General features: G+C 41.2%; 1 protein-coding gene across 2 annotated transcripts; it reads right to left on the reverse strand.

Moving 5' to 3' along the window:
• Window positions 1-32,896: 32,896 nt before the first annotated feature.
• Window positions 32,897-49,485, reverse strand: LOC112230559 (probable global transcription activator SNF2L2). Of its 2 annotated transcripts, none has more exons than XM_024396834.2 (7): window positions 49,190-49,485; window positions 48,926-49,113; window positions 36,550-36,785; window positions 35,796-35,901; window positions 34,369-34,470; window positions 34,090-34,228; window positions 32,897-33,835 (listed from the first exon to the last, which is right to left on the reverse strand). In XM_024396834.2, exons 1-7 carry the CDS (start codon window positions 49,317-49,319, stop codon window positions 33,699-33,701), a joined length of 1,038 nt encoding a protein of 345 aa, XP_024252602.2. In that variant the 5' UTR covers window positions 49,320-49,485; the 3' UTR covers window positions 32,897-33,698. The 2 variants fall into 2 exon arrangements, with proteins under 2 accessions (XP_024252602.2, XP_024252603.1); XM_024396835.2 differs by having other exon boundaries at window positions 48,926-49,051; window positions 49,190-49,275.
• Window positions 49,486-68,302: the final 18,817 nt, after the last annotated feature.

Raw genomic sequence — 68,302 nt, forward strand, 5'->3', positions numbered from 1 at the left:
TAATCTGAAAACAAGACTCCCTAAATTTTATCAGCATATCGATTGCGCAACCAGGGGTGGAAAGACCCTGGATCATTGTTACTCTAACTTCCGCGACGCATATAAGGCCCTGCCCCGCCCCCTTTCGGAAAACCTGACCACGACTCCATTTTGTTGATCCCTGCCTACAGACAGAAACTAAAACAAGAGGCTCCCACGCTGAGGTCTGTCCAACGCTGGTCCGACCAAGCTGACTCCACACTCCAAGACTGCTTCCATCACGTGGACTGGGAGATGTTTCGTATTGCGTCAGACAACAACATTGACGAATACGCTGATTCGGTGTGCGAGTTCATTGGAACGTGCGTTGAAGATGTCGTTCCCATAGCAACGATTAAAACATTCCCTAACCAGAAACCGTGGATTGATGGCAGCATTCGTGTGAAACTGAAGGCGCGAACCACTGCTTTTAATCAGGGCAAGGTGTCTGGTAACATGACTGAATACATACAGTGCAGCTATTCCCTCCGCAAGGCTATCAAACAAGCTAAGCACCAGTACAGAGACAAAGTAGAATCTCAATTCAACGGCTCAGACACAAGAGGCATGTGGCAGGGTCTACAGTCAATCACGGACTACAGGAAGAAACCCAGCCCAGTCACGGACCAGGATGTCTTGCTCCCAGGCAGACTAAATAACTTTTTGCCCGCTTTGAGGACAATACAGTGCCACTGACACGGCCTGCAACGAAAACATGCGGTCTCTCCTTCACTGCAGCCGAAGTGAGTAAGACATTTAAACGTGTTAACCCTCGCAAGGCTGCAGGCCCAGACGGCATCCCCAGCCGCGCCCTCAGAGCATGCGCAGACCAGCTGGCCGGTGTGTTTACGGACATATTCAATCAATCCCTATACCAGTCTGCTGTTCCCACATGCTTCAAGAGGGCCACCATTGTTCTTGTTCCCAAGAAAGCTAAGGTAACTGAGCTAAACGACTACCGCCCGTAGCACTCACATCAGTCATCATGAAGTGCTTTGAGAGACTAGTCAAGGACCATATCACCTCCACCCTACCTGACACCCTAGACCCACTCCAATTTGCTTACCGCCCAAATAGGTCCACAGACGATGCAATCTCAACCACACTGCACACTGCCCTAACCCATCTGGACAAGAGGAATACCTATGTGAGAATGCTGTTCATCGACTACAGCTCGGCATTCAACACCATAGTACCCTCCAAGCTCGTCATCAAGCTCGAGACCCTGGGTCTCGACCCCGCCCTGTGCAACTGGGTACTGGACTTCCTGACGGGCCGCCCCAGGTGGTGAGGGTAGGCAACAACATCTCCTCCCCGCTGATCCTCAACACTGGGGCCCCACAAGGGTGCGTTCTGAGCCCTCTCCTGTACTCCCTGTTCACCCACGACTGCGTGGCCACGCACGCCTCCAACTCAATCATCAAGTTTGCGGACGACACAACAGTGGTAGGCTTGATTACCAACAACGACGAGACGGCCTACAGGGAGGAGGTGAGGGCCCTCGGAGTGTGGTGTCAGGAAAATAACCTCACACTCAACGTCAACAAAACTAAGGAGATGATTGTGGACTTCAGGAAACAGCAGAGGGAACACCCCCCCATCCACATCGATGGAACAGTAGTGGAGAGGGTAGCAAGTTTTAAGTTTTAACACATCACAGACAAACTGAATTGGTCCACTCACACAGACAGCATCGTGAGGAAGGCGCAGCAGCGCCTCTTCAACCTCAGGAGGCTGAAGAAATTCGGCTTGTCACCAAAAACACTCACAAACTTCTACAGATGCACAATCGAGAGCATCCTGGCGGGCTGTATCACCGCCTGGTATGGCAACTGCACCTCCCTCAACCGTAAGGCTCTCCAGAGGGTAGTGAGGTCTGCACAACGCATCACCGGGGGCAAACTACCTGCCCTCCAGGACACCTACACCACCCGATGCTACAGGAAGGCCATAAAGATCATCAAGGACATCAACCACCTGAGCCACTGCCTGTTCAGCCCGCTGTCATCCAGAAGGCGAGGTCAGTACAGGTGCATCAAAGCTGGGACCGAGAGACTGAAAAACAGCTTCTATCTCAAGGCCATCAGACTGTTAAACAGCCACCACTAACATTGAGTGGCTACTGCCAACACACTGTCAATGACACTGACTCTACTCCAGCCACTTTAATAATGGGAATTGATGGGAAATGATGTAAATATATCACTAGCCACTTTAAACAATGCTACCTTATATAATGTTACTTACCCTACATTATTCATCTCATATGCATACGTAGATACTGTACTCTATATCATCGACTGCATCCTTATGTAATACATGTATCACTAGCCACTAACTATGCCACTTGGTTTACATACTCATCTCATATGTATATACTGTACTCGATATCATCTACTGTATCTTGCCTATGCTGCTCTGTACCATCACTCATTCATATATCCTTATGTACATATTCTTTATCCCCTTACACTGTGTATAAGACAGTAGTTTTTTGGAATTGTTAGTTAGATTACTTGTTCGTTATTACTGCATTGTCGGAACTAGAAGCACAAGCATTTCGCTACACTCGCATTAACATCTGCTAACCATGTGTATGTGACAAATCAAATTTGATTTGATTTGATTTAGAATGGTCAGGTGGATGGATTATCTTGGCAAAGGAGAAATGCTCACTAACAGGGATAATTTGTGCATAACATTTTAGAGAAATAAGCTTTTTGTGCATATGGAACATTTCTGGGATATTTTATTTCACATTTAGATGACAACTCAACCAAGTATAAATGAAAACAAGATGTTAAACTGACATCTGTGTCCAGTGGGGAGAGACAGAGTGAAAGAGAGAGAAAGAGAAACGTCTTGTCCCTACCGAATAGGTGAATCAGGAGCATTGTCACACTTCCATTACTGTCCCATCTGTCCTCCGGTCTGGGTGTATTGGTTCATTAGCCAATACACACGGATGTGATGGGATAGCAGGCCTCTGATATCTGGCGCTTGTCTCTCCACACAAACCCTCCACGCTCTCTCCCCGCCGGGGCCTAATCACACCTGATTACCCATGGGTGTTTAGCTCCTATCCAAGCCTGCAATGCCCAGATCTCAATATCCTTTTAAAAACGCACACTGATGGGGAACAGGGGAATGGAGCACACAGGTAACAACATTTACTTTTGGTAAACAATCTGCACTCTGCAGGGCAGTGCGGGCCCATGCGGTATTAGGAACTCATCAATTAGCTGTCTGTGAATGGAGAGATTTGTGATTAAAGAGTGAGAGAGGGGCAACGGGTGAGTAGAGGAAGTGTGTGGGAGGGAGGGATAAGAGAGAAGGAAGGACAAAATTGTGTATGCACACGGCGTCGCCTCTTCAATGAAATTCCCAGAGGTTGCTAAGAGCATCGTCTAACCATCTCCCTCTAGGTGCTTTCGATATTATGCAAAATGCCTTTGAAAGATACAAGTCCCCCTGTCTCAATCCACAACAGCTACTTTCTTTGCTTCTGATGGACAGTAGCAGTTGCGGCAACAGGTAGGATCCATACCTGTGCACGACACAAGACATTTCAAAACATGATGGCATTGACATCCCCCTGTGTGAAGTACATTGTGTGAATATAAACAAGAAGAATGTCATTAATATCAAAATGAATAGAACTCTCCATCCTTTCTCTCCACCATTACATTCACCTCTGTCCATATCTTTCTCTCTCCATCTCTCCTTAATGAACTGAGTGGTCCCTTGTTCAGCCGAGTGTAGAATGCGAGGAAAAGAGAAAATAAGTAATAAGCCAACATACAGTTGAAGTCGGAGGTTTACATACACCTTAGCCAAATACATTTAAACTCAGTTTCACAATTCCTGACATTTAATCCGAGTAAAAATTCCCTGTTTTAGGTCAGTTAGGATCACCACTTTATTTTAAGAACGTGAAATGTCAGAATAATAGCAGAGAGAATGATTTAGTTCAGCTTTATTTCTTTCATCACATTCCCAGCTTGTCAGAATTTTACATACACTCAATTAGTATTTGGTAGCATTGCCTTTAAATTGTTTAACTTGGGTCAAACGTTTTGAGTAGCCTTCCACAAGCTTCCCACAATAAGTTGGGTGAATTTTGGCCCATTCCTCCCAACAGAGCTGGTGTAACTGAGTCAGGTTTGTAGGCCTCCTTGCCCACACACGCTTTTTCAGTTCTGCCCACATATTTTCTATAGGATTGAGGTCAGGGCTTTGTGATGGCCACTCCAATACCTTGACTTTGTTGTCCTTGAGCCATTTTGCCACAACTTTGGAAGTATGCTTGGGGTCATTGTCCATTTGGAAGATTAATTTGCGACCAAGCTTTAACTTCCTGACTGATGTCTTGAGATGTTGCTTCAATATAACCACATAATTTGTCTACCTCATAATGCCATCTATTTTGTGAAGTGCACCCGTCCCTCCTGCAGCAAAGCACCCTCACAACATGATGCTGCCACCCCCATGCTTCACCATTGGGATGGTGTTCTTCGGCTTGCAAGCCTCCCCCTTTCTCCTCCAAACATAACGGTGGTCATTATGGCCAAACAGTTCTATTTTTGTTTCATCAGACCAGAGGACATTTCTCCAAAGAGTATGATCTTTGTCCCATGGTCTGGCTTTTTTATGGTGGTTTTGGAGCAGTGGCTTCTTCCTTGCTGAGCGGCCTTTCAGGTTATGTCAATATAGGACTCTTTTTACTGTGGATATAGATACTTTTGTACCTGTTTCCTCCAGCATCTTCACAGGGTCCTTTGCTGTTGTTCTGGAATTGATTTTTTGGTTTCCCATTGGTTCTGAGAATGAAGCCATATGTTTCCTGACCAGTAAAACATCATTTTAAAAAAAACATTCTTAGAGCGGAATTGAACATTTTGCATCTTCTGGGAACATCTATTTTTAAGTTGCAATGGTTTCCTGTGAGGTTTTATTAACACTCTGAGAAAGGAAATTATAGGTTTTTGAATGACTTTTCACTTTCACTGAATTTTTTTATTAAGACTTTTAATAACACTGCTTTCTTATTTTGTGTTCACTTCCTCTAACTCCAAGCTCAGGACAGAAATGTATTTCCTTATGCATTAATCATGCAAACACAATTATTTGTTATTGCGACAATTAGTGGGTGCGGTCAACACACCTGAAAACAGTTAACAAGATAGTGTAACGGTTTTCTTGAGGTGAAGGAGAGGCGGACCAAAATGCAGCGTGGTTTCTATTCATGTTTTTTAATAAGACAACTAAACATGAATATAATACAAAACAACAAATGTGGAAAACCAAAACAGCCCTATCTGGTGCAAACACAGAGACAGGAACAATCACCCACAAAACCCAACACCAAACAGGCTACCTAAATATGGTTCCTAATCAGAGACAATGACTAACACCTGCCTCTGATTGAGAACCATATCAGGCCAAACACAGAAACAGACAAACTAGACACACAACATAGAATTCCCACTCAGATCACACCCTGACCAAACAAAACATAGAAACATACAAAGCAAACTATGGTCAGGGTGTGACAGATAGAGAATAGAGAGAGTGTTGTAGATGCTGAGAACGAAATGTACAGTGCCTTGCAAAAGTATTCATCCCCCTCGGCATCTTTCCTATTTTGTTGCATTTCAGAAAATTCAAAAAAATAAAAAATGGAAAAGTGGTGATTGCATATGTATTGACCCCCTTTACTATGAAGCACCTAAATAAGATCTGGTGCAACCAATTACCTTCAGAAGTTACATAATTAGTTAAATAAAGTCCACGTGTGCAATCTAAGTTTCACATGATCTGTCACATGATCTCAGTATATATACACCTGTTCTGAAAGGTCCAAGAATCAGCAAAACCACTAAAGAAATGGACACTACCAAGAAGGCAACACCATGAAGACCATGGAGCTCTCCAAACAGGTCAGGGACAAAGTTGTGGAGAAGTACAGATCTAGGTTGGGTTATTAAAAAATATCTGAAACTTTGAACATCCCACGGAGCACCATTAAATCCATTATTAAAAAATGGAAAGAATATGGCACCACTACAAACCTGCCAAGTGAGGGCCGCCCACCAAAACTCACAGACCAGGCAAGGAGGGCATTAATCAGAGAAACATCAAAGAGACCAAAGATTTTCCTGAAGGAGCCTCAAAGCTCCACAGCGGAGATTGGAGTATCTGTCCATAGGACCACTTTAAGCCGGACACTCCACAGAGCTGGGCTGTACGGAAGAGTGGCCAGAAAGAGCCATTGCTTAAAGAAAAAAATAAGAGAACATGTTTTGTGTTCGCCAAAGGCATGTGGGAGTCTCCCCAAATATATGGAAGAAAGTAGTCTGGTCAGATGAGCCTGAAATGTAGTTTTTTGGCCATCAAGGAAAATGCTCTCATCACCCGGAGAACAGCATTTTTCATCGTCAGTGACTGGGAAACTGGTCAGAATTGAAGGAATGATGGATGGAGCTAAATACAGGTAAATTCTTGAGGGAAACCCGTTTCATTCTTTGCCTTGTTAAAAGTTAATTTGTGGAGTTGCTTTGTTTCTTAATGCGTTTGACCCAATCATTTGTTTTGTGACAAGGTAGGCGTGGTATACAGAAGATAGCCCTATTTGGGGGGAAAAAAACAAATCCATATTATGGCAAGAACAGCTCAAATAAGCAAAGAGAAACGGCAGTCATTACTTTAAGACATGAAGGTCAGTCAATCCGGATGAATTCAAGAACTTTGAAAGTATCTTCAAGTGCAGCTGCATAAACATTCCAGTGCTATGATGAAACTGGCTCTTATGAGGACCGCCACAGGAAATGAGGACCGCCACAGGAAAGGAAGACCCAGAGTTACCTCTGAAATTGCAGCCCAAATAAATGCTTCACAGACACATGTCAACATCAAGTGTTCAGAGGAGACTGTGTGAATCAGGCCTTCATGGTCAAATTGCTGCAAAGAAACCACTACTAAAGGACACCAATGAAAAGAAGAGATGTGCTTGGTCCAAGAAACGAGCAATGGACATTAGACCGGTGGAAATCTGTCCTTTGGTCTGATGAGTCCAAATTTGACAGTTTTGGTTCCAACCGCCATGTCTTTGTGAGACGCAGAGTAGGTGAATGAATGATGTCCGCATGTGTAGCTCCCACAGTGAAATTGTTAGATATTACTGTACTGTTGGAGTTAGAAACACAAGCATTTCGCTACACCTGCAATAACATCTGTTAAACACATGTATGTAACAATAACATTTGATTTGATTTCCTCCGTGAAGCATGGAAGAGGAGGTGTGATGGTGTGGGGGTGTTTTGCTGGTGACACTGTCCGTGATTAATTTACAATTCAAGGCACTCTTAACCAGCATGACCACCACAGCATTCTGCAGCATATGCTTTCCCATCTGGTTTGCGCTTAGTGGGACTTTCATTTATTTTTCAACAGGACAATGACCCAACACACCTCTAGGCTGTGTGAGTACAATTTTACCAAGAGGGGGAGGAATGGAGTGCTGTATCAGATGACCTGGCCTCCACAACCACCCGACCTCAACCCAATTGAGATGGTTTGGGATAAGTTGGACCGCAGAGTGAAGGAAAAGCAGCCAACAAGTGCTCAGCATATGTGGTTACTCCTTCAAGACTGCTGTTAAAGCATTCCAGGTGAAGCTGATTGAGAGAATGCCAAGAGTGTGCAAAGCTGTCATCAAGGCAAAAAGTGGCTACTTTGAAGAATTTACACAATGAAATATGTAGTTTAATTTGTTTAGCACTTTTTTGGTTATTACATGATTCCATATGTGTTATTTCATAGTTTTGATGTCTTCACTATTATTCTACAATGTAGAAAATAGTAAAAAATAAAGAAAAACGCTCCAGTGAGTAGGTGGTCCAAACTTTTGACTGGTACTGTATATCAAAGAACGTAACATATGTATTAATAATATAGACATGTATTTTCTTCATGAAAAATATACTTATATTTTGTTCAATGCATTTATTGCTTTGAAATGTATCCCAGAATAATTTTTTTTACATTCCATATACACTAACGTTCAAAAGTTTGGGGTAACTTAGAAATGTCCTTGTTTTTTAAATAAAAGTTTTTAAAAAATTGTCCATTAAAATAACATCAAATTGATCAGAAATACAGTGTAGACATTGTTAATGTTGTAAATGACTATTGTAGCTGGAAACGGCTGATTTTTTTATGAAATATCTACATAGGCGTACAGAGGCCCATTGTCAGCAAGCATCACTTCTGTGTTCCAATGGCACACTGTGTTAGCTAATCCAAGTTGATCATTTTAAAAGGCTAGTTGATCATTTTAAAAGGCTAATTGATCATTAGAAAACCCTTTTGCAATTATGTTAGCACAGCTGAAAACTGTTGTTCTGATTAAAGAAGCAATTAAACTGGCCTTCTTTAGACTAGTTGAGTATCTAGAGCATCAGCATTTGTGGGTTCGATTACAGACTCACAATGGTCAGAAACAAAGACCTTTCTTCTGAAACTCATCAGTCTATTCATGTTCTGAGAAATGAAGGCTATTCCATGCGAGAAATTGCCAAGAAACTGAAGATCTTGTGCAACGCTGTGCACTACTCCCTTCACAGAACAGAGCAAACTGTCCCTAACCAGAATAGAAAGAGGAGTGGGAGACCCCGGTGCACAACTGAGCAAGAGGACAAGCACATTAGAGTGTCTAGTTTGAGAAACAGAAACCTCAACTGGCAACTTCATTAAATAATACCCTCAAAAAACAGTCTCAACATTAACAGTGAAGAGGTGACTCTGGCCTTCTAGAATGCTGTCCTTCTAGGCAGAGTTCGTCTGTCCAGTGTCTGTGCTCTTTTGCCCATCTTAATCTTTTCTTTTTATTGGCCCGTCTGAGATATGGCTCTTTCTTTGCAACTCTGCCTAGAAGGCCAGCATCCCGGAGTCGCTTCTTCACTGTTGACGTTGAGATTGTTTTTTTGCGGGTACTATTTAATGAAGCTGCCAGTTGAGGACTTGTGAGAATGGCTCATAATTCCACTTTGACATTAGGGGTATTGTGTGTAGGCCAGGGACACAAAATGTCACTCCCTGACCATAGTTTGCTTTGTATGTTTATATGTTTTGTTTGGTCAGGGTGTGATCTGAGTGGGCATTCTATGTTGTATGTCTTGTTTGTCTGTTTCTGTGTTTGGCCTGATATGGTTCTCAATCAGAGGCAGGTGTTAGTCATTGTCTCTGATTGGGAACCATATTTAGGTGGCCTGTTTTGTCATTGTGGGTGGTGGGTGATTGTCTATGTTAGTTGCTTGTGTCAGCATATTTCGTATGTAGCTTCACGGTTGTTGTTCATTTATTGTTTTGTTCAGTTTACTTCGTGTTTTCGTCATCCATTAAAATGATGCATTCACACCATGCTGCGCTTTGGTCCGCTTCTTACGACGATCATGACACAATCTCAAATTAATCCATTTTAAATGCAGGCTACAACACAACAAAATGTGGGAAAAGTCAAGGGGTGTGAATACTTTCTGAAGGCACTGTAAATATAAGGCTGCATTATATTTATTGTCTAAAATAGGTATCCTAGGACATACAGTAATTATTGATACCATTGATAAAGTTGAGCAATAATGACTGCATAAAATAAATAATTAAAATAGTGAGCTATATTATATGGTAAAAAAATAGGGAAATTGTATAATTTTTGTTCTAATACAATTGAGAGAATTCAGAGAAATATATTTTGTTTAATAAGTAATAATTCATATTATGTAGTATTTTTTTTCTCTCAATAAGATAGGGGTCAAAATTGACATCCCTAAAGATTCTTCTAAATAATGTTGTCAAACGTTTAGTATTTGGTCCCATATTCCTAGCACGCAGATTATTTTGTATCCCATAGCAATGAATTGTCATTTTGAAGTCACTTTTATTATAAATAAGAATATAATATGTTTCTGAACCCTTCTACATTAATGTTTATTATGGATAATCCTGAATGAATCGTGAATAATGATGAGTGAAAAAGTTACAGAAGGAACTTACTGTCACGACTTCCACCGAAGGTGGCTCCTCTCCCTGTTCGGGCGGTGCTCGGCGGTAGTCGTCGCCGGCCTACTTGCTGCTACCGATCCATTTTTCCTTTTCGTTTGTGTCTGTCTGTATTGTTTACACCTGTGTCCTATTAGTTGATTTTGGTGGGTTTATTTACCTCCGCTGCCTGTTAGTCTTTGTGCGGGATTGTTTTGCTGTGGTTACTGTGTTTGGGGTGCGTGTCTGCACCACAGGTTTTTTCTTTCACACAGCAGTTGTACCGGTTTGGTATGTAGAGGAGTAAAGGTTTCTCCCCCGTGTGTATCGTTTATTTTTCCTGTGTGTGTTGACCTCGTTTGGGCGTATTCCCCCTCCATGTTGTTGTTGAGTTGGGACTTTCTGAATAAACTATTGTGTGGAGCGATGGGTAAACGATGCTTCGTGGGTGTCAGTTGTTGATGTGTGCAGAGGGTCCCTGGTCCGAGCCCGGTTAGGGGCGAGGGGACGGACTAAAGTTATACTGTTACATTGATGCTGTTTACCCGGATCACTGGTTGCTGCGAAAAGGAGGAGGTCAAAAGGGGGGTGAGTGTAACGGATGTGAAATGGCTAGCTAGTTAGCGGTGGTGCGCGCTAATAGCGTTTCAATCGGTGACATCACTTATTCTGAGATCTTGAAGTAGTGGTTCCCCTTGCTCTGCAAGGGCTGTGGCTTTTGTGGAGCGATGGGTAACGATGCTTCGTGGGTGACTGTTGTTGATGTGTGCAGAGGGTCCCTGGTTCGAGCCCGCATAGGGGCGAGGGGACGGACTACAGTTATACTGTTACATTGGTATTGTAATAAACTATTATTGTGGGAATTCCTCACTCTCCTGCTCCTGATTCCTGCACCGCCCTCCTTCAAAGAGGCACTTAACACTTACCCCCAAGACATGCCAAACTCTCACTATTACCAATAACAGAGGAGGTTAGCATGTCTTGGGGGTATGATACATCTGATAAATACATCTTTACTATTAGGCCTACAAAGATCCTATTAAATTAATAGGGATTCCATATGTAATTGTATGTTTAAGCCCCAGTTTCTTTTTGAGCATGTGCAATGTGCAATGTGCAATGTGCAATTTTGAATGCTTAGCAGGACAGGGTCATCCCTGGTCATCCCTACAGCCTCTGATCTGGCGGACTCACTAACACACATGCTTAGTTTGTAAATGATGTCTGAATGTTGGAGTGTGCCCGTGGCTTTCCGTAAATAAAATAAAAAACAAGAAAATGGTGCCATCTGGTTTGTTTAATATAAGGAATTTAAAACTATTTTTACTTTTACTTTTGATACTTAAGTATATTTCAGACCAAGTACTTTTGGACATTATTCAAGTAGAATTTTACTGGGTGACTTACTTTTGCTTGAGTCATTTTCTATTAAGGTATTTTTACTTTTACTCGAGTATGACAGTTGAGTACATTTTCCACCACTGGTGCTAGTTTTAATTAGCATTGCAGTTATTCAACCCAGCAGTACCTTATATGAAAGGAAAAACATTACCTAGCTACACAATCATCTCTTTTGTGTCTACTATGTCTGAGTGAACGGTCTATCAATTTAATGGTCTGCCACAGTGCAGTCGGAAGGCCACTGTGGCCTACTCTCCTGCACATTTTATAGGTCAATAACTTTCATGCCTATTCATTTCCATGTGTAATTGGCTTCTTTTCAGCCTTTTTTCCTTTCTTTCAGGTCCTTCAAATGAAACAAATTGGACCACCAGTGACAACAGTTCTGAAAATATTCATTCACACTTTATTTTTATCTGAGTCCCAGATAATTTATTCTCGCACAGTTGGCAACTTCTGAGGAGAGAGCTGTGAATGGCGAGGGACCTCGTCAAAATGACAAGTATGTCAAAATGACACAGCAGATGGATTTTCAGCTGATGTTGGCACTCGCGATGGGACTGTCAAGGTCCAAATGTTCAACTGTGTTATTTGCTCCCCTGCCAGTACACTAACACATCCGATTCTGCTAATGGTCGATGATGATTAGTTGAAATTTGAAAAAGGTGTGTTAAAGCCTGCCTACCCAGTAACTCTCCAGGGTAAGAGCTGGAGATCCCTGCTCTTGCGTCTCCTAGACACAAAGCTAATAAACAAGACTCGGAAAAGGTGGAGGAGACAGAAGGGTTATGGTGCATTGTCTAGACCACAGGAGGTTGATGGCACCTTAATTGGGAAGAATGGGCTCGCGAAATCAGTGGAACAGTATTAAATACATCAAACACATGGTTTCCAGGTGTTTGATGCCATTCAATTTGCTCCGTTCCGGACATTATTATGAGCTATTCTCCCCTCAGCAGCCGCCAATGGTCTAGACTCTCTCTCAAGGACATCAATGACTGCAGAGATTCTGCTGAAGCCAGACAGACTAAGGTTCTTGCATCCAAGATCAAAAAAATCTTGTCTTTCACTATTTAATTTCACATTTCCACGGTGCAGCTGTGCGCTGTGTTGGAGAGCAGCAAGGCTCGCAGGTGTTTGGGTGTCCAGTTTTACTACTGGACACATCAATCATCACAATCCAGGGGTGTAATTGCGAAGTTGGCAGGATAATTCCAAGTTTACAGTGATTTTAGCATTGTGTCCATGCCCATAGGCAGACAAGAAATGTCTTTTTGGATAATATATGTCAGAGTTATTACCTCTTGGGCCACATTACCCTAGCCTAGAACATGAATAAAGGGTTCTGTGTGGACACAGATTGCCCAAATTCCAACCATTCAGATATTGTGTTGCAGAACTATAAAAAAATATTTTATGATGATTTCCATGACATTTCCATTTCAAACTGGACAAGGATTTGTCTACAGTTAATAGAATGAAGACCTTTGCATTTCCTTGACAGGCCACATTTTTTTCTATTAAGTGACATTTGGACTTAAGGTGAAAGAAGTAATAGGTCATTGCTGAGCATAGAAAATAACAGAAAGTCATGTCATGACTAGATAACCCCATAACAACCTTCTCCAAACCTTGGAAATGGCGTCTCTAAACTTATTCTGAGCATATTACATCCTGTACTACAAAACATTCAGTCCTATTCTCTGCGTGAATTCAATTAGAGAATACACCGACAGCTGTTACCAACAAAAAATGCAATTAGCGATTAATTAGAGAATAGCTTGTCTTGCTAATCAAATTATAACATTGCATCCGAGCACAAAATAGACTCATCAGCACACACTTAGCACATACTGAGCAAATATGCATATTTTACAACAGAGCAGTAGATTGGTTGGTTGGGCAGCGGTTGGACTGGAAACAATGTTATTAATCCCTTTAATAAATGAAAGAAACAAAACCCAAACTGGGTTTGATCCTCCATTCCATTGCGTATTAATTTAGCTCCATCCTGGACAGAATAATTGCATGTATAGTGATGCCCATGGAAATGCATGTTTGTACAGTTTTTCTCAATCACGTACAAGCAATTTTTGGATCTGTGTTCAAACGTATCCATAGACAAACAGCAATGATCAAAAGCTCATATACATTTACAGAACTTTCATATTTTTCTTGCCTTAGTGCCTGTCTTGCATATCTAACACAAGCTTTTGCAAAACATGAAACGTAAATATCATCAGTGAATACATAATTCACTGTTAAGTGTTCTGTTCGCATAATATTAACACATTGTTTTCATCAGAAGAGAAATGTGTGCAATTGTGTTCACTGTTTCTGGCAAATCAATAAATACTACTGCACAAAATTCTAAACCATCCCATCAGTGTCATACCATGTACAATATATGGAAAGATCAAAGGCAATAGGGACTGTCTAATTGTTATGATTATTGTTACAATATTGTGGACATGCAGAGAATGAAGTTGGGTTACTTCTACATAACTATGGGTTACTCCTAAGTCATCATCTCCAACATTGCGACCTTCCATTAAAGAGCTTTCCTTTGGTGTGGATTTTGTCCTTTACATTCATATCAGTTGTGGTCCTCCATTGTATTTACCTGTCCTTATTTCTATTGTGGATTGTGTTTGGGTGCGCCATTGGAAAGTCTACAAAACTATGAGGAAATCAACCGTTGTATTGAATACATGCAATTGGATTGTGATGATACGGATGAATGAATCCTGCGCACAATGTGCTTATTTAAATGTAATTTTTGATCAGGAATAATATATGATTTGATTTGTATGAAATTGCTGGATGAATTGTGACTCTAATCACTAGGCTACCTGGGGCAGCAGGGTGGTTAGAGTGTTCGACTAGTAACTGAAAGGTTGCTAGATTGAATCCCCGTGTTGACAAGGGAAAAATCTGTCCTTCTGATCAAGGCAGATAACTCACTGTTCCTAGGCCGTCATTGAAAATAAGAATTTGTTCTAAACTGACTTGCCTAGTTAAGTAAAAGAAAGGAGAGTAATTGTCCATAATTATGCACATTTGGATAGTTGCACTTCCAATTTGGATCATCATCTACTTAAACACGGACACATTTTTTGTTTTGACTGCTTGGAGTCAGGAGACAAGTAAATATGGTTGCGTTAATCTTTTTGCAAGCAGTCATATTCTTTTGAAGAATGTAATAGCAATGTTGACAGTTTAATATGGTTTTGATGAATGTATTTATGTTTTGAGAAGGCAACTACATTTTTGAAAACCCATTTACTTTTACACAATTAAAATCGACATTGTTGTTCCCATGTTGTTTACCTTTTAGTATTAAGGACACAATTCAATTTCACAACCACATGGATATCTGGCTGGCATCACAGCTGTATGCATTAGCATTTTTATTTATTCAAATATATAGTATCATGTATACAGTAACTTAGGACCTGGAGAGGGGGTTTGGTGTTAATGTAGACCTGTAATAGCACACAGAGCTAAAGTTTAGCAAATGAGCTGTGTGTGTGTGTGTGTGTGTGTGTGTGTGTGTGTGTGTGTGTGTGTGTGTGTGTGTGTGTGTGTGTGTGTGTGTGTGTGTGTGTGTGTGTGTGTGTGTGTGTGTGTGTGTGTGTGTGTGTTGTGTGTGTTTATTCTATCCTTGTGGGGACAAGGATAGTAAAACAAGGAAAATTGTCCCTCATGGGGACATTTTCCAAGTCCCCATGAGGACAAAGCCCATTATAAGCTTTGAGGTTAGGTTTAGGGTTAGGGTTTGGGTTAGAGTTACGGATTAATAAAGTAAGGTTTTGGGAAAATAGGATTTTGAAATTCATTTTAGGTCCCCACAAGAATAGAAGAACATAACGTGTGTGTGTGAGAGAGAGAGAGAGAGAGAGAGAGAGAGAGAGAGAGAGAGAGAGAGAGAGAGAGAGAGAGAGAGAGAGAGAACCATACCTAGGTTGTTTGCTCTGGGTATACAGTCTTGTTGTTGTGGGAAAACAGAGCTATTTTCCTGTGTTACCTCATGGGGGTAGAGCATTAGAACAAAGTACACACTCTCTTGGATACGTAAAGGCTACAACTACATGTTATCATGATTGTTTATGCATGTTGGGTTCTCTATTAGGAAAATCCCTTAAATTGCCTCTTGTTCAGTGCTTGCATGGATATTTTCCCCAGTTGTGGTTTGGTATCCAAGTATAGCCCAACTGTCATTGTTCACTGCAGCACAAACAGCCCAGACAGAGACATCCACTAAGGTTATTTATAGGAACTGGATAGAGTTCTGCAGAATAAGGTGAAATATAATCAAAGGGCGCCAATGTGTCCCAGTGAAAAACACTTTCAACAGGAAAATGATGTTTTAAATACCATTTACTATGGTTAACAATATGTAGCCTACTTTCGGATGGAATACCGTTTCTAGTTATTCCTTCTTTCTGTTTCCTCTGAGACAAACTAAGACCTGAGAGAGCAAGTCTAAGGTCTCTCTCTACAGCCAGTAAAGAACATTATTTAATGTGTTACTGTATAGTGTCAGTGATACAGGGCAAACTGCAGCAGCAGAGACTTGCAGTCCAAGGAGACTGAAGTTGTGATTGTGTGGATGAGTTAAGAAGAACATGATTGGACTGAATAGATCGATTGCACCACCTACTGGTCAAGGGAGAGGAACACACAGAGTATGGGTGTTGCATGGTGACTTCTGGTCTTAATAGGTCTCATCCAGAAATAACCCTTAGTTAAAAAAACATCAGCACCAACAAGCCAACTGCATCGCCATCATCTGGCATCAACAACATCTTGGCATCAACTGCATCACCATCATCTGGAATCAACATCATCGACCCATCGTTTAACTCAGTTTAGGAGCTGATCTATTGAGGAAGTCATACTCTATGGCTATGAGAATGTCGTCCTGTGTTACCCAAATATGCCTAGTAGGTTAGGTCTACTGTGTAGCCTGGTCCCACTAGGAGGTTTGTTAATTTTTGAAACATGTATTGAAGAGGACCACAATGGAAATAATGTTTTGTTATTTAAATGCATTATCCAAATGGGTGGTTTGTATTGTGTTTTAGATTGTCAGCTATCATTAGATCTATCTATCTATAATGATATATTGATTATGCCGGAAATTGCCTACATTTTTCCTTTCTAGCAATAAATGCCAGTGCCTAAACCGTCTCACCCACTTGAAAAAAAAAGTGTTCACATTCTGAATGGCACACATACACATTCCATGTCTCAATTGTCTCAAGGATTAAAAATTATTTCTGTAACCTGTCTCCACCACTTCATCTAAACTGATTGAAGTGGATTTAACAAGTGACATCAAAAAGGGGTCATAGCTCTCTATACCAACACCCCCTGTTAATAGCCTCGCTATTGTTATTTTACTGCTGCTCTTTAATTATTTGGTACTTTTATTTCTTACTTAGGTATTTATGTATTTTTCTTAAAACCTTTTGTGACTAGGGGGCAGTATTTTCATTTTTGGAAAAATAATGTTCCCTTTGTAAACGGGATATGTTGTCAGGACAAGATGCTAGAATATGCATATAATTGACAGCTTAGGATAGAAAACACTGTAAAGTTTCCAAAACTGTAAAAATATTGTCTGTGAGTATAACAGAACTGATATTGCAGGAGAAAGCCTGAGAAAAATCCAATCCGGAAGTGACTCATCTTTTGAAATCTCTGCGTTCCAATGCGTCCCTATTGAGCAGTGAATGGGCTATCAACCAGATTACTTTTTCTCCGTATTCCCCAAGGTGTCTACAGCATTGTGACGTAGTTTTACGCATTTATGTTGAAGAATACCCGTAAGCGGCTACATTGCGCAAGTGGTCACCTGATGGCGCTCAGAGTGATTCTCGCATAAAATACAGAGGTAGCCATTATTCCAAACGGTCCTATTGAAAAACCAATTGTTCCGGTGTATATATTATCGAATAGATATTTGAAAAACACCATGAGGATTGATTATAAACAACGTTTGCCATGTTTCTGTCGATATTATGGAGCTAATTTGGAATATTTTTCGGCGTTTTCGTGACTGCAATTTCCAGGCGATTTCTCAGCCAAACGTGAAGAACAAACGGAGCTATTTCGACTTTAAAAATAAATTTTTGGGAAAAAAGGAACATTGGCTATCTAACTGGGAGTCTCGTGAGTGAAAACATCCGAAGCTCATCAAAGGTAAACGATTTAATTTGATTGCTTTTCTGATTTCTGTGACCAAGTTACCTGCTGCTAGCTGGACAAAATGCTATGCTAGGCTATCGATAAACTTACACAAATGCTTGTCTAGCTTTGGCTGTAAAGCATATTTTGAAAATCTGAGATGACAGGGTGATTAACAAAAGGCTAAGCTGTGTCTCAATATATTTCACTTGTGATTTTCATGAATAGGAATATTTTCTAGGAATATTTATGTCCGTTATGTTATGCTAATTAGTGTCAGTCGATGATTACGCTCCCGGACCCGGGATGGGGAGTTACTAGAGGTTAAAACTGCATTGTTGGTTAAGAGCTTGTAAGTAAGCATTTCACTGTAAGGTCCTGTTGTATTCGGCGCATGTGACAAATAACATTTGATTTGTTTTAATTTGATAGATTTCATCTGGATTCACCTCATCAGTCTATGTCATGGAAAGAGCAGGTGTTCTTAATATTTTGCATACTCCATGAAGACAGATGGAGCACCAATTCGCTAGCCTGGATTTTAAATCATGCAAAGAGACTAATGTTAGAGTGGGTCATTCGACAGAGACAATAGACCTTGTTAGTTAGCTAGCAATTTTTTGGTATTTCTCAAACCAACGCATTTGAAAAAAAAAACATTTTTTTGGTTTTCTCGTCTGTTCACTCACCAAATCAAATCAAATGTTATTTGTCACATGCTTCATAAACAACAGGTGTAGACTAATAGTGAAATGCTTACTTAGAAAGATAACACAAGGAGTAAATACACAATGAGTGACAATAACTTGGATAGCGCATTCGGAAAGTATTCAGGCCCCTTGACTTTTTCCACAGTATGTCACAGTCTTATTCTAAAATGGATTAAATAAAGAAAGGTACTCGTCAATCTACACACAATAGCCCATAACGACAAAGTGAAAACAGTAAATATATATATATGTGTATCAGAAATACCTTATTTACATATGTTTCCTTTGCTATGAGACTCGAAATTGAGTTCATGTGTATTCTGTTTCCATTGATCATCCTTGAGATGTTTCAACAACTTGATTGGTAAATTTAATTGGACATGATTTGGAAAGGCACAAATATATAAGGTCCCACAGTTGACAGTGCATGTCAGAGCAAAAACCAAGCCATGAGATCGATGGAATTGTAGGATTGTGTCAAGGCACAGACCTGTGGAAGGGTACCAAAAAGTTGCTGCAACATTGGAGGTCCCAGAGAACACATTGGCCTCAATCCTTAAATGGAAGAAGTTTGGAACCCCCAAGACTAATCCTAGAGCAGGCTGCCCGGCCAAACTGAGCAATCGGGGGAGAAGGGCCTTGGTCAGGGAGGTGACCAAGAACCTGATGGTCACTCTGACAGAGCTCCAGAGTTCCTCTGTGGAGATGGGAGAACCTTCCAGAAGGACAACTATTTCTTCAGCACTCCACCAATCAGGCCTTTGTGGTAGTGATCAGGCAGAAGACACTCCTCAGTAAAAGGCACATGAAAGCCGGCTTGGAGTTTACCAAAAGGTACCTAAAAACTCTCAGACCATGAGAAACAAGATTCTCTGGTCTGATGAAATCAACTCTTTGGCCTGAATGCCAAGCATCGTGTCTGGAGGAAACCTGGCGTCATCCCCACGGTGATATTCTAGCCGGTTGGCCCTCGCTACATATTCGTCGCCAGACCCACTGGCTCCAGGTCATCTACAAGTCTATGCTAGGTAAAGCTCTGCATTATCTCAGCTCACTGGTCACGATAACAACACCCACCCGTAGCACGCGCTCTCAGAACAAGACTAGATTGACGAGTTTCAGAAGAAAGGGCTTTGTTTCTGGCAATTTCGAGCCTATAATCGAACCAACAAATGCTGATGCTCCAGATACTCAACTAGTCTAAAGAAGGCCAGTTTTACTGATTCTTTAATCAGAACAACAGTTTTTAGCTGTGCTAACATAATTGCAAAAGGGTTTTCTAATGATCAATTAGCCTTTTAAAATGATAAACTTGGATTAGCTAACACAATATGCCATTGGAACACAGGAGTGATGGTTGCTGATAATGGGCCTCTGTACACTTATGTAGATATTCCATTTTAAAAAATCTGCCGTTTCCAGCTACAATAGTCATTTACAACATTAACAACGTCTACACTGTATTTCTGATCAATTTTATGTTATTTTAATGGACAAAAAACATTGTTGTTTTTTTTAAACAAGGACATTTCTTAGTGACCTCAAACTTTTGAACGTTAGTGTATATGTTTCCCATGTCCTTGTTTAGCAAAGATTAGAGAAACATTTTTTATTTTACTAGGCAAGTCAGTTAAGAACAAATTCTTATTTTCAATGACAGCCTATGAACAGTGGGTTAACTGCCTGTTCAGGGGCAGAACGACAGATTTGTACCTTGTCAGCTCAGGGATTCGAACTTGGAACCTTTCGGTTACTAGTCCAATGCTCTAACCACTAGGCTACCCTGCCGCCCCACATAGGCTACAGTTCTCCAAGTCCTGTTGATAGAATAGTCTACTACAGAGTTCATCCAGTTTGTTCTCCAGTGACTGCACATTCGCCAATGGCAGTCTATTTGTTTGCTGATGTAATCTCACCTGTCTCTTTTTCACCACCTCTTCCTCTTTCACGTCCCGGGGATTTAGGGACTGGTCCAGAGTAAGCAGAACATCTAGAACTGCTGACTTGTTGAAGTAGAAAGCTTCATCCAAATTGAGGTTAGTGATCGCTGTTCTGATGTCAAGAAGATGTTTTAGGTCATAAGAAATTATGGTGGCGACATTATGTACAAAAAAATGTAAAATCAGCATTAACTTCTTGCGTCGAGCAATCCCGTATCTGGGAGCGTAATCATAGCCTCAAGCTCATTACCATAACACAACGTTAACTATTCATGAAAATCGCAAATGAAATGATAGAAATATATTCACTCACAAGCTTAGCCTTTTGTTAACAACACTGTCATCTCAGATTTTCAAAATATGCTTCTCAACCATAGCTACACAAGCATTTGTGTAAGAATATTGATAGCTAGCATAGCATTAAGCCTAGCATTCAGCAGGCAACATTTTCACAAAAACAAGAAAAGCATTCAAATAAAATCATTTACCTTTGAAGAACTTCTGATGTTTTCAATGAGGAGACTCTCAGTTAGATAGCAAATGTTCATTTTTTCCAAAAAGATTATTTGTGTAGGAGGAATCGCTCCGTTTTGTTCATCACGTTTGGCTAAGAAAAAACCCCGAAAATTCAGTCATTACAACGCCGAACTTTTTTCCAAATTAACTCCATAATATCGACAGAAACATGGCAAACGTTGTTTAGAATCAATCCTCAAGGTGTTTTTCACATATCTATTCGATGATAAATCATTCGTGGCAGTTGGGTTTCTCCTCTGAAGCAAATGGAAAAATACACGCAGCTGGAGATTACGCAATAATTGCGACGGAGGACACCAAGCGAGCACCTGGTAGATGTAGTGTAAAATGGTCAATCTTCCAATGATATGCCTACAAATACGTCACAATGCTGCAGACACCTTGGGGAAACGACAGAAAGTGTAAGCTCATTCCTGGCGCATTCACAGCCATATAAGGAGACATTGGAACACAGCGCCTTCAAAATCTGGGGCACTTCTAGTTTGAAATTTCATCTTGGTTTCGCCTGTAGCATCAGTTCTGTGGCACTCACAGATAATATCTTTGCAGTTTTGGAAACGTCAGAGTGTTTTCTTTCCAAAGCTGTCAATTATATGCAAAGTCGAGCATCTTTTCATGACAAAATATCTTGTTTAAAACGGGAATGTTTTTTTATCCAAAAATTAAAAGAGCGCCCCCTATATCGAAGAAGTTAATCAAAAAACACACAGAATAGAAGAGTTTGGTCAGGTGCCCGTAAAACATCCGCTTCCCACCGCAGTACCATCTCTGTTCCAGATTGGAATTTAAACATTTGTTTGCTCAAGTAATTAACGTTACTGCTTTCCTTCGTTAGTTAGTAGGTTTACTTGTGTAACGTTAACATCAACGAGGACAATGACACCAGCTAGCTAGCCTAACTAGTTATCGTTACTTGGCTAGCTTGCTAACGTTGGATGGCTTGCAAACGTTATTTAGCTAGCTAAATGCTGTTACGTTGACTTGCTAGTCTGCTATGTGATTGTGTCCTTGCTAGCCGAGTTACTTAGCTAGCTAGCTTGCTAACGTTAGATGGTTTGCTAATGTTAGTTAGCCAACTAGCTAGCTAGCTAACAACATTGACTAAATGTACATTTAGGAGAGAAAAAAAATACCTTTTCATGTAACTCATCTGGTTTGTCCTTCAATTAAGGTGATGGCCTTAATTGAAACGGCATCACAGTGCTAGAGGCGTCACTACAGGCCCGGGTTTGATCTCGGGCTGTATCACAACCAGTCGTGATCGGGAGTCCCATAGGGCGGCGCACAATTGGCCCAGTGTCGTCTGGGTTTAGGCGAGGGTTTGGTCAGGGGGGTGCTTTACTTGGCTTATCGTGCTGTAGCGACTCCTTGTGGCAGGCCAGTCGTCAGTTGAACGGTGTTTCTTCCGACACATTGGTGCGGCTGGCTTCCGGGTTAAGCTGTGTTAAGAAGTGTGTTTTGGCGGGTCATGTTTCTGAGGGCGCATAATTCGACCTTCGCCTCCCGAGCCCGTTAGGGAGTTGCAGTGATGAGACAAGATCGAAATCCTAAAATATATATAATTTTAAGCGTAATTGTTTTTACCTAACATAAATCAGATAGATATAGTATATGGTAGAACGAGTATGTGGCCTTTGCTCTAGCCTACAGGCTGGAGATAAAATGTATGACAATGTAATATGAGAGACACTTTTTACATCATGCAGGTTTCTCAGATCACTTCGGAGGACGTTGATAATTTTTTTGATGGAACATTGCTGGAGCTCTGCAGAGATGCGTCTCTCCAACAGCACCCTGGAGAGTCGCGCTGTGAATGGACAAGCTAAATATTGGCAGCATACAGGAGCTCCACAAGACCTGGCTTTATTCATGACAGGCAACCACCATCTCCCTCACTGCTAACTGTCAGGTAGGCGGGCAAACAGCGAGTACTAGACTGTCCACGTGTCTTAAACGTCATTACCAATGAAAACTTTTTACCCAGACTTTTTACAGATCTCGGACATTTACTTTTGCTTTGTGCACGTCATGGGAATGGGGCTTCTCCTGCCACTCAATATGGGCCCGAGCCTTGGCTTCAACAATGATTTTATGTGTGTGGCTACATGGGGGTGCACTCGCATGGCATGATTATTTTTCAGATGTATGTAAGGGAATACCCCCCTGAAATGGACAAAAATGAATGGCAAATCATTGGCATTGGACAAACCATATACACGATGTACAATACCACCCAAATCGGCGTTGATTCATGCAAAATTGATTGCAAATGCCATATGGCAAGTGCCAGTTGTAACACCTCAAAAATCCAACAGGTGGCGATTGCGCTCCATCGGGGTTTTTCATATTGGAAATGCAACCCAAGTCAACATCCAAAAGCAAAATTTTGAAAAAATGATTTTTTTTGTCAAAAACTTATCACCCCTTAAAAAAGTGCTTTCTGGACCGTTTTTCGAAATTCTTTCGATTTTTTTTGTCAATTACACATGTGTAAGAACTGTATGAATATACTCTTGTCCAATTTTATTATCATATTTTTTTTTTTATTACATGCGCATAAGGCACATGTTTTGTCCATTTGCAATATGATTTCATAGGAAGTCAAAAGTCAAAAATGTCAATTTTGTAAAAAACTTCACACACCCTTAAAAAAGTGCTTTCTGGACCGTTTTTCGAAATTGTTTCGATTTCAATTGTTTCGATTTCAAGTCAATTAATCATGTGTAAGAACTGTATAAATATACTTTTGTAAAATGTTATTATCATAATATTTTTTTTTTACTTGTATAGGAATATGATTTGTCCATTTGCAATATGATTTCATAGGAAGTCAAAAGTCACTTTTTTGGGGGCCAAATGCCAAAATTGACTGGCCTGATGAACTCGGGATGGCCGGGAAGTGATAGTTGTTCCTTTCCATCACTCGTTGTGTTGATTTCATCATGTCCATTTGGTGATGTTTTTTCACTATAGAATCATATTGCAAGTGCACATGCATTTGCAATATGTTTCAATGGGCATGTACCATCACAAATTTGGCATGGTCAAAAATCCTGCAGAAATGCAAAATTGACTGGCCTGATGAACACAGGATGGCCGGGCAGTGATAGTTGTTCCTTTCCATCACTCGTTGTGTTGATTTCATCATGTCCATTTGGTGATGTTTTTTCACTATAGAATCATATTGCAAATGCACGTGCATTGTTGTGCAACTGGTAACCCAAAAGTAAAAATATGGTTGTAAATGCATTTACCGGGACTCCTATTGTCCATGCCCGCTATGGGAGTACCCTACTATGGCCCTCTATCCATGGGGGCCATCCTGAGTGCTTTATGGACTGTTTAAAATAGGCACCTGGTAACCCAAAAATAAAAATATGGTTGTAAATGCATTTACCGGGACTCCTATTGTCCATGCCCGCTATGGGAGTACCCTACTATGGCCCTCTATCCATGGGGGCCGTCCTGAGTGCTTTATGGACTGTTTAAAATAGGCACCTGGTAACCCAAAAATAAAAATATGGTGATTTCATTATGTCCATTTGTTTATGTTTTCTTACTTTTGCAAAGTCACTGTGCATTTGCAATATGGTTCAATGGGCAGGTACCATCACGAATTTGTCATGCTATAAAAATCCTGCAGGAATGTGAAATTGACTGGCCCGATGAACTCGGGATGGCTGGGCAGTGATTCTGGTTCATCTCAATGGCTCGATAGGGTTGATTTCAGAATGTCACTTTGGTGATGGTACCTCACTGTTTAAAAATATTGCAAATGGACAAGAGTCCATCAGTAAATTAGATATCATTCTGACACCAAACTGATACAAACTGACACCAAACCCACTTTTTCCAACTCGTTTAGTAGCCAACTATTACATACTTCAGAGCTGGCCCAAAATTCACAACGCCTTCGGTTCAAACCATACAAAAACCATAAAACACGTAGTTACGTTCTAGCTGCAGGTCCATTTCTTATGTTATGTGTTGGCCTAGCTGAGGCGACCCCGAATCCCAAGTTTCGGCTCGATAGGTCATTTGGTGTCCGAGCAAAACCCAAATTGGTGCTGAAAATCCACTTTTTTCCATGACTTGCTACGGGGTCCTTGAATGAGCTATTGGACAGAAACATTGGGGTCCGTCTCTATGGGCCGAGCCGGTTTCAATGCACCTAGTCTTGCGTCTCTGAGAATTTTCTAAATGTCATCATTTTTGTAATGGTCAAAATGAATTGAAGTCATTGCAAATGTACGAGGCTGTTTCTCGGTCCGAGAACCTTCTAGAGCCACCTAACTCACCACGCACTATCGACCTGAGGTCTAGAACAGGTTTCTAAAGTTTCGGAACTCTAGGTCTGACGGGTCTTTAAAGTTCCAACAAGGTTAACTAATGCAGGCAGTGTATGTCTCTACGCACCCCAATGGGTCCCTCCTTCCAAGCTGTGTGTGTGAGTGATTTAGTTTTCCTTTGAAATTTTATGGGAAAAATTACTGATTTACAGTTCATGGGGGTTGCCTAATCACACATATGAAGTTTTGGAAAGATCAGACTTTTTTAACCCCTCGAAACAGCCCCTGAGACACCAATTATGGCACTTCCGGTTGGCACAGGAAGCTATAAATCAACACATATCCTCATTGGGGTATGCTTTTACAGAATCCTGAGTTTTAAGTCCTGACGTTAAGAACTGACTGATTTACACAGGGTTGAATGCACTATGTCTATCAAACTGCAGGCAGGGTATGGGTATACACTTTTAGGGTGATTTTAACCACTTCCGGTTGCTCCAGGAAGCTTAGAATCGACACAGGTAGACCTCATAGTGGCCTGATGGACTGTTGTTGAAGACAGGTTCATAAGGCATTCATAACCCACATAGGCCTGAGGTTGAAATTAGGGGTGCAGGCAATGTATTCCTATAGGGAGAGAAGTCATTGTAATCTGTGAGATCAAAAAACCCTGTTTTACTGTTAAGGGTTAATGCCACACGGTCAAGGTTAGGCTTGCAAAGATCGGGAGGACCTTAGGAACATTCCTGTGGTTGAATTGTCCTTCTAAACCTAACGGTTCCACCGCTGTCACCCAAAAGCAAATGATGTTGTGGTGCAGGCTTCATTTTGGGCCTACTTTTCTAATGGTCGCTGTGCTTAGACCGAGCGAGCTACGGTCAAGCGGGATATCTCGGCACGGCCTAGAGATTATGGTAATGCCATTGCCTGCTCTCTGTGTCTTTAAGCACCGCACTTTGTCACTCCATCCTTGCTGTGTGTGTGTGTGTGAGAGCTTTTCTTTGACATCTCTTAGGAGAAATGACTGACTTACAGTTTATGGGGGTTGCCTAATAACACATATGAAGTTTTGAAAAGATCTGACCTTTTTAACCCTTGGAAACTGCCACTGTGACACCATTTAAGGAACTTCCGGTTGGCACAGGAAGCTATAAATAAACTCATATCCTGATTGGGGTATTCCTTTACAGAATCCTGAGTTTTAAGTCTTTATGTTAAGAACTGAGTTATTTACGGAGGGTTTAGTGAGTGTGTGTTATTTCAGAAAATCATAGAAAATCACAGACATCTCGCAGAGCTCCGCAGCACACTTTAAAAAGATTTGTATGAACACCCTGCAACTGGATCTGTAACTGTTGGAAAAAAAAAACACCTATCTTTGAACATCACCAATCTGTCATTGTACGATTTCTCTTAAATGACAATAGATAAATGGCTGGTTCTTTTTTTATTGACACCGGAGGCTCCTTGACTTTGACGTGAAGTGGAAAAATAATTTCTCTATTTTCATTTTGGACCTTTAATCCCAGAATAATGGCCATAACTCAAAAACCGTTGAGGCCTAGACGCCATCTTGTTCGGGGCCAACTGCCCATTATGCCAAACCTACGCTCACCGAGTTTCGGCTTCGAAATATTTTCAGTTTTCGAGATAAGGCCCCGTTGTGATTCGTGATATTTTGTCCAATTGCCATATGATTCCTTATGCCCTCTTGTGGGAATTTCCGGGATAGCGGAAAAATGGACCAAAATTTGATTATTTTATAAAACGGAAACCGAATGTCCGACAAAGTTCATTTGATGACTTCCCGGTAGGTCCGGCCCTACCGCACGGCCCAACGCCGACCGCGAATTTTACAAACGTTTTCGGACGTCTAGTAAGGGACCGTACATTTGCAATATGGACTTTCTCACTAACCATACACGAAATGTCAAAATGTTCCCTTAAGGTATGGAGCTGCCTTGGAGATGAGTCTCCCACACAACCGTGGGCCTGCTGTGTGCATGCAAAATGAAATAATGTGCATGGGGTTCTGCTGCGACTTCTACAGCACTGTCACCGAGAGGTTCACCATGAAGGACAGATGAATGGACTTAATTTACAAGAAAATATAGGCCTAAATGCATTTCCCTTTACAACTATAAGTAATGTACTATTGTGTGTGTGTGTGTGTGTGTGTGTGTGTGTGTGTGTGTGTGTGTGTGTGTGTGTGTGTGTGTGTGTGTGTGTGTGTGGTGTGTGTGTTGTGGTGGTGGAATTATTGTAATCAAAATGAGAGACTTTTAGATTTCTTCTAAACAATCAAACTTTATTATTTAATTACTGCAATAATGGAGCTGGTCGGTAATCACCCCTGGGGGTGATCACTGAGAACTCAATGAGCTGGTTTGAGCCACAGCATTTTATAGCAAAGTCCATCCTCCTGGATGTTAAAAAACTTATTTGGGATAGGGGGCAGCATTTTCACTTTTAGATGAATAGGGTGCAGAGAGTAAACTGCCTCCTACTCAGTCCCAGATGCTAATTAATATATGCATATCATTATTAGTATTGGATAGTAAACACTCTGATGTTTCTAAAACTGTTTGAATGATGTCTGTGAGTATAACAGAACTCATATGGCAGGCAAAAACCTGAGAAACAATCCAAACAGGAAGTGGGAAATCTGAGGTTTGTAGTTTTTGAACTCAGCCCTATCAAATTCAAAGTGGGATATGGGTTATTTTGCAATTCCTAAGGCTTCCACTAGATGTCAACCGTCTTTAGGATGTTGTTTCAGGCTTCTACAGTGAAGGGGGGCTGGATGGGAGCTGTTTGACTAAGGGGTCTGGCAGAAGCCTCATTCCATTGCTTTTCTACAGAAAATGGAATTCTCCGGTTGGAACATTATTGAACATTTATGATAAAAACATCCTAAAGATTGATTCTATACTTAGTTTGACACTGTAATATAACCTTTTGAACTTTTCGTCCGACTGGACCTGAACGCGCGTTTGGATTTGTTTACCAAATGCCCTAACAAAAGAAGCTATTTGGACATAAATTATGGACATTATCAAACAAAACAAACACTTACTGTCGAACTGTATTGTCGAACTGTGATTCCTGGGAGTGCATTCTGATGAAAATCATCAAAGGTAAGTGAATATTTATAACGCTATTTCTGACTTCTGATGACTCCAACATGGCGGATATCTGTATGGCTTGATTTGTTGTCTGAGCGCCGTACTCAGATTATTGCATGGTTTGTTTTTTCCTTAAAGTTCTTTTCAATCTGACACAGCGGTTGCATTAAGGAGAAGTATATCTCTAATTCTGTGCATAACACTTGTATCTTATAAGAAAGTTTATGATGACTACTTCTGTAAATTGATGTGGCTCTCTGCAAAATCACCGGATGTATTGGAAGCAAAACATTACTAATATACATTGCGTACAACCCAGACAGGATGACCACATCAGTGACTCAACCCACTCAGGTGACGCACCCCTCCCAGGGACGGTATGAGAGAGCCCCAGTAAGCCAGTGACTCAGCCCCTGTAATAGGGTTAGAGGCAGAGAATCCCAGTGGAAAGAGGGGAACCGGCCAGGCAGAGACAGCAAGGGCGGTTCGTTGCTAAAGAGCCTTTCCGTTCACCTTCCCACTCCTGGGCCAGACTACACTCAATCATATGACCCACTGAAGAGATGAGTCTTCAGTAAAGACTTAAAGGTTGAGACCGAGTTTGCGTCTCTGACATGGGTAGGCAGACCATTCCATAAAAATGGAGCTCTATAGGAGAAAGCCCTGCCTCCAGCTGTTTGCTTAGAAATTCTAGGGACAATTAGGAGGCCTGCGTCTTGTGACTGTAGCGTACGTGTAGGTATGTACGGCAGGACCAAATCAGAGAGATAGATAGGAGCAAGCCCATGTAATGCTTTGTTAGGTTAGCAGTAAAACCTTGAAATCAGCCTTTGCATTGACAGGAAGCCAGTGTAGGGAGGCTAGCACTGGAGTAATATGATCAAATGTTTTGGTTCTAGTCAGGATTCTTGCAGCCGTATTTAGCACTAACTGAAGTTTATTTAGTGCTTTATCCGGGTAGCCGGAAAGTAGAGCATTGCAGTAGTCTAACCTAGAAGGGACAAAAGCATGGATTAATTTGTCTGCATCATTTTTGGACAGAAAGTTTCTGATTTTTGCAATGTTACGTAGATGGAAAAAAGCTGTCCTTGAAATGGTCTTGATATGTTCTTTAAAAGAGAGACACTCAATTAGTATTTGGTATATGTAAACTTCTGACCCATTGGGAATATAATGAAAGAAATAAAAGCTGGACTAAATCATTCTCTCAACTATTGTTCTGACATTTCACATTCTTAAAATAAGTGGTGATCCTATCTGACCTAGACAGTGAATTTTTACTCAGATTAAATGTCAGAAATTGTGAAATTGAGTTTACATGTATTTGGCTAAGTTGTATGTAAACTTCCAACTTCAACTGTAAGTCTACGTATGGGTTGTTTTAGTTGCATCTCATTTACTTGATCAAAGTTCATGACATTTTCTTATCTTTAATGCATCCAAATGAAACGTAATACATTTTCAGGTACTCACATCAACCATTCCATTTGCATTTTCAAGGACTCTCCACAGCTACGAAGCAGCTCTCCAAACATACTCCCAGCGGAACCACATTTTTTTACTTTTGTTTCCCGGACAATGACACCGCCCGTGATATTCATGCTCTGGAATGCGGTATCCCCAAAGACATCGTAAATCTCCTGTCAGTGTTTTCACAGAGGCCCACTTTCAGTTCACACAGACACAATATAAGAACCCTCTATTCTGTTGCATAAAACAACCATTTGATGCAATAAAAGTATTAGAACAATCTGGTGTGTGTATTGTGCATTGGAAGAATTGTAAATCCATTGTGAAAAAGGCTATGGAGTTTGCATTGCAAACTATTCAGATGAAAGTTGTCCATATATTGCTATTTTAGTCAAATAAAATCAAATGTTATTTGTCACATGCTTCATAGACAACATGTGTAGACTAACAGTGTAGACATGTGTAGACTACTTACAACATGTGTAGACTACTTACAGGTCCATTTCCAACAATAAAGAGTTAAAGATAAGATTTTTATTAAATAAAGAAAATGGAAATAGTGACATGAGAAATAAATACATAGTGAATAACTAATAAAAATAATGAGTAAAATTAACATGGCTATTTAAAAGGAGTAGACAATAACATGGTTATATACAGGGAGTACCAGTACTGAGTCGATGTGCAAGGGTACGAGGTAATTGAGATAGCTATGTACTGTACATATACAGTACAGTAGGTATGGGTAAAGTGACTAGGCAACAGGATAGACAATAGCAGCAGCGTATGTTGTGAGTTTGAAAGTGTATGTGTATGTTTTGTGGTGTCAGTGTAAAAAAAAGGGTCAATGCAGGTAGTCCAGGTAGCCATTTTATTAGTTATTCAGCAGTCTTGTTTATACGTCTTATGGCTAGGGGGTAGAAGCTGTTCAGGATCCTGTTGGTGCATTGGTACTGCTTACCGATACCGCTTGTGGCTTGTTTGACTGGAGTCTCTGACAATTTTTTGTGTCTTCCTCTGACACAGCCTGGTATAGAGGTCCTGGGCCATATGCACTACCCTCTGTAGCGCCTTGTGGTCAGATGCTAAGCAGTTGCCATACCAAGCAGTGATGCAGGCAGTCAAGATGCTCTCGATGGTGCAGCTGTATAACTTTTTGAGGATCTGAGGACCCATGTCAAATCTTTTCAGCCTCCTGAGGGAGAGAGGGAGAAGAGGCATTGTCGTGCTCTCTTCACGACTGTGTTGGTGTGTTTGGACCATGATAGTTTGTTGGTGATGTGGACACCAAGGAACCTGAAGCTCTCGACCCACTCCACTACAGCCCTGTCGATGTGAATGGGGAGTGGTGCTCTGTCCTCCGTTTCCTGTAGTCCATGATCAGTTCCTTTGTAATACTGACTTTGAGGGAGAGGTTGTTGAGGTCTCTGGGTCTTGCCTATAGGCTGTCTCATTGTCATCAGTGATCAGGCCTACCACCATTGTGTTGTTGGCAAACTTAATTATGGTGTTGGAGTCGTGCTAGGCCATCCATGCAGTCGTGGGTGAACAGGGAGTACTAAGCACACACCCTGGAAGGGCCCTTGTGTTGAGGGTCAGCATGGCGGATGTGTTTTTTAATACCCTCACCACCTGGGGTGCCCGTCAGGAAGTCCAGGATCCAGTTGCAGAGAGAGGTTTTCAGTCCCAGGGAACTTAGCTTAGTGATGAGATTTGAGGGCACTATACCACCTATTGGTTGTAACTGTGGATGCTACGTTGGTCTATGCTACATTTTGTCGAATGATTTGAAATATGCCGCCATCACTATCGCTTGTGTATATTTGCGACATTGGTATTTACATTTGATGAAACATTTTGTCAATTTCAGTTAATATCCTTTGACACTCTGGTAATGTTGAAGCTATGGTGAACTTGGGGTTGTTCTGTCACGCCTTGGTCTTAGTATTTTGTGTTTTATTTATTTACTTGGTCAGGCCAGGGTGTGACATGGGTTTATTTTGTGGTGTGTTTTTGTATTGGGGTTTTAGTAGGTATTGGGATTGTGTCTGAGTAGGGTTGTTTAGGAAAGTCTATGGCTGCCTGAGGCATTCTCAATCAGAGTCAGGTGATTATCGTTGTCACTGATTGAGAACCATATTTAGGTAGCCCGGGTTTCACTGTGTGTTTGTGGGTGATTGTTCCTGTCTCTGTGTTGTCACCAGACAGGCTGTATTGGTTTTCACATTTCCGTTTGTTGTTTTTGTATTGTTCGTTTTTATTGTCATTAAAGATGTCTCGATTTAACCACGCTGCATTTTGGTCCGACTCTCCTTCGACGGAAGAAAGCCGTAACATGATCAATGTTTATTTATGAGTAAATCTGGCTTTGATAATGGCCCGTGTCTACCCAGATACCGACCTCATTGCAAATCATTGCACTAAACCCATTACTTATTCAGAGATCTGAAAGAGTGTACAAAGCAAATCTGGTTGTGCAACGAAAATCTGGTTTAGCATATTGAAACAAGAACACTTACTCAAATTAAATGGATTCACAAATAAATATTTGATTGAATTTGTTGTAGTCTGCTTCTGATTGATTGCATGTGTATTGAGCTGATTGAAAGAGGAAGGGTGGGTTGTAAAGCAGACTTTCATATCACAAATTAAACAGAATGCAATCAGATCAGATTAGATCCCGTACTATGCAAAAATCTACTCCTTGCATAATGCATTCAACGTTATTTCAATGTTGATAAAGAAAGATGCAAGAGATTCAGACACATTTTACATCACATCATATACTTTCCTCAGAGAGAGTGACATATAATAGCCCAAATACAGTTAATTTTTCTTTCTCGCCTCTCCTGGCTGAGACTATACAAGCGTAGCGGATGGCTAAGTGCATTGCTACAGCATTGTCCTACATATAAAAATAGTAATAAGCATAAGAATGGGTACAACCAGATTTACAATTTAAACAACATAAACATATTAATACTGTATAATCAGTCCTTGGGGTATAGAATATGTTTCTGCTGGCTACACTGATGTCTTGCCTTTCTTTTTACACAAAGAAGAACTGTAGCGACTTATACACAAACTTCTTCATGCCAGAATCGGGGTACCAGCGGGTTGCTTTTTCTTGCCAAAAAAAAAAGAGAGAAACAAAAAAAAAGACTTCAACACAAATCCATACTGTCTCCTGCTGGGAGAGCTCTCTTTTTTTCTCTTTCATGTTTGTCACCTGGGACTTGCTAGTTGCCACTCTAAGCCAAACTCAAAAAGACGCAAAATAATACAAAAAGCCCATGAATATAAAGTATAGAACTTACACCTGAAGTGATACAACTTTATCTGTTTGTAACTGCTTATTAAGTTTGAAGTCAACGTTGGTGGTCAGGTCGTTCAGAATACACAATATTGTTCAAATACACTTCCCCTATTTGGAGTTTTATTACAGAATCAAATTTCATTTTAAATCCACACATTTTGAGTGTCCATCCTGGTCATATTGAAGAGCTGACCAACCATGTTCTGACATCTCCCATACCTGTACACAACACATAGAGATGTTATCAACAGGCACCACTCTCTGAGGGTGGTCTCCGTCTCAGCAGAAATACATTCTAATTTCACACATACAGTAATAACACGTTCAAATAAATAAACAACTAATGTAAAAAGAGTGGAGAGATATCCTCTGGTAAAGCATTAAGGATACACACAGTAGCTTTCATATGAAGACCGAGGGAGCAACATCATTAAAAAAAAATCCAAAATAATAGTAAAAGGAGATGAACATTTGAGGCTGCATTAATTACTTGAGGACCAACATAATTAGTTATGTACATTCCTTTGAGTAGCTTTCTTGACTTGAGATGAGACAAACCTGTTGCAAGGTGAGCAAATGAATAAGCTGCAACGCAAAACAGTCACAGTGGATAGAAAGAAAGAGGATAAGGAGGATAAATGAACTAGCGTTGGTCCTACAGGTCAACCCTCATCTTTAGCTGTATTGTCCTCCAGATCCTCATCGCTGTCTACATCACTGTAGACTGTCTTCTTGACCTTCGTCTTTCTGCTTCTCTCCTCCTTCATCCTCTGTTTCCCCTGCTTTGTTGCCATTTTCACTGAAACGAGAGGATTAAGAAAGGAACAAAAGAGAGTTGAAGGCACTAGTTTGCCATTTACTTTTTATAATGACAACCAGATATTAGTTTGTCCTGTCATTGATCTTTGTGAAAATAAATAATTTCAAGCTACTCAAAATCTAAATAATGTTGCTTGATAACTTGGGTGAGTGAAAGTGAAAAATGTCTTGATCTTGATCTTCTCATTGTGTTTTCACAGAGTTTATTTTGAGGTCACAATGGCTGGGTCTCACCTGCTGATGAAACCAACTGATTGTCTCGACCTCCGTCATCACGGATGGCAGTGCTGTCCTGTTTCACCTCATCATCAATGACAATCCTTTGTCGTGCACTCTCAAACACAGACTTGAGAACAATCGAGTCCTCAAATATCTATGGCAAACACACACAACATTAACCAAATTAGCCTCTCACAATCATTAGCTGGGGGCATCATGGTATGTGGATTTAATGTAGAACCATAGGCAGTGACATGAATTCCAGTGGCCCTAGGGCACATCCCCGAGGCACACCTGAGATCCCTCCAGGTTGAAGGTCTGGGCGTTGTGACACAGCAGTATGATGTCTTTCTCCAGATCTCCCACACTCCTGTACTTATGATTGCGCACACGCTCCTACAAAAAACAACACATGGTCAGAAAACATGTATGCTCATAAATACAGTGTATATTAGTACCTGAATCCAACATCATAGAAAAGTTTGCTCAGATGAAGATGGAATATGCTGAATTGACACATGAAAGGCTAGCACTGCCATCTGTGACTTTGTTAACAGGCCTAGGTCCAGTTGGTATGTGGGAAGATTTGTGGGTCAATCTGGTGGGTTAATGTTGAGATTTGGTAGTGAGCAACCAGAAGGCTGATTGGTGGGTTGGTTCTGCGCTGAATTGGTATGTGGTAAGATGTGGGTGGGTTGGTGTCGTGCTGAGTCTATAGATTGCGGTGTAGAGCAGGGGTGCCCAATCTAGGGGGTGTGCCCAATCTAGGGGGTGCGCCCCCCGCGCCAATGTTTCCTGTTGGGGCTTGAGTCCTGACATATTTTTTTTAGGGGGGAGAATGATCAAAATAATATATATCTACAGTACCAGTCAAAAGTTTGGACACCTTCTCATTCAAGGGTTTTTCTTTATTTTTTCTATGTTCTACGTTGTAGAATAATAGTGAAGACATCAAAACTATGAAATAAAACATATTGAATCATGTAGTTACCAAGAAAGTGTTAAACAAATCCAAATATGTTTTATATTTTAGATTCTTCAAAGTAGCCACCCTTTGCCTTGATGACAGCTTTGCACACTCTTGGCATTCTCTCAACCAGCTTCACCTGGGATGCTTTTCCAACAGTCTTGAAGGAGTTTCTACATATGCTGAGCACAGCTGTCATCAAGGCAAAGGGTGGCTACTTTGAAGAAGCTCAAATATAAAATATATTTGGATTTGTTAAACACTTTCTTGGTTACTACATGATTCCATAGGTGTTATTTCATAGTTGTGATGTCTTCACTATTATTCTACAATGTTAAAAACAGTTGCAAATAAAGAAAATCCCTGGAATGAGTAGGTGTGCCCAAATATAAATACAGGTGCATAATAAGAGATAATAATTCAATGTGATGCTGTTATAGGTTATATAAAATGCAATATGAACAGAAAATGGTGTGTTCCCAAATCTCTGCATTTAATTGGAATTACTTTTTAAGATGGCTACCTGTTCTACACAAAAAGTCAGGCTATTTGCATTAAAATAGCCTACTGTTTTTGTGGAGGCCTGTAATTCCAATTCATTGTGATGCTGTTATGAACTATGAAGGGTTATATCAAATGCAATATGAAAATGTAAAATGCTATGTATTTGTGTCTAATTTGATCAAATGTTAAACAGGGGACCCTGTGTGAAAAAGGTTGGGAATCTCTGATGTAGAGGGTCCACTGAGCCTACCCTGATCCTCCTGAAGTCCACAGGCTTTCGGATCAGCTCGTAGTACTCTGACACCTCCTTCCTTGAAGGCAGTTGGATGAAGCCTTTGCTGATCTGACGGCCCAACCTGGAAGCATTTAGCACAGGCTCTGTTACGGACCAAAAACACACAGACCTCTCCAGACAATAGTATGTGATTTGTTTCAAATGCTTTCAGGGTTTGATTGAGCCTGCCTGGAGTGGCAGATTGGCCAGATTTAGTTCCATTGTGCCAATCAAGTGCAGCCAAAGTATTTGAAAGAAAACACACTAGGTCAGATAGATAGATAGATAGATAGATAGATAGATAGATAGATAGATAGATAGATAGATAGATAGATAGATAGATAGATAGATAGATAGATAGATAGATAGATAGATAGATAGATAGATAGATAGATAGATAGATAGATAGATAGATAGATAGATAGATAGATAGATAGATAGATAGATAGATAGATAGATAGATAGATAGATAGATAGATAGATAGATAGATAGATAGATAGATAGATAGATAGATAGATAGATAGATAGATAGATAGATAGATAGATAGATAGATAGATAGATAGATAGATAGATAGATAGATAGATAGATAGATAGATAGATAGATAGATAGATAGATAGATAGATAGATAGATAGATAGATAGATAGATAGATAGATAGATAGATAGATAGATAGATAGATAGATAGTTTTTATAGATATATTTTACATCTAAGTAATTTAATCTCACCCATCTTTGTAGTTGATGACCATATCCACCAGTGTGCTCAGCTGCTTGGTGAGCTCGGGGGGGTTGGGGAGCAGCTTCTCCGCCGGAGGTCGTCCCCGGCGCTTTTTGACCTTTTCTCCTTCAGCCTCCTGGCCGGAGTCTCGTGACTCTAAGTCTTTGTTGCCGTGGTGATCACCTTTCCGTTTCTTCAGGCTGATGTCCTCTTCCATGTCCTCCAAGACCCCGTTCTCCTCCACCTTGAGGAGGAGGAAGAAGTTCTCAGAATTCAAAGATGACTGCAATATACTTATACATTAAAACTGAAAATAGTTCACAAATAGTAAGATAAATTATTGGTGTATAGGTCTATTGAGGTCATCTTTGACTTCTGGGACTTTATTTTTGTCAAAATCTGTTTGTGTAAACAATTTAAATCTCATTTGGTACTTGCTCCCAGACAAACGAAACAACTTCTTTGCTTGCATTGAGGTCAATACAGTGCCACCAACAAGGCCCGCTACCAAAAGCTGCGGCCTCTCCTTCACCGCAGCCAATGTGAGTAAAAAATTTTAATGTGTTAACCCTCGCAAGGCTGCCTGCCCAGACGGCATCCAGACGGCATCCATACGGCATCCCTAGCCACGTCCTCAGAGCATCCACAGACAAGCAGGTGTGTTTACGGACCTATTCAATCAATCCCTATCCCAGTCTGCTGTTCCCACATGCTTCAAGAGGGTCACCATTGTTCCTGTTCCCAAGTAAGCAAAGGTAACTGAGCTAAACGACTATCGCCCCGTAGCACTAATTTCCGTCATCATGAAGTGTTTTGAGAGACTAGAATGCTGTTTATCGACCACAGCTCAGCATTTAACACCATAGTACACTCCAAACTCGTCATTAAGCTCGAGACCCTGGGTCTCGACCCCGCCCTGTGCAACTGGGTCCTGGACTTTCTGACGGGACACCCCCAGGTGGTAAGGGCATCTCCACCCCGCTGATCCTCAACACTGGGGCCCCACAAGGGTGCATTCTCAGCCCTCTCCTGTACTCCCTGTTCACCCATGACTGTGTGGCCATACACACCTCCAACTCAATCATCAAGTTTACAGACGACACTACAGTGGTAGGCTTGATTACCAACAACGACGAGACGGTCTACAGGGAGGAGGTGAGGGCTCTCGGGGTGTGGTGTCAGGAAAATAACCTCACACTCAATCTCAACAATACAAAGGAGATGATCGTGGCCTTCAGGAAACAGCAGAGGGAGCACCCCCCTATTCATGTCGATGGAACAGTAGTGGAGAAGATGGAAAGTTTTAATTTCCTTGGCGTACACATCACGGACAAACTGAAATGGTCCACCCACACAGACAGCGTGGTGAATAAAGGGGAGGCTTGCAAGCCGAAGAACACCATCCCACCCATGAAGCACGGGGGTGGCAGCATCATGGTGTGGGGGTGCTTTGCTACATGAGGGACTGGTGCACTTCACAAAACAGATGGCATCATGAAGAATTGAAAATTATGTGGATATATTGAAGCAACATCTCAAGACATCAGTTAAAGCTTGGTTGCAAATGGGTCAAATAAGTGCACCAGTCCCTCCTGCTGCAAAGCACCCACACAACATGATGCCACCACCCCCGTGCTTCACGGTTGGGATGGTGTTCTTCGGCATGCAAGCCTACCCCTTTTTCCTCCAAACATAACGATGGTCATTATGGCCTAACAATTCTATTTTTGTTTCATCAGACCAGAGAAAATTTCTCCAAAATGTACGATCTTTGTCCCCATGTGCAGTTCCAAACCATAGTTTGGCTTTTTTATGGTGGTTTTGGAGCAGTGGCTTCCTCCTTGCTGAGCGGCCTTTCAGGTTATGTCAATATAGGACTCGTTTTACAGTGGATATAGATACTTTTGTACTTGTTTCCTCCTTTATCTCTAGGAGACAGAACGCGTCTCCTTTCTGAGCAGTATGATGGCTGCGTGGTCCCATGGTGTTTATACTTGCGTACTATTGTTTCTACAGATGAACGTGGTACCTTCATGCATCTGGAAATTGCTCCCAAGGATGAACCAGACTTGTAGAGGTCTACATTTTTTTCTGTTGATTTTCCCATGACGTCAAGCAAAGAGACAGTTTGAAGGTAGACCTTGAAATACATCCACAGGTACACCTCCAATTGACTCAAATGATGTCTAAAGCCATGACATCACTTTCTGGAATTTTCCAAGCTATTTAAAGGCACAGTCAACATAGTGTATGTAAACTTCTGACCCACTGGAATTGTGATATAGTGAATTAAATGTGAAATTATCTGTCTGTTTATTTATTTTTATTTCACCTTTATTTAACCAGGTAGGCAAGTTGAGAACAAGTTCTCATTTACAATTGCGACCTGGCCAAGATAAAGCAAAGCAGTTCGACACATACAACAACACAAAGTTACACATGGAGTAAAACAAACATACAGTCAATAATACAGTACAAAAATAAGTCTATATACAAAGTGAGCAAATGAGGTGAGATAAGGGAGGTAAAGGCAAAAAAAGGCCATGGTGGCGAAGTAAATACAATATAGCAAGTAAAACACTGGAATGGTAGATTTGCAGTGGAAGAATATGAAAAGTAGAGATATAAATAATGGTGTGCAAAGGAGCAAAATAAATAAATAAATCAATTCAGTAGGGGGAGAGGTAGTTGTTTGGGCTAAATTATAGATGGGCTACGTACAGGTGCAGTAATCTGTGAGCTGCTCTGACAGCTGGTGCTTAAAGCTAGTGAGGGAGATACAGTGGGGCAAAAAAGTATTTAGTCAGCCACCAATTGTGCAAGTTCTCCCACTTAAAAAGATGAGAGGCCTGTAATTTTCATCATAGGTACACTTCAATTATGACAGACACAATGAGAGAAAAAAATCCAGAAAATCACATTGTAGGATTTTTAATGAATTTATTTGCAAATTATGGTGGAAAATAAATATTTGGTCAATAACAAAAGTTTATCTCAATACTTTGTTATATCCCCTTGTTGGCAATGACAGAGGTCAAAACATATTCTGTAAGTCTTCACAAGATGTTCACACTGTTGCTGGTATTTTGGCCCATTCCTCCATGCAGATCTCCTCTAGAGCAGTGATATTTTGGGGCTGTTGCTGGGCAACACAGACTTTCAACTCCCTCCAAAGATTTTCTATGGGGTTGAGATCTGGAGACTGGCTAGGCCACTGCTATGGTGACCAGCGAGCTGACATAAGGGGGGACTTTACCTAGCAGGGTCTTGTAGATGACCCGGAGCCAGTGGGTTTGGCGACAAGTATGAAGCGAGGGCCAGCCAACGAGAGCGTACAGGTCGCAGTGGTGGGTAGTATATGGGGCTCTGGTGACAAAATGGATGGCACTGTGATAGACTGCATCCAATTTATTGAGTAGGGTATTGGAGGCTATTTTGTAAATGACATTGCTGAAGTCGAGGATCGGTAGGATGGTCAATTTTACAAGGGTATATTTGGCAGCATGAGTGAAGGATGCTTTGTAAAAAATAGGATGTAATAGGAAGCCAATTCTAGATTTAACTTTGGATTGGAGATGTTTGATGTGAGTCTGGAAGGAGGGTTTACAGTCTAACCAGACACCTAGGTAAACAATTGTAAAAATTACTTGTGTCATGCACAAAGTCGATGTCCTAACCGATTTGCCAAAGCTAGTTTCTTAACAAGATACTTGTGGAGTGGTTAAAAAACAAGTTTTAATGACTCCAAACTAAGTGTATGTAAACCTCCGACTTCAACTGTACATTTGCTGAAGCATTATGATAACTCAGCGACACAATGGTAAGCATTAACTGAGCTGGGCTTGTCTCAATGGAGCCTTAAAACGCTTTGAAAGGATCCATGAACCCAAATTATTCTGGTGGGTCCAATCCTCCCTATAAAACATATTTTGTTTCCAAAAGGTATCGAAATTGTCAACAAACGTTGCACACATTAAGCTGCAATAATCACATAGCCAGTTGTGAAGAGAAAGAATCCTGCAATAGCGTTCAATGTCACGATTCAGAGAGGGCACAGGGCCAGATATGGTCTTTTATTAGTGTCTATCAGAGAATCAATCAGCTCTTTAAAATTCAGTTTCAACTGTTCAGAGCTGCCCTTCATAAGGACATTAAAACCCACATGCACTACGATAGAATCGATTTCCTTGTCCTGGCCTAGAACATTCGGGAGCAGCTTAGTAATGTAATTTACTCAAGCTCCAGGATAGGACATTGTTTTTGCACCAGGAACAGTGACATTTCTTACCCTTGAGCGGCCCAAAATCACGGCTGGTGAGAAGGACAAGGAAATCCACCCACTCCCACGCTTCACAGGATTCTGAGAACCCTTTAAGGATGGGCGAGAGACAGGATAACTTGAGCCCGCGGCTTCTGGTGTAGGCCTCCGACAGATGGAGAAGCCCCGCTCGATTTGCCGCAGGGACAGATACCCCCAGAGACAAAGGTGCAGGAAGATCAGGCTCCAGAGCGGTGAAACTATTTGTTATTTGTATCTGCTCCGGGCCTCTCGTTGTTGATGGTCGCATCCTCCTCTTCCTGTGCTCTTTCAACTCTACTATTAGATGGGGGAGGAGAGGCAGGAGATGGCTCCCCTGGCAAACAAACTCCAGGCAACACTGGCCAGTCAGACAACGACAAGGCAGAGATGCATCCAACAAGTGAGAATGGCCTCTAGCCACCACTCTGCGTTTTCCTAAGTTTCTTACGTTGCGACTTGCTTGATCAAGGAAGTTCAATCTTCTAATCCTCCGCAAGTAAACAATTGCCATATTGGAACTCTGAGTGATCCAGTTTGTCCCGAAACAAAATGTAGTAGAATCAGCTTATACAGCACTGGAACCATTCATTTACTTCTCCAGACAAAAAGGAATCCATTGCAAACTCCTCTGGGACTAACTTTGTTAGCTTGTTGGCTAGTAGCTAGCTAGCTAAGGTTAGCGTCTCTGTCAAGCAGGCTTCAACCTGTCTGTTAAGTGATTCCGGGACAAGAAATAACGGTCCTAGTTGTTAAAAACGTGTTGTTTTTTGTCAAAAACAACAACAAAAATGACTGTTTCCAGAATACAGTGTTCAGCTGCGCAATCTCACCATTGGCCTCATGGTAAAATCCCTGAGCGGTTTCCTTCCTATTGGCAACTGAGATAAGATGGACGCGTGTATCTTTGTAGCGACTGGGTGTATTGATCCACCATCCAAAGTGTAATTAATAACATCACCATGCTCAAATGGATATTCAATATCTGCTTCTTCTTTTTTTACCCATCTACCAATAGGTGCCCTTCTTTGAAAGACATTGGAACACCTCCCTGTTGTTTGGGTTCAATCTGTATTTAAAATTCCCTGCTCGACTTAGGGACCTTACAGATAATTATATATCTGGGGTACAGAGATGGAGTAGTCATTCAAAAATCATGTTAAACACTCTTATTGTACACAGAAGGAGTCCATGCAATGTATTATGTGATGTGTTAAGCACATTTTTACTCCTCAACTTATTTAGGCTTATTTAGGGGTTGAATACTTATTGACTCAAGATATTTCAGCTTTTCATTTTTTATTCATATCTAAACATTTCGAAAAACATAATTCCACTCTGACATTATGGGGTATTGTGTGCAGGCCCGTGATACAAAAAATCTCAATTTAACCCGTTTTAAATTCAGGCTGTAACACATCAAAATGTGCAAAACGTTCCGAAGGCACTGTATATAAAACACAGACAAATAGCATTTTTGACTGCACTGGGCCTTTAACTTAGTTTGAGCTAAGGGATAGGTCAAAAGATGGCTGAGTTATTGACAACAAAAAAAGATTTTACTTGTCCAATTAAACTACTGTAAATTCACTACACAGTGGCCTATCACCTGTACCCAAATACCCGAGGTCCAATCCAGGACCCGGATCCAGAATTCTAAATAATGTCACGGGTCTGGGTCGGTTCTGATATGATTGTCACGGGTCTCTGGTATGTGTAATTTTAACTGACTTGTCCGGAAGGACCCATATAAATCTGAACGTGACTGCTGCCGTATAGAGCGAGAGAAATGGTATAATTTATGTTGCTGCACTTTGCTTTTCACGAGTGGCGTGTGTTGTTGTTGTTGGCCAATCATAAGTCATCAAAGTGGCAATAGGCTACAGTCAAAGAGCCTCCATGTGAGGCAACAGTTAGGAGATATCAAATCAATGTAAGATGGAATTAAAATAATGGAATTAAAGTTAACCTCTTGAAGCTAGGGCGCACTATTTTTATGTTTGGAAAAATAACGTTCCCAAAGTAAACAGCCTATTTCTCAGGACCGGATGCTAAAATATGCATATAATTGACAGATTAGGATAGAAAACACTGTCAAAATATTGTCTGTGAGTATAACAGAACTGATATTGCAGGCGAAACCCAATCAGGAAGTGCCACTTATTTTGAAACCCTTCTGTTCCTTTGCATGCCTATCCTCCATTTAAAGGGATTTCAACCAGATTCCTTTTTCTCTGGCTTCTCTAAGGTGTCAACAGTCTTTAGACATAGTTTCAGGCTTTTATTTTGAAAAATGAGCATGAAAGATCACATTGCGTAAGTGGTGGGGGCTCTCAGAGTGAGTCTTTGCACTACAGAGTAAAGCCGCCATTGTTCCTCCCGCTGTTATTGAAAAACCTACACACTCGGTTGATATATTATCAAATATATATTTTAAAAACTACCTGAGGAATGATTATAAAAACGTTTGACATGTTTCTGTGGACATTATGAAGACTATTTGGAATTTCCGTCTGCTTGGTCGTGACCGCTCTTTCCTGGGTATAAAAATAATCTTTATGGAACAAAAGGAACAATTGTTGTGTCTCGTGAGTGAAAACATCCGAAGATCATCAAAGGTAAACGGTTAATTTGATTGCTTTTCTGATTTTCGTGACCAAGCTTCCTGATGCTAAGTGTACATAATGCTATGCTAGGCTATCGATAAACTTACACAAACGCTTGGATTGCTTTCGCTGTAAAGCATAATTTCAAAATCTGAGACGACAGGTGGATTAACAAAAGGCTAAACTGTGTTTGCAATATTGCACTTGTGATTTCATGAATATGAATATTTTTTAGTAATTTTATTTGACTGTTGCGCTATGCTATTCAGCGGTTGCTGACTAAAATGATCCCGCGACAGGGATTGGTAGCGTCAAGAAGTTAAAGGAGAATGATAGGATACAGTGACCAAGAGCCAACAGGTAGGCTACTTCCTATTCTGAAATAAGTTGTTGTTTGTAACAGTGTAGGATGAGAAAGCACATAAAGCCTCAATTAGCCTAGGTTGGTTTCTGTGTCTCATCTCCACTCACTCCTCCCTGTTCCCCACGTCACTCGCACACACTAACAGTAGCCTACACACACAGCAAGGCCCCTGCTAGAGCATTACCTCTACCTCCTCTCCATCGCGCTTTATCAGCTCCGGTTATTAAAGTAGCTTAAAAATAAACTTGTATATAAAATATAGACTTACTCCAGATTTTGTATTTAGATTCATTAATGAGGCAGGTAGCCTAGTAGTTAGAGAGTTGGGTCAGTAACTGAAAGATCAAATCCCTAAGCTGACAAGAAGTTAACCCACTCTTCCACAGTTGGCCATCATTGTAAATAAGAATTTGTTCTTAAATGACTTGCCTAGTTAAATAAATGTTTTTTAAAAAATGTTTTAAATGCACTGTACCTATTATTGCAGGTTAGCACATATGCTAATGATAACATCTTCTTCTCATGAACCATAAGTCAGATTGACTCCAGATGTGATATTCAATGAATTCGCCTCTAATGAATTTGAGAGTGATTAGTTGCTGCATTCAAAATCGGTCATGCTACACCACTAGATGGCACCATATGACACCATGGCTATAAGAAATGAACCGATGGATATGGGGCCTTGAAATTTTGGAAATCTGACCTGTTGCCTCCAATGCTTCCCACAGTTAAAACCCAGCAGCGTTGCAGTTCTTGACACAAACCAGTGTGCCAAAGCACCTACTACCATACCCAATTGAAAGGCACTTAAATATTTTGTCTTGTCCATTCTTTAGAGCATGGGTATAACTATTGCAACTAATACCTATTGAAAATTAATATTGATCAAGTGGACTTTGTCTCATGCAAATGAATGATATCTTTTAATCATGCAGACAGACAATGTGAAATATCGCTGAAAATATTTCACAAATCTTGACATAAACCATTAGTCAAAATACCAACCCCAGAATTGGTATATCAACTGAATACATTAAGTAATGACATTAAGAGTGATTACCAGCTGCATTCAAAGGTAACCAACCTACAACACTAGACTAAAGTCATCCTTGTGGTATTGATAGATAAACATGGTAATGATTTCACTGATTGCACATAAAGACAGTTCCTAAATGATAAAGTGCTTGCTTTGTTATCCAACTGAGCTTGTGTCCTTTCTGTCATCCTGTGAACCCCGTTCATTGCTGCTTGCAGCTATATTATAAATAAAATCTGGATGTATTGAATGTTCCATGTGGTCAATATTAAAAGGGCAGTTCATTTAATATAACAGGCTTTTAAAATATAATGTTTGTGCACAATTTCCACTTAAAATATTAAAAGATATGCAAAAGGGACTCATTTTCGTGGAACAACCCAAATATCAATATCTTTAGAAGAGAAAAAGCTCAAAAAGGTTAGAATGTAAAAATAAAAGAGTGTGAGTGTGTGAGTCTTGTGTGTATAAATGTGTGAGTGTTTGCGTGTGCACGCTCATATCCGTGTGGTTTCTGTGCAGCAGGGTTGCCTGTGTGTTTTTATCTCTCATAGCTGCAAATGTCTGCAGCAAGCAACTGCTGTATTTTACACAAAGGCAATTAAAGCCTAGATGTATGCATGCAGCAGCGCTTGTCTGGGCTGGAGGGGAGAGTGAGAGAAGAAGAGAGAGCGAGGAGAGAGAAAGGGGGAGTGAATATGTATTCACATTGGGGGTAATTCAGACCTGAGTTCCACATGCTTTATAATGGAACATTATTCCCTTTTTATGCACTTCTCTATCTATGTGTATTCTCACCTTGAACACAAAAGCATGAGGAAATGCATGTGACAGCCAGCCATTCGTTTGGGGTGGAGATAATAGAAATGGAGGTGTGGCAGAGGTGTGGCTACAGATATTTCTTATTCTGACCTCGGCTTAATTCCCTAATAATACCACCACCTTTTGACCCACTGGAATGGTGATACAGTGAACTATAAGTGAATAAACTGTCTGTAAACAATTGTTGGAAAAATGAATTGTGTCATGCACAACGAAGATGTCCTAACCGACTTGCCAAAAGTTTGTTAACTTCTTAGAACTACCCCTCCCCGGTTCCGGGAGATTTGTCATCAACTACACTAATTAGCATAACGCAACGGACAAAAAAATCTTACTAGAAAATATTCATATTCATGAAATCACAAGTGAAATATAGTGAAACACAGCTAAGCCTTTTGTTAATCACCCTGTCACCTCAGATTTTTAAATTATGCTTTTACAGCCAAAGCAAGACAAGCATTTGTGTAAGTTTATTGATAGTCTAGCATAGCATTATGTCCAGCTAGCAGCAGGAAGCTTGTTCACGAAAATCAGAAAAGCAATCAAATTCAATCGTTTACCTTTGAGGAGCTTCGGATGTTTTCACGTTTTCATGTTTTCATGTTTTCATGAGACTCCCAGTTAGACAGCAAATGTTCAGTTTGTTCCATAAAGATTATTTGTATAGCCGAAATACCTCCTTTTCTTGTTCACGTTTTGTTGAGAAATCCACCAGAAATTGCGGTCACGGCAACACTGAAAAAAAATACAAATTAGATCCATAATATCGACAGAAACATGGCAAATGTTTTTATAATCAATCCTCAAGGTGTTTTTCAAATATCTATTCGATAATATATCAACCAGGACAATTGGCTTTTCACTAGGAGCGAGAGGAACAATGGCCGCCTTTGTCTATTATGCACATATCACTCTGAGAGCCATCACCCGACCACTAACACAATGTTGTCGTTCACGCTCATTTTTCAAAATAAAAGCCTGAAACTATGTCTAGCGACTGTAGACACATTAGGGAAGCCATAGAAAAAGGAATCTGGTTGATATCCCTTTCAATGGTCAATAGGGATGCATAGGAACACAGAGGTTTCAAAATAAGAGTCACTTTCTGATTGGATTTTTCTCAGGCATGCAGGCCTGCAATATCAGTTCTGTTATACTTACAGACAATATTGTTACAGTTTTGGAAACTTTAGAGTGTTTTCTATCCTAAGCTGTCAATTATATGCATATTCTATTATCTGGTCCTGAGAAATAGCCCGTTTACTTTGGGAACGTTATTTTTCCAAAAATGAAAATAGTGCCCCCTAATCTTAAGAGGTTTTAAAAAGAAATGTGTGGAGTGGTTGAATAACTAGTTTTAGTCACTCCAACCTAAATGTATGTAAACTTCTGACTTCAACTGTACATTTTCTAAGTCTGAATTAGGCCCATTCAGCAGAGAATGAGGAATGCATGAGGGGAGGGGAGAAAGAGTGCCCCCTCTTCTTGAAGCCACAAAGTTCAAGGCCGAATGCGGTACTGCAGGCATTGTTTGCAGAAAACAGGATCCCTATTATCGTGAATGAGAAAATAGCAATCTTTGTGGTCAATCTTCATGTAAAATAAATACATAATCGAAGACTATGTTACCAATAATTGCTTCTATTACACAAGATGTATGTACTTGAATCGATTTATTTTAACATCTCACACAGAATAAGTTATAATGATGATTTATTTGTTAATGCCTGCCAGCAGTACCCAAGGTCGGCCTTCAACTTGAGATACTCAATGAGAGAGGGCAACACTAGGCTAGCCTGCAACGTAACTACAGGGACTAGCTCAAACTGCACGTTATGTATCAGTGAGAGTATCCATGAGACACCATCTTAACCAAATTCCTTGGCTTCAAATGCTCTATTGTAATCTTCACATAGGAATGAATGGTATCACGTGAGTGTACAAGCACTATGTTTTTTCCATGACATAGACTGACCATGTGAATCCTATGATCCCTTAATGATGTCACTTGTTAAATCCACTTCAATCAGTGTAGATGAAGGCGTGGAGACAGGTTAAAGAAGGATTGTTAAGCCTTGAGGCAATTGAGACTTGGATTGTGTATGTGTGTCATTTAGAGGGTGTAAGGGCAAGACAAAATATTTAAGTGTATGGTAGTAGGTGCCAGGCACACCGATTTGTGTCAAGAAGTTTCCCATGTGTATCAAGAATGGCCAACCACTCAAAGGACATCCAGCCAACTTGATCCAACTGTAGGAAGCATTGGAGTCAACATGCGCCAGCATCCCTGTGGACCTCTTTGGACACCTTGTAGAGTCCATGCACCGACAAATTGAGGTTGTTCTGAGGGGGTGCAACTCAATATTAGGAAGGTGTTCTTAATGTTTTGTACACTCAGTCATTGATGTAGGCTGGCCAATCTAACGAAAATATTGATGTATGAAATGAGTCATACAGCCACGCAGGCATGTAGACACATAGACACAGCACACCCACATGATATTATACTGTCTTAGCACATATCTACAACGACACAAAGATGAATGCGCATGTAACTGTATATTCATGCAAATATGTCGTCTGTGCTTATGAATACACATTCATATTTGGTCAACCGACACACACACACACACACACTCACACAGACGACCACAGTGGCCAAATAACCATTATCAATGGCGAAAAATCTGAATGACATTCCGACAGTGGAATATGCATGTACGTACACACCTACACACACAGTGAAAGCGAGAAAAGCATGCATAGAACAGAAATGATAGAGAGTGTCAAGAACAGTACAAAGGACAACAAAAGTCATCATGCTGATAATCTGTCAGCTTTAAATGGTCATCTTTGTAAAGCCCGGCAAACATTTCTCTACCGGGCTACAGGGATACAGAGTAATCCTGAAAGACGGGCATAACAGCTAAACACTGCCTTTGTATGCAAGTGTGAGTGTGTGTACAGTATTTGTTGCTCCATGCCTGTACCATCATCACCAAAAAAGCCTGCCTCTTCCTTCCCCTCCTCGACTGGAAAACGATACCCCCTCATCCGTTGCAGCTCACACCTACACACCCACACCCTCTACCTCTCACACACTCACACAGGCACCGTGCACACCTACACAGACGGACAGACACGCACACTCTCTCGTCTCCCTCTGTGCCGATCTGTGCGATGCAGCAGAATCCTATCCTGAGAATAAAGAGAGGGAGAGTGAAGAAAGAGAGTGAAAGAAGGAATAAATATTTACCTGGCTGCAGTCTGCAGTCTGTCTCTGTGGATCAGGATGGGTTGTAGCTGGATCGGCTGCAGCTGCAGCTGGAGGGGAGAGAATTAGCAAGCCAGCATAGCGGCGAGCTGCTAGCCTCTTCATCAGCTGATCACTCAAAGAGCAGGAACCCAGAAGGGGGGCAAGCATGCAGAAGAAAAAGAAAAGCACTAGGTTTTCATACACAAATCAATGGGTAGCTGATCAGGGGAAATAACAATGTCATAATAATAGTAGTCATCTCACTCTGGCTCAGTGTGGCGGGCTGCAGTAAGCATTTCTCTCCCTGTCCTCTCGCCTCTGCTGCAGTCTCATTCCTCTCAGTAAGGCCCCAAGCTCGTCTGCCTCTGCATGTTTTAATATCGACTGTCGCCATACGCCTTTTTTTCCAGATTCTGTTAAAGTTATCGGGTCCAGTTTTTTTTTCATGAATGATTTTTGCATTGCTTTTCAGCGTGGGGATAATACTCTGTGAAGGGTGGGGTGAGGGATAGATGAGATTCTAATGTGCATGTTACACACACACACGGCTCAGACTGCACACAAATAACTCAAGCTCAGTGCTGCCACGATGATGTCATGCTAGTGGTAATTTAGGTTTTTGGTCGCGTGTCCACGTGTGTGTAAAAACAATTTATTCTGTAGCTCTAATTCCTCTGCGGAACTCCACTGAGAAACCTGATGCCAACGTAGCTACAGAAAAAAATAAAAACAAGGGCTGGTGACCATTTACATAAAACATAAATTACCTTGTGGCCATGATGCTTGCAAAAAAGGTTCAAGGTCTGTCTGAACAGAAGGACCTGTTGATATGAACTCTGCAAAGGTCAGACATGGAAAGATTTTGATTTTGATCGGACTTACATTTCTCAGCAAAATCTTCATCATAATCATTGTCTTCACATTCAACAGCATGTGTCCTGATCCAGGAAGCTGCTATTCCAGACTGTCTGTGTCTGTGCTGCATAGATCATTACATCATTTGGCCAATAGCCACTTCAGGCTACAGGTCTTATTATTGCTCCATCTTGAAATTAGATATATATTTTTTTTATATATTTTTGTGTGGTAATAGTCCCCTTACGTGGTCCTGTCCTCACCTTAACAACAGGGGCGATTAAACAGGAAAAAGGAATTTGATGTGAGCAAGACGATCAATATCAAATCAATGTTGTGAAGAGTTGGTTTTATATAAAATATCGATTTGTGTGTATGAGTAACGTCGTCTAGACGTGTTCATTCCAGTGAGACAGAGATATCATTTTATTTTTATCTCCCTGAGATCACCACTTGCTCAAAACAACATTTTCCACTGCTGCTTGTTACCATAGCAACATCACATTTTGATTATGGACCTCATAGGCACTAATGTATTCCATCACTGAGCTGGGGAATCACACGCTCAAGGAGGCCTGAAGACAACCATAAAAGAACCAAATGTACATGATTTCAGACAACGATAATATTACATGTTTCACACACATTCGGGATCTGAGAAGACACACACAAGCACTCACTCACACACACACACACAAACACAGACACACACAAGTCAATCACAACCAATTACAGATCTTCTCTCACCACACTCCCTAGACCCCCTCAAACACCTCACCCTAAAGACTTCAAAATGTTAAGAGTTTACAAAGTCATCAAGGATCAGAGGAAGTTCACGTGAAAGTTTTATAGAGAGATTTTTTTCTTCTGAAGGAAAACTCTACAGACAGAAGTGGATGGAATGGGGGTCTGGTCCCCCTGGAGGACGGGGAGGATTGGGTAGCATGTAGTATTAGGCGGAGATGTAGAGCTGAGTCCTAAACGGCGTGCGTCCCTATACATAGGGACACAAAACTATGTAGCCCATATGGTTCTGATTAAAATAAGTGCACTACAGTGCACTTATTTTAATCAGAACCGTATGGGCTACATAGTTTTGTACTATATTCCTAATACTGTATATATGGAATAGGGTGCCATTTGGGACACAACCTAGGATGGAGATGAATGAGGAGTATCTGCTTCATCTAATTCAATCCCTCAGTTTTAACGATGGGAAACTGTATATCCCCCTAACTTATTTGCAAATGTTCAGACACATTTCACTGTTAGGGTGACACATTTCTCAGCATTTTGGAGAACAGTGGAAGGGATTGAATATGTCCTAGTGGGGGGGTCAGGCTGTCAGTTCTGGAGGAGGGATGGCAGTGCATGAGCTCACAGGCATAAGAGAATGTTTTGGAGAAGAAATTAGTCCCTGGAAATTGCGTACTGTGTCACATATGTGCAGATATCTGCACCACGTCACCGCTCTCTCTCGCTCTGCTGTGTGTGCATGATGTGCCTCTTGCTAGCTGTCACTCAATTGAAGAGGGACTGAAGCTCATTGGTTGAATTTGAATCGCTAGGGGGCTGGCCCAAGTGGGGGAAAATAGAGAGAAAATGGAGCAGTGCATCCAGAAAAACTGTCGCTTTCAAACTAGGGATTTCGTGGCAAATTGATGGAGGTAAGACAGTAATTCTGCTCATAGATAATGCATGTATGAACTACATAGTAACACACCCAGTCCAAAGCGGGAGGTTTAAAAAATACTTAGTAGTCGCCAAAGTTTCGGAGCATGTCTTTAAGAAATGCTGGAGGCCATGACTGAATTAAACCTGATTTGGTTTCGTGGGGTGTGGCTTGATGTGGGTACCTCGTGTATGTGTTCCAACGTGGTAAGAGTTAGCCAAATATTTTAGCTAAATAGCTACAGCCGGGTGATGTGCAACCGTGGCGAAGCTGGTTTGACTTTGGACAGCCTATCTCTGGGGATCGTTAGGGGCTGTCAATAAGTTACACAATGTAAATGGGACACTATTTTCATCTTAGTTGTCTCATTAAATGCTTTCAAAATTTGTATATGAATTTCCACAATTTATAGTTGTTTTTAAGATTTTTAAGTCATTGACATTTTGAGCTATTGCCCTTTTAGAATATTAGCCCATTTACATTGGGTAATTTACTGATGGTCCCTAAGTAGCTCCATAGGGATATCTAATGTCAAACCAAATTGACCATGGGCATTATGATTGGGTCAAGTGCAGCTGCACTCCGAATTGATAATTACATGTACCTGGGTGCTGCCAGCTGTGGGCAGGAATGAAAATAAACCCTGGGAAAACAGTTGCAGTACCCTTGATTCATTCATTCCGTGACATACCATTATTTCCTATCATCTCACAATTCTCCATTTTGGACGAGACTGACTTTATGACCAAAATTATCCTATTTACACGTTGTTGTACATTTTTACACTAGAATAAAAGTTTGACTCATATCGATGCCACATAGGCCATTTTCAAAATTAGGAGGTGTTTTTTTAGGGGCAGTCGCTCTTTAAAGCTAAAATCCTTAATTGAAACAATAGCAAAGCAGTCATCCCGTCTGTGTTTTGGCAAAAAGTTGAGGGATGGACCTGATACAGAGCTATGGATGCAAGAACTGAACTGTTTTAACTATGTTTGGAGGCTATTCAGTGTTTGTTTACGAACATTGGAGTAAAACAAGCTTGTATTTTGGGTTCTGATGGCATTTATAAGTCATATTCTTCAAGAATCAATAGGTTTACAGTATATCATTAATGAGTCCAAAAATGTATGTAGCAACTAAGGATTCCAAATTTAAGCGATCCATTTCATTGTCAGGGGTATGAGAGGGTAACAAGGTAGTCTAATTGGCTCCCCTGTGTTAACCGTGATTAGTTAATGTCAATGGGAGGTTTGCTTAAATGTTAGTGTTGCATTCTTACTTCAAGTTACATTGCTACAGAGTCGCCCTCAATCTCTATTAGCTTCTGAAGGAGAGAAACCAATTTAGACAACGACGATTAGGTGAGGGCTCCAGATTAATTGTTTGTTGTAGACAATACTACGGTACCCATTGGAAAACTTCTGTGAAAACCTACAACTGAGAGAAATGCTATGAGGAACATTCACAAAATATGATTGTTTGCTATGACTACTTCCTCACCTTCGAACCAAGGTGCATGAACAGAAGAGCAAACGGAAGAGAAGAAAATATTCAGCCTTCCTAGGAGGACAAAGGAATGGAATTCAAAAATGTGTTGGTTTTAATTAAAGAGAACCAGTTTTGAATTCCCTGCCGTTGTACTCCAAGAGGGGCTGAAAGTTTTGCCCACGAGGACCATTCACCAGCAGGTTCTGTTCCTCACACAGTGTGTTCCTCTGAATATGTTCAACCAGAAAGCTCCAGCTGGTGGCGCCAGGTACAAATATATCAACTTTACCCAGACCTGTCGGTCATGATGTACTGTTGTTCTACAGTATACAATGCCATCGGAAAGTATTCAGAACCCATTCACATTTTCCACCTTTTCGTATGTTACAGTCTTAATCTAAAATGGATGAAATTGTTATTTTCCATCAATCTACACGCAATAGCCCATAATGACCAAAGGTTTATTAAAAATAAAAAAGTGAAATATCACATTTACATAAGTATTCAGACCCTTTACTCAATACTTTGTTGAAGTACCTTTGGCAGCGATTACAGTCTCGAGTCCTCTTGGGTATGATGCTACAAGCTTGGCATGTAGGGATGGTGCCTGGTTTCCTCCTGACGTGAGTTCAATCTTGGTTTCGTCAGACCAGAGAATCTTGTTTCTCATGGTCTGAGAGTCCTTTAGGTGCCGTTTGGCAAACTCCAAGCAGGCTGTCATGTGCCTTTTACTGAGGAATGGCTTCTGTCTGGCCACTCTACCATAAAGGCCTGATTGGTGGAGTGCTGCAGAGATGGTTGAATTGAATTTACCACAGGTCTATTCCAATCAAGTTGTAGAAACATCATGGATGATCAATGGAAACAGAATGCACCTGAGCTCAATTTTGAGTCTCATAGCAAAGGGTCTGAATATTTCTGGAAATAAGTTCTGTTTTTATTTGTAAGACATTTGCAAGAACGTCAACAATTATTTTTTTCACTTTGTCGTCATTGGTCATTGTTCGTAGATTGATGAGGAACATTTTTTATTGAATGCATTTTAGAATAAAGCTGTAACGTAAGAAAATGTGAAATAAACTTAAATCAAATGTTTGTCACATGCGTCGAATACAACAGTGAAATTACAGTGAAATGCTGACTTACAAGCCGTTAACCAACAAATAAGTGTTAAGTAAAAAAATAGATAAGTAAAAAATAACAAGTAAAAGTAACAAATAATTAAAAAGCAGCAGTAAAATAACAATAGCAGGGCTATATACAGGGGTACAGAGTCAATGTGTGGGGGCACCGGTTAGTCGAGGTAATTGAGGTAATATGTACATGTAGGTAGGGTTAAAGTGACTATGCATAGATAATATATAGAGAAGCCTCTTGGACCTAGACTTGGAGCTCTGGTACCGCTTGCTGTGCAGTAGCAGAGAGAACAGTCTATGACTAGGGTGACTGGAGACTTAGACAATTTATAGGGCCTTCCTCTGACACCGCCTGGTATTGAGGTCCTGGATGGCAGGAAACTTGGCCCCAGTGATGTACTGGGCCGTACACACTACCCTCTGTAGTGCCTTGCGGTCAGAGGCCGAGCAGTTGCCATACCAGGCAGTGATGCAACATGGTACAGCTGGAGAACTTTTTGAGGATCTGAGGACCCATGCCAAATCTTTTCAGTCTCCTGAGGGGGAATACGTTTTGTCGTGCTCTCTTCACAACTGTCTTGGTGTGCTTGGACCATGATAGTTTGTTGGTGATGTGGACACCAAGGAACTCTCAACCTGCTCCACTATAGCCTCGTAGATGAGAATGGGAGTGTGCTCGGTCCTCCTTTTCCTGTAGTCCATAATCATCTCCTTTGTCTTGATCAAGCTTCCTGCCACATAATTACCTCAACTATGTACATAATTATTTGTTTTTCTTATATTTTTCTTATGTCTTATTTATTTGTATTATTTTAGCTATTTTCTTAAAACTGTATTGTTGGTTAAGGGCTTGTAAGTAAGCATTTCACTGTAAGGGCTACCTACAGTCTACCTGTTGTATTCGGCGCATGTGACAAATACAATTTGATTTGATTTAAAACTGTAGTGTTTTTGCGGAAATTAATGTAGTATACTATAGAATTCACTGTAGTGTTTTTGGGTGCTCCCTCTGCTGTTTCCTGAAGTCCACGATCAACTCCTTTGTTTTGTTGACGTTGGGTGAGAGGTTATTTTTCCGGCACCACACACCCAGGGCCCTCACCTCCTCCCTGTAGGCTGTCTCGTCATTGTTGGTAATCATGCCTAATACTGTTGTGTCGTCTGCAAACTTGATGATTGAGTTGGAGGTGTGCGAGGCCATGCAGTCATGGGTGAACAGGGAGTACAGGAGCGGGCTGAGCACGCGTCCTTGTGCGGCCCCAGTGTTGAGTATCAGCGAAGTGGAGTTGTTTTTCCCTACCTTCACCACCTGGGGGCAGCGTGTCAGGAAGTCCAGGACCCAGTTGCACAGGGTAGGGTTCCGACCCTGTACCCTTGGAGGGTACTATGGTGTTGAATGCTGAACTATAGTCAATAAACAGCATTCTTACATAGGTATTCGGCCACAGTGTCTCCCAACCCTTCCTGTCTCAGCCTCCAGTATTTATGCTGTGTCGGGGGGCTAGGGTCAGTCTGTTATATCTGGAGTATTTCTCATGTCTATCCGGTGTCCTGTGTGAATTTAAGTATGCTCTCTCTAATTCTCTCTCTTTTTCTCTTTCTTTCTTTCTCTCTCTCTGAGAACCTGAGCCCTAGGACCATGCCTCAGGACTACCTGGCCTGATGACTCCTTGCTGTCCACCAGTCCACATGGTTGTTCTGCTGCTCCCGTTTCAACTGTCCTGCCTGCGGCTATGGAATCCTGACCTGTTCACCGGACGTGCTGCCTGTCCCAGACCTGCTGTTTTCAACTCTCTAGAGATAGCAGGAGCTGTAGAGATACTCTGAATGATCGGCTATGAAAAGCCAACTGACATTTACTCCTGTGACGCTGACCTGTTGCACCCTCTACAACCACTGTGATTATTATTATTTGACCCTGCTGGTCATCTATGAACATTTGAACGTCTTGGCCATGTTCTGTTATAATCTCCAAGCCTGATGACTCCGAAGAGGACTGGCCACCCCTCATATCCTGGTTCCTCTCTAGGTTTCTTCCTAGGTTCTGGCCTTTCTAGGGAGTTCTGTACAGCACTTTGTGACATCAGCTAATGTAAGAATGGCTTTATAGATACATTTGATTGAAATTTGATTGATTGTCCAGATGGGATTTACTGCTAACCTACAAAGCATTGCATGGGCTTGCTTCTACCTATCTTTCCGATTTGGTCCTGCCGTACATACCTACATGTACGCTACGGTCACAGACGCAGGCCTCCTTACTGTCCCTAGAATTTCTAAGCAAACAGCTGGAGACAGGGCTTTCTCCTATAGAGCTCAAATTTTATGGAATGGTCTGCCTATCCATGTGAGAGACCCAGACTTGGTCTCGCCCTTTAAGTCTTTATTGAATTCTCATCTCTTCAGTAAGTCCTATGATTGAGTGTAGTCTGACCCAGGGGTGTGAAGTTGAATGGAAAGGCACTGGAGCGACGAACCTCCCTTGCTGTCTCTGCCTGGCCGGTTCCTCTCTCTCCACTGGGATTCTCTGCCTCTGACCCTATTACGGGGGCTGAGTCACTGGCTTTACTGGTGCTCTTCCATGCCATCCCTAGGAGGGGTGCGTCACTTGAGTGGGTTGAAACACTGACGTGATCTTCCTGTCCAGGTAGGCGCCCCCCTCGGGTTCGTGCCGTGGGGGAGATCTTTGTGGGCTATACTCAGCTTTGTCTCAGGGTAGTAGGTTGGTGGTTGAAGATATCCCTCTAGTGGTGTGGGGGCTGTGATTTGGCAAGGTGGGGTTATATCCTGCCTGTTTGGCCCTTTTAAACAATATACATTTTAGAAATGCAAATGACTTAGAAACACAAATAACGGTCACCTTATAGGTGGGCGCTGCAATAAACTGCCTGGACCTTAAACCAGCAAAGCCTCTCCAAACAACCAAACTGAAAACAAAAGGACATTATTGCAGTGACTTTATATAATGATCTTTAATCTTAAATAATGTCACACATTAATTAACTCACTGATGGTCAAACTCAACACATACCGTTGAGAACAAATAAACCACACCCCAAAAATGTCTTCAAGACAGCATGGTCAAAAAATGGTTTCTCACAAAAATCAACCAACAACACAGTAAAGCCTAAACACAAAATCCTCCCTTCATCTCAACACCACCTTGGCAGAACCAATCATACCTCAGGTATGACGGCGCCATCTAAGTTTCTTAACCTCTCCAACATATTCTAGATGATTCTCACACTTAAAACAACTAAGGAACATAAAGAGGTCAAACATAATCCTTACAGATATAGTCCAAAGAAAGGATTTTCTGTGAAACGGTTTCACTGAACATTCCAAGAGCAGGAAAATAGACTTATAATAAGATTATTGAATGGATGTAGGTTTATGATAGCTAGTGATGATGACCTAGCCTGGTAGCCAGACCTGGTTCTGTTTTATATGGGGCCATATGACAACAAACTCACCACAGATTGACTTGAGTTGAAGTAATTCTGCCATCAGGGCTACGGATGACCATGAGGTAGAAGTTAACATTAACCACATGTCTAGGATCAGATTATCCTACTCCCAATCTTAACTTTTACCCATTGGGATGAAGGAAAATAGATCTTACGCACGATCAGTGAAAGCCTGCTTGTTGGTGACTACGTCCTGGTGCAGCTCTTGGTGGCAGTGCCAGTTGGCATGGGTCAAGTGTATGGCTGTGACTGCACCTGGAACGGAGGTATCTTCATTGTAGCCCTGCTGCTTTCATCCCCAACCATCTGCCTGCACGCTGTACTGTGCTCTAATGTTGGCGTGGTCTCCGGTAAGAGAATTCCTCTCATAGAAAAGTGTACACCTGACCTTTAACCCTAGCCCAGACGACTGTGGAAGTGGTCTTTGAGATACAACAGACAAAGCTTGGTTTTAATGGCTAAACTAATGAGCAATCGCAATGGATATTCTCTTTAGTGATATAATTCATGGTCTAATAACAGTTACATCACAGAAAAACTAGGAGCTGTACTTCTAAAAGAATGTTTCCACTGTGGGGTCGAAGCGTTGTCTCGTGGAGCCAATTCTTTTTTTTCACTAATTGGTCTTTTGACAAATCATAACAGCTCTAACAAAAAAAGAGCTGATGTGAAAAGATCTGATGGGATTAGTCAAAAGACCAATTAGTGGAAAAGATATTAGAATCGGGCTGCCTGTGGACATTGGTCAACATGTAATGTACTGCTGTCACATTATGAATGCAGTGTACAGTTGAAGTCAGAAGTTTACATACACCTTAGCCAAATACATTTAAACTCAGTTTTTCACAATTCCTGACATTTAATCCCAGTAAAAATTCCCTGTTTTAGGTTAGATCACCACTTTATTTTAAGAAGTTGAAATGTCAGAATAATAGTAGAGAATGTTTTAGTTCAGCTTTATTTTTGTCATCACATTCCCAGTGGGTCAGAAGTTTACATACACTCAATTCGTATTTGGTAGCATTGCCTTTAAATTGTTTAACTTGGGTCAAACATTTCAGGTAGCCTTCCACAAGCTTCCCACAATAAGTTGGGTGAATGTTGGCCCATTCCTCCCAACAGAGCTGGTGTAACTGAGTCAGGTTTGTAGGCCTCCTTCCTCGCACATGCTTTTTCAGTTCTGCCCACAAATTTTCTATAGGATTGAGGTCAGAGCTTTGTGATGGCCACTCCAATACCATGACATTGTTGTCCTTAAGCCGTTTTTCCACAACTTTGGAAGTATGCTTGGGGTCATTGTCCATTTGGAAGACCCATTTGCGATCAAGCTATAACTTGATATAACTGACTGATGTCTTGAGATGTTGCTTCAATATATCCACATAATTTTCCTGACTCATGATGCCATCCATTTTGTGAAGTGCACCAGTCCCTCCTGCTGCAAAGCACTCCCACAACATGATGCTGTCACCCCCGTGCTTCAAGGTTGGGATAGTGTTCTTTGGCTTGCAAGCCTCCCCCTTATTCCTCCAAACATTATGTCCAAACAGTTCTATTTTTGTTTCATCAGACCAGAGAACATTTCTCCAAAAAGATAAATGCTTTTTATGGCAGTTTTGGAGCAGTGGCTTCTTCCTTGCTGAGCTGCCTTTCAGGTTTTGTCGATATAGGACTTGTTTTACTGTGGATATAGATACTTTTGTACCTGTTTCCTCCAGCATCTTCACAAGGTCCTTTGTTATTCTGGGATTGATTTGCACTTTTCGCACCAAAGTACGTTCATCTCTAGGAGACAGAAAAATTATATTTTCAGAGCGGTATGATGGCTGCATGGTCCCATGGTGTTTATACTTGCATACTATTGTTTGTACAGATGAATGTGGTACCTTCAGGCATTTGGAAATTGTTCCGAAGGATGAACCAGATATGTGGAGGTCTACAATTTTTTTCTGAGGTCTTGGCTGATTTCTGTTGATTTTCCCATGATGTCAAGCAAATAGGCACTGAGTTTGAAGGTAGGCCTTGAAATACATCCATGGGTACACCTCCAATTGACTCAAATGATGTCAATTAGCCTATCAGAAGCTTCTAAAGCCATGACATAATTTTCTGGAATTTTCCATGCTGTTTAAAGGCACAGTCAACTTAGTGTATGTAAACTTCTGATCCACTGGAATTGTGATACAGTGAATTATAAGTGAAATTATATGTCTGTAAACCATTTTTGGAAAAATTACTTGTGTCATGCTCAAAGTAGATGTCTTAACCGACTTGCAAAAACTATAGTTTGTTTACAATACATTTTTGGAGTGGTTGAAAAAGAGTTTTAATGACTCCAACCTAGTGTATGTAAACTTCCGACTTTAACTGTAGGTGTCTACTAAGTTACAAAAAAGAGCATTTCATCCTAAACATTAGGGAATTTTAAAAAAGACAGTTGAATATTATTGATTGTTTAGTTATTCTTCTGGCATTTATTTTTAATGTTCCGAGCTTTTGGTTACATAATGCAGTACAAGCAGCCGACTCCATACCATAATTAGCTGCAGTGGTACTTCTGAATGAATCTATGAAAACCCTTATCTAACCAGGTCCTTTTCTGAAGTGAGTCTGTTACATCACAGAGTAGAAAAATCAACAATACCTAGGGCCGTACTCATCATGCGTCCCAAAGTAGGAATGCCAGAAAAACTGATCCTATATCATAAACTCCTATTCTGATATGCATGATGCATATGGCCCCTGATCTGGAATCTGCTCTTAACTCCCCTTTTCCACCATATCTGTTTTCAGTTTGGTATACCAGCATGCACCTGGCCTTTATGCCTGTCCGCTCTCACCTTCCACCACGGAAACCACAGCCATCCACAGACTGCCTCGGTTGGCGGTGACCTATTCTGAGGAGAACAGGCACTTCTACAGAGAGAGGAGAGGCTGTTCGAAAGTAGCACATCAGGAAAGACTGTTGGAGGAGTGAAGATACGGCCGCATATCAAAAAATTATAGGAAAATGTTAGCGATTGATAGTATAGTCTACTCTGGAGTTTGGCATTTCAAAAACATATTGGCTTGGATATCAATAGCTATTTGGCTAGTGTTACAGTCAACGAGACCTCAGACTTCATTCATTTCAGCTTCCTCTACTGTTCTCAATAGCATACAGACGTTTTCCCGCCATAGGGGTATCCTTCGAAGCAGGTTTGAGGAGTTAGAGCTAACTTTGGTCAACCGAGTACAACTCAGGATAACCTGTCATACAAAAGTGTCTCACCTTTTAGCCAGGTAAATTTCTACGGCAACAAATCCTTCTGAACTAACCTGCTCCGAGTTGAGGACCAATGAAATCAGATTTCCTCCCCCTTGCAAAGACAGCGTCATCATCACCTTCATTTGAGGAAGGCAACACGCATGTATTAGTGAGAAAAAAATGATTTTTCTTTGATAAGCACACTAAAGACTGCATTAACGATAAATTAATTGAAAAAATATATTCACGCAACATGCAACAATTTCAAAAGATTTTACTGAGTTACATACAGTTCATATAAGGAAATCAATCAGTCAATCAATAAATTCATTAGGCCCTAATCTCTGGATTTTACATGACTGGGAATACAGATATGCATCTGTTGGTCACAGATACACTATAAAGTGCACATCATTTGAGAAAAATAAGCTTTTTTTGTATGGAACATTTCTGGGATCTCTTATTTCAGATCATGACACATGGGACACTTTACATGTTGCGTTTATATTTTTGTTCAGTATAAAACAATCTGTAACTAGACTACCTGGCTTCGTATTATGTTTCTTAGATTAGACGGGAGGTGGGGAGATACATATGAATGAGATTTGGAGAGGAATTTACAGTGCAGGAGATCATCACAGCAGTTCAGGCAGTGAGTTGTAAAGGGTGCTCTCATATAGTCCTCTTCCAGCGAAAACAGGCTATTTTAGGTACTGTACATCACTGGCTTCTCCTCCTCTGCACTCGGAGGTAGATTCCTATCATCGGAGAAGCTGTACTTTTGTATACTTTTTAGCCATTAGATCTGAATATAGCGCCCTCGAGACAAAAATGGTCCCCAAAAATTGGGTACTATGTCACAAATGTTCACCAAGCCAGCTCTCTCTCTCGCTCTCTTTCACTGAGGGGCTGACATTCGAATTGGTAGGGGGCTGGTCCACGTGGGGGTAAATGTAAGGAAAATGGCACTGCACAACTTCCAGAAAACAATTGCTTTTAAACTAGGGATTTTGTGGCTAATTGAGGTAAAACTAATTCTGAACATAGATTATGGATGTATGAACTACACATTGACACATCCAGCCGAAAGTAGAATGTTTAAAAAAAGAATTACCAGTCTCCACCGTACCATATCTAGCATGCCCAGTGATTTTTTTGTTGTTATCAACATTCAGAAAGTTTGCATAGAAAATAGATGTGACAATTGCCTGCTACAGTGGGTTTCCATTTAAACTATCTTGTGTTGATTAAAAACAGCTGGACGGAATGACGTCACCAAAAGAAAAATGACGTTGCAAAAAACTAGTGTCAAATAAAAATAAACGCGTTGCACAGAATTTTTACAAAGATCAAGTTTGCGCTCAGAGGACCTGAAATTTGCTCAGTGCTGAAAAAATGAGGGAACATTAGTTCTGACTGTGTCATAACGTGCTATGACACTGGGTGTCAAGTGTTACCCAATTTTCATAGTAAAAAAAATGATTTCACAAGCAGTAGGCATTTAGAATTGAATGTGCAGTGAATCTTTATAGCCCCCAGTACCTTAATTATTTATTTATTATGAACCCCTTCAGTTTGTGCCGTGGGGGAGATCTTCCTGGGCTATACTCGGCCTTGTCTCAGGATGGTAAGTTGGTGGTTGAAGATATCCCTCTAGTGGTGTGGGGGCTGTGCTTTGGCAAAGTGGGTGGGGTTATATCCTGCCTGTTTGGCCCTGTCCGGGGGTATCGCCAGACAGGGCCACAGTGTCTCCCGACCCCTCCCATCTCAGCCTCCAGTATTTATGCTGCAATAGTTTATGTGTCGGGGGACTAGGGTCAGTCTGTTATATCTGGAGTATTTCTCCTGTCTTATCCGGTGTCCTGTGCGAATTTAAGACTTCTCTCAACCTCGACCTGAGCCCTAGGACTACTTCGCCTGTTGACTCCTTGCTGTCCCCAGTCCACCTGGCCGTGCTGCTGCTCCAGTTTCAACTGTTCTGCCTGCGGCTCTGGAACACTGACCTGTTCGCCGGACGTGCTACCTTGTCCCAGACCTGCTGTTTTCAACTCTCTAGAGACAGCAGGAACAGTAGAGATATGAAAAGCCAACTGACATTTACTCCTGAGGTGCTGACCTGTTGCACCCTCTACAACCACTGGGATTATTATTATTTGACCCTGCTGGTCCTCTATGAACATTTGAACATCTTGGCCATGTTCTGTTAGAAGAGAAGAAGACTGGCCACCCCTGATAGCCTGGTTCCTCTCTAGATTCCGGCCTTTCTAGGGAGTTTTTCCTAGGCACATTGTTTCTACACCTGCATTGCTTGCTGTTTGGGGTTTTAGGCTGGGTTTCTGTACAGCACTGTGTGACATCAGCTGATGTAAGACGGGCTTTATAAATACATTTGAATGAAATTTGAATAAATTATTTGGCAATCATTTATTCAAAAAACAGTTTCCATCATCATTTATCGCAATAAAGAAAGTTAGGCAAAATAAAAATCCACCCTTCGATCGGATAAAAATGTTGTCGATCTTTAGAGAATTTTACATTTATCTGCCATTTTCGTTATGTGTCTTTTTGCTTTTGTTGAATAAACCTGGGTCCATGGAAACCTGCCTAGTGATGTAAATACACATTTGTAAGAGATTCTCTGAAACGTGTCCACAATCTTCTCTTTGTTGCACCATTTCTCCTCCCACTATCAGATGTGATGTGACTGCATGAACTATGCAAATCTGCGTGTGTCTGTGTGTCTGTGTTAAACATTGATACACTTTCAAACGGTCCAGCTGCTGTGACAGTCACACTCCCAGACGTGTGAGAGCTGAAGGAGACTGGGGAAAAAAGGTGAGAGATGGGAGGGGGATGGGGAGGAAAGGAGACAAGCGGTTGGACGAGGAAAGAAAAAAGGATTACTCAACAAAAAATTCACAGCCATTTCTTGCTAGTCCTCTTCCTCACATCCTCAACACTCTCCCCATTGCCTGAACTTCACGGTCATTAAAAACATGCCTGGGGGACTATTTCAAACACATAGTCTCTAGGGACGGGTAGTTCTGATCTGATTCCTCAGGGAACACAGTGTCTGCTGCTTTCATTCTCACACGTGACAAACATCAGCAACGGATTTAGACTGGGAAAACCAGACGAACTCTCTGCAGTCAATCTATCAAATGTATTTTATTAAGCCCTTTTTTACATCAGCAGTTGTCACAAAGTGATTTACAGATGCCCAGCCTAAAACCCCAAAGAGCAAGCAATGCAAGGCAGAAGCACAGTGACTAGGAAAAACTCAGTGATATCAACTGATGAACAGGGTAAAGAGAGAACCCAGCAGATACTGCAGGATTAGTTGTCAAACCCTGCTCTACTCCATTCTACACACTACTGATCGACACCACATTATACACTGGACTCTAACCTTTCAGTGACTGAATAGACTGACAGACAGTCTGTGATAGTGGGATGAAGTGTCACTTCCTTTGTGAATGTACTGTCAGCAATGTGACTCTCCACCTCAAGGATCCAGCATTACCTACTACTCCCACATGAGCATGGGGGAAGGTGGTGGACTGAGCTGAACCTGTGAAGGATAGCACTTGCCACACACACACAAACAAACACACACACACACGGGACTCCCTAAAAACCTGCTATTTTGATACAGAAATGACTTTTCGTAGGATAGGAGAATTTACACAGCAGGTTAGGAGAATTAGGTTAAGGGTTGGGGTTAGCGAAAATGCTCACCTAACCTACTATGAAAAGTCACTTGTATCGAAGTACTGTGTTTTTTTAGGGGGACACGCACACACCATAATCTGTTAATCTGTCATAGGTCTAAACATTGATCAGAGGAAGAAAGATTAACTCCTGGGATTTTGATATTCATATTCACGTTTTCAGTTTCTCATTAGCCATGAGCCATGATAACTGTATCTTTGTCACATGCTTCACAAACTGGTGTAGACTAAATGAAATGTTTACTTACAACAACGCAGAGGCAAATTTAAAAATAGAAAAATAATAACGCGAGGACTAAATACACAATGAGTAACAATAACTTGGCTGTATACATGGGTACCAGTATCGAGACGATGTTCTAAAGTCAGGCATTTTAGAAAAATGTAATACGAGTGATATCATTTTGGTAGGCACCGTTAAGAGCACTGTGGTGACTCAGTCCACAGCGAGTCTAATGTAAACAACAAGCAAATAGTGGTGATTTGAGATTTTCAGAACCATGGACAGCGATCGTCTCAGGCGAAGCTGAAATATCACTGGGAAAATAAAACATTTATGGGAGAGGAGGCCTAACAGGAAACAAAAACCCTAAAGTAGGCTCCTCACCAACGCTACGCTAGACTGTTCAGTCATGTTGATTTCAATTGTTAACCCTTTAGAATTGTGGTAGGCTTGATTACCAACAACGACGAGACGGCCTACAGGGAGAAGGTGAGGGCCTGCGGAGTGTGGTGTCAGGAAAATAACCTCACACGCAACGTCAACAAAACAAAGGAGATAATTGTGGACTTCAGGAAACAGCAGAGGGAGCACGCCCCCTATCCACATCGATGGGGCAGTAGTGGAGAGGGTAGTAAGTCTTAATGTCCTCGGCATACACATCACGGACAAACTGAATTAGTCCACCCACACAGACAGCGTCGTGAAGAAGGCGCAGCAGCGCCTCTTCAACCTCAGGAGGCTGAAGAAATTCAGGTTGTCACCAAAAGCACTCATAAACTTCTACAGATGCACAATCGAGAGCATCCTGTCGGGCTGTATCACCACCTGGTACGGCAACTGCTCGGCCCACAACCATAAGGCTCTCCAGAGGGTAGTGAGGTCTGCACAACGCATCACAGGGGGCAAACTACCTGCCCTCTAGGACACCTACACCACCCGATGTCACAAGAAGGCCATAAAGATCATCAAGGACAACAACCACCCGAGCCACTGCCTGTTCACCCTGCTATCATCTAGAAGGCGAGGTCAGTACAAGTGGATCAAAGCAGGGACCGAGAGACTGAAAAACAGCTTCTATCTCAAGGCAGACTGTTAATAAACAGCCACCACTAACATTGAGTGGCTGCTGCCAACACACTGACACACTCAACTCCAACCACTTTAATAATGGGAATTGATGGAAATGTATGTAAAATATATCACTAGCCACTTTAAACAATGCTAATTAATATAATGTTTACATACCCTACATTACTCATCTCATATGTATTTGTATATACTGTACTCTATATCATCTACTGCATCTTTATGTAATACATGTATCACTAGCCACTTTAAACTATGCCACTTTGTTTACATACCTTACATTACTCATCTCATATGTATATACTGTACTCGATACCATCTACTGCATCTTGCCTATGCCGTTCTGTACCATCACTCATTCATATATCTTTATGTACATATTCTTTATCCCTTTACACTTCTGTGTATAAGGTAGTAGTTTTGGAATTGTTAGGTTAGATTACTTGTTGGTTATTACTGAGTTGTTGGAACTAGAAGCACAAGCATTTTGCTACACTCGCATTAACATCTGCTAAGCATGTGTATGTGACAAATAAATTTGATTTGATAAATGTTAAGGAATACATCTGAAAAAAAGGATTATTTGAAAATGCATACAGGTGCCTCGACAACAATTGAACATCGACAGGACACATCGGCCCTCAGGCAAATCACAGACTAGAATAAAGGTGTACAAGAATTCTGTGTCATGTATGAATTCTGTTTGTATCATGAACACATGTCGGCTCCATAGCCCATAAGTAGACCTGTGACAATTCAGCCCCTAGCATGCGATAATGACAATGCTTAATTGGATCTAAATAAAGTACTGAAGTGAGACTGCATGTGAGTGTATGAATTCTGTACGTTTGTCTGTGTGTATTGTTGGTACACTTTGGCATGTTAGCTGTCCCCCCTGCCGTCCCCCTCCGGCCATAGTCTCAGTGTGACAGGACAGGCATTAATAACTGTGATTTCCTCTGTGTGAAGAGCAAGAAAGGCGAGAGAAATAGCGAGCTCAAAGTCCCACCAGTCCCAATGTTCCCGTGGGCGGATGGGAGAGTGAGAAGGCTGAGAATACTGTGAATAGAACATAATCTTCTGATTCACTTCATTCTAGAACCATCTCTCTCTGTTGTAGTGGAGCTCTACTCCAGCCAGAGCCAGTGACGCTGCTGACTCTCCATGTTCAGACCAAATTTGTCTCCCATTTCCTGTTGGGACTGGGAGAATCCACTGGAAGATGGAGAATCCATCTCTCCCATTGGCTGTGGAGAGCATCATAGAAGTGGAAGCATTGCCATGTGTGTCCGCATTTTGTTCCATAACCATACACTGGTGTACACAAGGCAAGTCCTCACTTCAACTGTAGTGGATGTCCACGCTATACAATGCACACTGCTAGATAGAACAAGTCTCGCAGGAGACTCCCTCACAAAAGGTTCTCTTGAATCTATCAACAGTCCATTTCTATTCCATAATGTGTTCATATCAAATCTAACCAGATAACAGCCAGAGGAGCATCCTCAAATAAACACTGCTCCCCCAACAAATATATTTTTAAAAAATAAGTCATTAAGCAGATGCTTTTATCTAAAGTGACTTACAGTCATGTGTGTACATGATACTGATATTTCCCCACAGGGACAATAGATAAAGTATTGCATACATTTTAAGAACAGATGGTCCTGGGAATCGAACCCACTAACCTGGTGCTCTACCAACTGAACTTCAGAGGACTAATATATTTAAGCAATAAGGCCCGAGGAGGTGTGGTATATGGCCAATATACCACGGTTAAGGATTGTTCTTATGCACGACACAATCCATTATAAAAACACATTATATAGACATTACACATTTCTTTTAGACTCACATTTAGTTTTCAACGGTGGAGATTTGTGTAAACCTTGCTGTCGCTCTCTCTCTCCGACATGTGCAACATTGTTTCAATATTCAAATTTGATCTCCTGCTGTCCCATCTTAATGAACGTGTCGGGAGTTGGAACGAGACAGAATGGCAGGCACCGTTTCTCAACCGGTCAAAACCTTAATCAGCTGGCATCATTTTTATGGATATATACAAAGAAATGTCAAGTGAAAAAAGGTGAAACGAAACGAAGTGCAGCGAGTTTGCAGTCTTTCCAGCTTCAGTTTAAAAAGATTGTGATAGATGTGTTATTGGCTAGCTCCTCTGAACAACAGTGTCCTGACGAGAGAGCACATTTTCAATGCCTGGCAAAATCGCTCCTCTTTAGCTCATTGTTATGTATGAATCCAAATAAATGTCACTAGAAAACAGCTTAAACAACTGTTGTTATTCTACTGTTGTTATTCTGGCTGCATTATTTGATGTGACTGTAAGTTAGCCGTAGTTGGCTAGCTAGCAAGCAAGGGATACGAACATTTAGAACGAACGACTGGGTCGCGTCCATAGATACAGAACAAAAATACTGAAAGACTGGGTCTTGTCTCTGGCAACCGAACCGATAG

Source organism: Oncorhynchus tshawytscha, linkage group LG33, assembly GCF_018296145.1.
Source record: "Oncorhynchus tshawytscha isolate Ot180627B linkage group LG33, Otsh_v2.0, whole genome shotgun sequence".
NCBI classification, from domain to species: Eukaryota; Metazoa; Chordata; class Actinopteri; order Salmoniformes; family Salmonidae; genus Oncorhynchus; species Oncorhynchus tshawytscha.

Coding starts and splice junctions, on each gene's coding strand:
- LOC112230559 (XM_024396834.2), bottom strand. CDS start 49,319: ATGGCGACAGTCGATATTAAAACATGCAGAGGCAGACGAGCTTGGGGC. Junction 49,114..49,189: donor GCCCGCCACACTGAGCCAGA/GTGAGATGACTA, acceptor ATGAAAACCTAG/TGCTTTTCTTTTTCTTCTGC. Junction 34,229..34,368: donor TCAACCTGGAGGGATCTCAG/GTGTGCCTCGGG, acceptor TGTTTGCCATAG/ATATTTGAGGACTCGATTGT.